This window comes from Triticum aestivum, chromosome 3B, assembly GCF_018294505.1.
Source record: "Triticum aestivum cultivar Chinese Spring chromosome 3B, IWGSC CS RefSeq v2.1, whole genome shotgun sequence".
In the NCBI taxonomy this organism is placed as follows: Eukaryota; Viridiplantae; Streptophyta; class Magnoliopsida; order Poales; family Poaceae; genus Triticum; species Triticum aestivum.
This window is the reverse complement of record NC_057801.1, coordinates 14,968,631-15,040,133: the sequence shown is the minus strand read 5'-3', so window position 1 is coordinate 15,040,133 and position 71,503 is coordinate 14,968,631. Positions and strand designations below refer to the sequence as shown.

General features: G+C 47.6%; 2 protein-coding genes and 1 long non-coding RNA gene across 7 annotated transcripts; 1 reads left to right on the top strand and 2 right to left on the bottom strand.

Moving 5' to 3' along the window:
• Positions 1-1,784: 1,784 nt before the first annotated feature.
• Positions 1,785-5,567, bottom strand: LOC123068277 (glutamate decarboxylase). 2 transcript variants are annotated; one of them, XM_044490806.1, is made up of 7 exons: positions 5,366-5,567; positions 4,776-4,980; positions 3,435-3,635; positions 3,115-3,329; positions 2,692-2,945; positions 2,543-2,595; positions 1,785-2,439 (listed from the first exon to the last, which is right to left on the bottom strand). In XM_044490806.1, exons 1-7 carry the CDS (start codon positions 5,458-5,460, stop codon positions 1,990-1,992), a joined length of 1,473 nt encoding a protein of 490 aa, XP_044346741.1. In that variant the 5' UTR covers positions 5,461-5,567; the 3' UTR covers positions 1,785-1,989. The 2 variants fall into 2 exon arrangements, with proteins under 2 accessions (XP_044346741.1, XP_044346742.1); XM_044490807.1 differs by lacking the exon at positions 5,366-5,567 and adding an exon at positions 5,051-5,285.
• A 24,999-nt stretch (positions 5,568-30,566) lies between these two features.
• On the top strand, positions 30,567-34,867 carry LOC123068276 (uncharacterized). 4 transcript variants are annotated; one of them, XR_006431681.1, is made up of 5 exons: positions 30,567-31,050; positions 31,322-31,621; positions 32,330-32,424; positions 32,927-33,770; positions 34,405-34,867. It is a non-coding gene; the product is annotated as an uncharacterized lncRNA (long non-coding RNA). The 4 variants fall into 4 exon arrangements; XR_006431679.1 differs by lacking the exon at positions 30,567-31,050 and having other exon boundaries at positions 31,254-31,621; positions 32,927-33,108; positions 33,234-33,770; XR_006431680.1 differs by lacking the exon at positions 31,322-31,621.
• A 3,004-nt stretch (positions 34,868-37,871) lies between these two features.
• On the bottom strand, positions 37,872-39,491 carry LOC123064351 (uncharacterized). Its single transcript, XM_044487846.1, has 4 exons — positions 38,893-39,491; positions 38,728-38,800; positions 38,537-38,653; positions 37,872-38,419 (listed from the first exon to the last, which is right to left on the bottom strand). The coding sequence occupies exons 1-4, from the start codon at positions 39,313-39,315 to the stop codon at positions 38,154-38,156; spliced, it is 879 nt and encodes a 292-aa protein (XP_044343781.1). The 5' UTR covers positions 39,316-39,491; the 3' UTR covers positions 37,872-38,153.
• Positions 39,492-71,503: the final 32,012 nt, after the last annotated feature.

The following is a 71,503-nucleotide window of genomic DNA, read 5'->3' as shown; positions in this document are numbered from 1 at the left end:
GAAAATTAGTAAAAGTTATTCTTCCAGCCCAAGAATTAGTAGCTCCATGGGTGCTTGATAGTTTTACTCACTGACCTTCTAGACCCTCTCACGTCATTTTTAGAGCATCTCCAACAGACGTGTGGTAGTGCGGCACGCTAGAAAAGTTTTGCAGTGCTAAAATAGTGTTTTTACTCGCGGGAGGTTTACCAAACGCACAAAAACATGGCGCCCAACCCGACGGCCCCACATGCAGCAGCCCGCGAGCACAAGCCGGCGTCCCAAATTTGTAGCCCCACAGCCCGTGTGTGTTAAAGTTACAACTTCATTTTTGTGCGCGCTCTATTTTATAGTTTCTGCTGGAGCGCTGTGTTTTGTCTCTCGCGCATCAAATAGGCGGTTTGTTTTCAGCGCGATGCTTATTAAGCGTGTTTGTTGGATGCTCTTAGGACACGTCGCTTAGCGGCAAAGTCATTTCCAACGGCTCGGCTACGTGGAGGAATTGGATTTACCAATCAGGTGGCTCGAGCTCAGCATATGTGGCTATGTGGTGGAGTATTACGGATTCCTTTTATCTCATTATCCATGCATTTAGGAATCTATCTAATGTGTCCCATCAACGTTTTTATCTTCTAAATGAAATGTTTTCAAAGTAATTTTACAACAATTCCATAGAGTCAGATATGCTATTTTTATTATTTTTTAATCAAATTCGTTCAGTTATTGTAGTGGTGTTCGAAAATTATTTTCTATTTACCTTATAAATTATTTAAGTAGTTTGAATTGGCCCAAAGATGTGTTGTTGGCGTATTTCCAAAATAGACCTTGGATTTTATGACATGGCAACCGACAATCCATCTTGATAGTCCGTCACGTTTGCAGTAAGATCTCATATATTTCATCCAAATCAAAGTTCATGCACAAAATATGCTCATATCTCAGTCTTTGTCTTAATCTTGTCCATCATATCCACATCCAGCGGACCAAAATCATGGGGTGCATGAGTGCACATACTCTTCATTTCACTGGATATATTCTCCCCGACCTCGAGCTAATCTAAGGTCAAGTTTATTTTGAAAATATTTTCCAATTTTTTTTATTCATTATAGGGTGTATATACACCCATAAACCAAATGTTTCTATCCATGACCAGTGTCCTTAAAAACGAGCGATGGTGGTGAGGGATGAACACCATCCTCATGTTCAGTATACAGATTGTCGGTCAGTCACATACAACTCGTTATCTGTTTTACATTGCCAGGGTTGTAAGCTGGAGTTTTTTCTTTTTCTGAAGCTGATTTTCTTTCATGAAAAGTTTTGATCTATTTGTCAACTATCATGATAATACAAAAAACATTAAAAATAAAAAATGCATCTATGTCCATAGACCACCTAGTATGACTAAACGAGCCCAGCACTAAAGCGAGACGAAGTAAAAAATACATCCAAAATAGAGCAATCCGAAGGCACGCCGACGTCATCGTTACTCCCCCATCAGAACCAGGTAAACCTTATTGTAGTCCGTAGACCGCCTAACACGACTAACCGAGCCCATCATTAAAGCGAGCCGAAGACATGCCGTCGTCATCGTTCCTCTCCCATCAGAACCAGGTCCGTCGTCGTTCCTTCCTCATCAGAACCAGGCAAGCAGGCAAAACAGAACGAGGCAAGTAGGCAAACCTGATTATAGTAGCCAGTTGGAAAAGAGTTATTCTCATGGGTCTTTATGACAGCCGTTTGGTTGAACGTCTTACCTGGCTGACTACCTTTGGTTATGCCTGGGAGCTTTGAGCTCTGCTGCCTGGTTTCATCACCGAAAACTGGAGCCGGGGAAAACCCCTTTATTAAAAAGAAACAGATAGAATTATACAAGTGACAGTGCAATCCGCGTGCGTACGTACAAAATACGGAGGAGGCAGCTCTTGACAGTTCACATACGCACCCCTCCACAATAATTATACAAGAATCAAGATACAACATAGACAGACGTGTTAAAACAAAGCACGGCCATCAGCAGACTCCGGCCTTCTTGTTCCCGGCCAGGCCCTTGAAGGCCTCGGTGACGGCGTCCACGGTGCTCTTGGAGGCGCCCTCGGCGGCGGCGGCGTTGGACAGCTTGATGGCGTGGACGGCGTGCGCGTCCAGCTCGCGCACGATCTTGTTGATGTCGGCGAGGAGCCGCTGCGCGAGGCTCCGGTTGAAGTCCTCCCGGATGACGATGCGGAGGACCGCGACGTGCTCCGCGTCCGCGGGCATGGTGTAGGCCGGCACGATCCACCCGAACCTCCTCAGGTTCTCCGAGATGTCAAACACGCTGAAGTTGGTGCTGTCCTTGAGCCTGATGGCCACCAGCGGCACGCCGTCCGCCTTGGAGAGCACGTCGAACCGCCCCGTCGCGTCGATGCCCTCCTTGAGCACCGCCGCGTTCAGCTTGCAGTTCTCCATGATGTGCTTGTACCCCTGTGTGAAGTGTGTGAAGAAAGATGTCAGTCAGACACCAAAATTCTCTGCATTTTGCAAATGAGCGAGGGAATCATGCTGAAGGCTAGCTGACGACGCATACCTCGAAGCCGAGGCGGATCAGTTGATAGTATTGTGCAATGATCTGGCTAGCACCTGCACATAATTCACACGGTACACACCTAAGTTGTTTGTAACATCACAGAGAAATCATGCTGAAGCTGAACTAGAGAACAATATACTACTACTGACCTTTGGAGAAGTTCAGTGTGAATGTGGGCTGATCTGTTCCCAGATAGTTTATGTGGAAAATGAGTTCGTCGGGCAGATCGTCTTTGCTCCGCCAGATGACCCATCCAACACCAGGGTACACAAGGCCATACTTGTGCCCACTAACGTTGATGCTCTTCACCAATGGCAGCCTGAAGTCCCATTCAAGCTCCGGCTGAAGAAAAGGAGCGATAAATCCTCCACTGGCGGCATCGACATGGATCGGCACATTCCACCTGCATTATGTGGATCGTAACAAGACACATGTCAAATGTGTTGCATTGCTACCAGAACAATTTAGTCAATTAGGATACTAGTATTTGTCTACTGTAATGCATACTATTTACGCAATTTCAAGGAAATTTGTCTACATAGGATATAATTGTCAGCATCTAAATCGCATACCCTGTTTTCTTGTTCTTCTCCACAAGAAGGTCATTCAACAGCTTCACATCTTCGTACTCTCCAGTGAGAGTAGAACCCAAGATGGCTGCAACACATATAGTGTTCTCATCCACCATTTCAATGGCCTTCTTAGGATCCATGACATAGTACCCTTCAGTTAACTTGACCTCCTTCAGTTCCACCTCGAAATATCTAGCAAACTTCTCCCAGCAAACCTACGAGCATGAGAGGTTGGTTACAAGAGGCATGTTTCTGGCACATACATACAGTGGTAAAGTTTAAAGATTTTACTTCACAGATGAACAACAAAAAATAAGTACCTGAACATTTGCACCAGTAACAATGTTAGGTTTGTCACATGGCTTCCCCTGCTCCTTCATTTTGTTTGCCCACTTCCTCTTGAACGCCAGGCCCGCAAGCATGATTGCTTCCGAGGACCCCACCGTTGAGACTCCGATAGCAGTCTCATCCTCGCCGATCGGCGCATTGAACAAGTGAGCTATCATGTTTACACAACGGTTCTGCGAAATTTTAAACAAGTGATAAGCAAATGCATGTCGTGCTTAAAATCAACGGCTTGTCCATGTATTCCGAGATATAGGTATATTGGTTGTTAAAATCCAACAGCAGCAGTACATGATAATAAGCGTATTGTGCTGATTTACAGGAGATATGTGGATCAAGAGGCTCCGCTCCAAGGGTTTGCAACAGCTTTTGCATAGTGTGCTTGCAACTAACTGGCATGCTGCCCACCAGAAATCACATTACAATGTTGTTTGCATTGTGTGTTCTTACAAACAGCATGAAAAATACGTAGTCACTGTTACCAAATTCCCTACCAAGTGATGCCTAAAATAGGAAGATTTCTTAAGGTGTACTAGTTCCAGATTCAGCCAGACCGTTGCGGCCGACTAGAAACCAGGTGACACCATTTGCTAAATAAATGTAAGGTGGCCAAAACCAACCATCCGTGTCACAACCAGTTGAAGGTTGAACCATATGGAATAGAAGAGCTATCACTTTCCCGTTACTGAAGCAAACTATGTTTTCAAGACGGTGGATGGGCCAATGGGGTCACGAACAGCTAGTAAATGAACCATAGTACCATACCAAACTACTATGCATTAGCATCAGGTGGTTGTCTGCGGCTCTCAAGAAGCCTGATGGATACGTTCTCCTATTTCAGATCCTGGGTTAGCCAATTCAGATTGTCGGGTCGAAATTCACAGGTGGGCGAGTAACATCAGCAGTGCTGTCTGAAGCCTGATGGACATGTTTTCCTCTTCAGGATATGGATTACCATGTCCATGCACAGCTAGTTTATCTTGTCGGGTCGAAATTCAATATGCAAGCAAGGCATCCCGTTGGCTTTCTCCTCCGCCCGGCTCCGGCTCGCCGGAGAGCCGCCGCCGCCGGGGGAGGTAGAATAGAAGGGAGCAGCAGAGCAGAGCAGAAACAAGAGCAGAGCAGAGCGGTACCAACCGAAGGGCACCGCACGAGTGGTGGGATCTCGGACCCTTAAATTTTTAGGAGATTTGCTACCAGTACTACTTGTGAACATATTAGTGTAAGTGTTGTGGATTGTCCCTTGCCCCGAAATGGCAAGGCAAATACAGTAAATAAAAGGAGTGTCGGATCTGGGATTTCCATGCCGGCCGGACCTGGAGCTCGGTGGTGACGGGGTACTCGTCCATGTCGACGTAGTTCTTGTTGACGGAGTCCATGATGAGCTTGCCGCACTCTGGCTCCATCCAGGTGGTGACGAAGGACGCCAGGTTCAGCCGCGGGTTCCCGTCCAGCATCAGCTCGTCGCTGATGATCTGGTACGCCGCCTCCTTGGGGATCGACCCCTCCGGCATCCGGTACCTGCACCAACACCCATCCGTCAGATCTCCGCCCAGCATCCCGTACCTCTCTCTCGCGCGCGCGTCCTCACCGCGGGAGCTCCTCGCGCACGTAGCGCGAGGAGAAGGTTGAGTAGACCGCCTCCCCGGCGCTGGAGCTCGCGTGCGAGATCACCATGGCCGCTCAGCTGCTACCGCTCTCCGCTCCGCTGGAGTGGTCTAGTGTGTCTTGATGGAATAAAGGATGAGGTCGGGCAGTGGTGGTGTCACACCGACGGTGTGTGCGCTGGTGCCTTGTAGTGGCGTGGGGGTGGTGGTGGTGGTGGGGTACCGTGGTGGGTGGCCGGTTACCGCGAGGCGTGCTGGCGTGGTGTGTGGAGGAGAGGAGGGGAGGGGAGGGGACTGACCGGGGGAGCTGGTCGCGGACGTAGCGGGAGGCGAAGGTGGTGGAGTGCAGCGGCTCGGCCGTGTCCGACCCCGTCGCTGCCACGGTTACGACCATCGTCCTCCTCCTCGCTGTCGCGGGCACCACCGGGAAAGTGACGGCGAGTCGGCCGGGAATCAGTACGGTTCTCCACGAATGGATGGAGGCGGAGGTGGAGGTGGGTGTGCTCTGTCGGCGGCGATGGGATGGGAGGGACGGCCCTTTTGTTTAGTGCAGCGACGCACACGTACGCGCGCGCCGTGGCACGCGTCGCGCCGCGGGGTGGTTGCGCACGGTGAGCTGGCCACAAGGTAGTCGATCACGCGCCCACTTTATTATTTTTACATTGCGACAAGCGGGAGAATGCTACGCGCCCGGTGGGAGAGGTTGACGCGTGCCGGTGCCAACAACATGTCCCCGCTGGAGAGAAACGGTAGTATTGAATTTGCTTTTGTTAACTGTAAAAAATATTGGATCAACTAGACGATAACCCGTGCGTTGGTGTGGTACTTTCGGTAACAAATGTATAACTAGGTGCTACATAAACAACTAAAACTAACGAGAACAAAATGCAAGAGCAATATACTTGCAAATCAATAAAAAATATGAAGCATATAACAAAATAACGACGTATAAAAGAGAAAAAAATAGATTCAACATACATTTTTAAAGAAAATAAAATAAAGGATAAACTATATAGATTTGCTCCGGGCACCCAATACATACACCGTGCCCATGACAGTACAGAACTTAGTGCAACAAATTAACTGTTGACTAACATACATGAAATGATGATGTGGCGTGGCGGCGCTGCATAAATATGCCAATGCAAAAGTTATGACTTATAGCTTAGATGCATGACTTGCTGATGTGGCATGGATGCATGGCAAAAAAAATAGGTAATGGGTTGTAGTGCATATATCACAATTAAATAAAACGTGATTCAAAACTCACAGTTAATGCAATAATGCATGTTGCATGGTACAAAATTCTCATGTGTGGATCAGACGAATCCTAGTGGATCAAGCTAGTAAGGCTACATTTGTTCAACAACAACCACAGTTACAATTATCTCAGTCTTGTGTCTGAATGACTAAAAAGCGGTACTACTACATATATGGGGATTGCTAAATCTCAGTCTTAAGTATGTGTTGTGTGTCTACAGGCTGTATCCTTTCGACTTGAGCTTCTCTCCATTGGTGGCGGTTGATGTTCTGGTACGCTAGTCCTACGGGGCCTTAGCAAGATGACTTCAAGGCTATCTACGACAACACGGTTTGTTCGGCTCCTGTGGGGGAGCGGCAATGATGCTTGTAATTGTCGCTAGGTGGTCTACATACCTGTATGTATTTTTTATTTCTGGTGTTTTTTGTACTAGCTACCTTAATCAGTTGATGAAAAGATCAAAAGTTTTTTTTCGCGAAAAAAGTCACAGTCCATGCTGTACTCATGGGATCGTACATGAACATCCATACAAAATTTTCTTGCAGCACCTCTGCTACAGTGCATACAATCCAACAGCAACGTCACCACACTGCCAACAATCGACCAAACACATCACAAACATAATCTAGTGGCCAAATGCCAGAGGAGTGATCCAGTTTATAAGGAAAACCGAATCAAAAAACTTAACAAATTGACCCATTTATAAGGAAAACCGGGCCGAAAATCATACAAGGCAGGACCAAGCTAGTAGACATAAGGCTATTTATGACGACGATCAGCAGAGAATGGAGATGGAAGATGAGGCGGTGCCCTGTTGGGAGGAGGAGGGTGCCGTGGCGGCCGACGAAGGGCCGGAGAAGCGGCGGCGGAATGGGAAGCATCAAAACAAGCATAAGGAATTGCAGTATGCAAGGGGCTTTGGGGGTGGTCATTAGAGACAGCAATCTCTCGTTTACTGTTGCTAAAGATAGCAACCTGGTTGATGCTCCACCGGAGATGATTGTACCTGTGTTTAGCAAAGAGCTATGTGGAGTTGATGATTACTGAATACAATACAATCTTTTTCTAACAAAAAATATAAAAGAACTCCCTCTCACCGCTTTTTTTTCCGGGGTAACTCCCTCTCACCGCTAAAGCCTTAGTTCGCTGGAATATCCAAAGAACTGCGCAATTGGCATCAAGGGTGTTAAAGTGGTCTCATACATACATACATAAATTATCCTTTTGTTTTTCTCCAGTTCTTTAGCCGCGGTTCTCGTGCACACCTGTAATTCAGTTGTTTTCCTCTTAATGAATGAAAAGCAAAGCTTGCTGCGTTTCACCAAAAAAATAAAAGCATTACATGGTTGGCTGGAGACTGATTGCTTCTGCCAATCATGTTCGAATAGGAGACAATATGGGCTGCCCATGTAACTACTGAAAGCTGCTCTGCTGTTCAACCAGACTGTAAATCAGAGCAGTTCTCAGCAGTTATGAGAACTGTAAACGGTAACAATGCTTATTTTCAAGCCTTGGCTAACCATAGACACAGAAAAAATCACCTTACTGAGCTGGATGGCCCCAATGGGGTAGTGACTTCTACTGCTGACATGCTGAAAGTGGCCACTGATTTCTATAAGAATCTTTTTGCTTTTGAATCTAAACCTGACATACACCTTGATCCTGATTTCTGGGGAGATGATGAGAAGGTTCTGAGCTTGATAGAGATAATTTAGAAAAACCTTTTTCTGAAGAGAAAATTAGACAAGCTATCAAGAGCTCATATGCCTGTGGGGTCCCTGGCCCTGATGGTCTTTCCTTTCTGTTCTACCAAACTTTTTGGGATATCATTAAAAATGACTTCATGTGGATGGTCAGAGATTCTGAAGCTGGCACTCTGGATGTTTACAGACTCAACTTTGCCCTTATTACCCTCATCCCCAAAACTCCTTTGGCCAGGGAGATGAAAAACTTTAGGCCCATTAGCCTTAGTAATTGTGCCGTTAAGATCTTTTCTAAAGCTATGACTACTAGAGCCTCTCCTTTATGTGACAAGCTAATCTCCTCCAACCAGACTGCCTTCATCAAAGGGAGGTTCATTTTGGAAAGTGTTGTGATGGCTCATGAAGTGATACATGAGGTTCACAAGTCTGGGGGGAGTGGGCTAATCCTTAAGTTGGACTGTGAGAAAGCTTATGATAGGGTCAATTGGGATTTCATTAAGGAGATGCTCCTTTCTAGGGGCTTTGGAAACAAATGGGTTAATTGGGTATTTAGTACCCTGTACCAACGAACCTTTCAAGTCAGAATCAATGAAACTAATGGGCCACATTTTGTGGCTGGAAAGGGTCTAAAAGGGTGATCCTCACTCTCCTTTACTTTTTAACTTGGTTGCTGATGTGTTTACCAAAATGCTATCCAAAGCTGTTAGAGCTGGCCTAATTGCTGGTCTCTTACCTCAGGTGATCCCTGGGGGTGTCATCAGCTTGCAGTATGCTGATGACACTATTTATTTTTGCAAAACTCAATGGCTTGTGCCAGGAACCTGAAATGGATTCTGGCATGTTTTGGATATGAAAATTAACTTTAGTATTCCTTTGGATTTAATAAAAGTGATCTACATACTATCAATGTTCCTTTGGATTTATCCAATGAATTTGCACAAGTTTTCTATTGCCAGTTTGGGGATTTCCCCTTCAAATACCTTGGAGTGCATCTTCATTATAAAAAGCTTAGGAGGGAAGACATTCAGCATATTACTGATAGGATCATTAAAAATATTGCTGGCTGGTTGGGTAGACATCTGTCCTACAGGGGTAAATTAATTCTTTTAACTACTTGCATTGCCAGCATCCCTGCTTACCTGATGTCTGTTATGAAATTTCATAAATGGGCCATTGATGCCATTACTTCACAAATGTCTTATTTCTTTTGGGGCAATGTGGGGGATACCCACAAATATCATCTTGCTAGCTGGGGGTTGATTGCTCAGAAAAAAGAATTTGGGGGACTAGGGGTTCCTAACCTTAGAGAGTACAACATGGCCCTTCTGGCCTTTTAGGAGGAGATTTTATGATGGTAGAGATAGTGATTGGAAGAAAATCATAAGTTTCAAATATGCTACTGACAAACCCAATATCTATTGGGGGAAACCTGGGCTAGGCTCTCCTTTTTGGAAGAGCCTAACATGGGCCCTTGATGGAGCTAAAATTTTTATTAGCTGGGTCCCTGGGAATGGTGAGAACATTGCCTTCTGGCATGATAATTGGACTGGGGAATGTTTCCTAAAAACTAGATTCTAGGAGCTGTTTGACATTTGTCAACAACAAGATGCCACCCTTGCCCATGTTTGGGATGACAATACTCTACAGCTGACTTTCAGGAGGTGTGTAGATGATATCATTATGGAAAAATGGTATGATTTGTGTGAGATAGTTAGTAACTTTACCCCTGGTGCTGCTCCAGACTTTCCTAGATGGAAACTTGAACCTTCTGGGGTCTGCACAGTAAAATCTTTTTACAAAATGATTAATTTTGGAGGGATATCTTCTAATGTTAAAGATGCTATTTGGAAAATCAAAATCCCACCTAGTATTTATGTCTTTCTCTGGCTAGCATATAATAATAAGTGCTTGACAAGAGATAATCTAGCCAAGAGAAGATATGTGGTGGATCCTACATGTGTTTTCTGTGGGGAGAATGAATCGGTTAATCACTTATTTTTTGACTGTGTGGTAGCTAGCCAAATCTGGAACATAATTGTTGAAGGGATGGATATTTTAGCCCCATCTTCTTTTCTGTCATTGTCTCCTTTGTGGAAAAAGGAAAAGAAGTATGAAGCTGTTAATATTACCACATCCGCTACCTTGTGGGGCTTATGGCTTTTGCGCAATGAATTTGTATTTCAGGGGCGAAAATGGCAAAGCATTCGCTGCATCATGGGCCTGGTGGGAGGGCTGATGAGATAATGGAAGATCTTATGCTCCGACGCCCAGGGTGTGTTTCTTCCCCGGTGTTTAAGGCTTTTGGACCGGCAAAGAGGGGAATTGCTTAGAATAGCTTGGGAGGTGTGAAGTGACCTGAACTATCTGTACTTTCTCCTCTTTATTTTGGCGCCAGGCGTTGGCTGGTCTCATCTAAGTGCCTTGTAATAGGGTAGTTTGCTAAAAACCTTTCTGTGACAGCTACTTTGGCTGTTGCCGAGCGTTGTACTCTGTCCTGGTCGCGTTGGTTTTGCCTTTGCTTTTTAATAAAAGTTTGGGCGGGGGGGGGGGGGGGGGACCCCTATCTTTTCAAAAAAAAATGTAAACGGTAACTCCCCTGAATATGGTCTTTGCATGTCCGTGTATTCAGCAAACTGTAACCATTTTGTTAGGTAATACGTCCAATGCTCTGGTGGTTTTGAAAAGGAAGCATACCGTCGCTCTCATCTGTTTCGAGCATGATCAATTGTTAAGGGTTAACGGTTACCACGCTTGCAGAGGGTAGCGTAACACATAAAACGGGATCCGCCGTGTTTTCAATAGTGTTGTTTCCTTTTGAACAAGGACAACAATGAATAAAACAATCCTAAAACACAAACAACGAATAAAAACTCTGCATTGTAGTTAGTGTCCTGATCAGACTAGCAATCAATCCTCACTGAGGCACTTCTAAACTCAATTGAGCCGCCGTGATGACCCTCTAGTGCAATCAACGGAATATGGATCAATGGAAAAGTGCCGGGCAGCTGCTCCTGCTTGGGCTTGCAGGCATCGGTATGACTCTCGAGGGAGCGGGTGCCATAACTGGTACCGCCATTCAACTTCAACATCTTGTTGCAGTGGTTGCACGTCGCGTACATAAGTTCAGGATTTTTGGTGTATATCTTGGTGAAGTTGTGCCAATGTTTTGATTCTAGTCTCGGGGGCTTTGAGGGATCTGGAACATCTAATGTTGAAAGAAGTAATGTCAATGATTATGTGCTTGTTAGGAAGAAATTGAGCGATCTAAGAGCATGTCTCTTCTCTCTAGGAAGCAGTGCAACTTACCCACGCCGTAGTCATCCACACCGACTGGGCAATACTTTGTGACATCGACTTTGGAAATCTCTTGTTCCCATTCGCCCAACGGTGGAATGGACAACGTCGTTACAGTGATCAGGTGCGCGTGATCCTGTAAATTGGCAGGAGGTGTTTATTACGCCAATCTAGTACTCACTCCCTAAATAAATATAAGAGCGTTTTTTAAACGCTCTTATATATTTTTAGTGATCTAAACGCTCTAGTGATCTAATTACCCTTATATTTTTTTAAAATAATGATCTAAACACTCTTATATTTTTTTATGGAGGGAGTATATGATTTGCACAAGAAAGAGGACGATAAGAAGGTCATCTACTTTTCCCACTCCGGTTTCGGATGCCTTTGCCTTTTCCTTCCGGTGGGTAGACGTGGCATAAACTCAGCTCCTCCTAAGAAGTCAAGAGAGAGTAGGTTAGCAAACAGGTACATCTATTATTGCAAAGCAAACATTAAATTTGAACGTAAACATGCTTCTTACATCTAGATCCAATCCACCGCCATCTTCCATAGTCGTAAGTAGGTTGTACTTCGTCATGCCAAAAGCCGGCTTGGTGCCATCCGTGGGTTTGAACTCCATGCATGGTTCTTTTCGTCTCCATAAATTTAAGAGAGTTAGAGCAACTCTAACAGACCCCGTATCCGGCGCAAACCCGCATAATTCCGGCGATTATACGGGCTTGGTTCATTTTTCTGGCTAGACCAGAGTCCGCATCGGTGTCCGGTCCGTAATTTTTTTTGCCGCAGCCCGCAAACGCAAACCCCGAGCCACTATAACTGCGGGTTTGCGGGGCAGATGCGGGTCGAAACCCTATCCTCCCGTTGCCGTGTTTCCCTCCAATTCCCCACTGCGCCGCTCGATTTCTCGCTGCCGGCGAGCCTTGAACCACCATGGCCGACTCGGGGGATGAGGCGGAGCGCCGCCGCCGCGCCAGATCTGATGCCACGCGCAAGCGAGGGGCGCGTCGGTGGCTCAACCAGGGTGCCCGGCCACCGCCGGCATTCGACCGGCGCGAGCTCGACGAGTTCGAGCTCGAGCGCGCCCGTCGTCGCTGCGCCTCCTCCGGCAACTGGTCCGCGGGGAGCTCATCTGGCCACTGGTCCGCGCGGAGCTCATCCGTGGGCGCATCGAGCTCACGGCTCGTTCCGGTGAAGAGGGAGCCGGAGGAGGTCGTGCCCGATGCGCCGCCGCGCCGAGGCGTCATCGGACCCGAGGACTACCTCCCACCGGGGCAGGAAGAGCTCCTCGAGCGCGTCGTCCTCGAGCAGTCGGCGAGGGAGCTGCAGGAGATGGAAGAGCGCATCCGGCGCGAGCTCGAGTACGAGCGGCTCTTCCTCGATTCAGGCCTCGCGGCATCGCAGGCGCAGGCATCGAAGGAGGCCGACCTGCGCGTGATGAAGGAGGAGCAGGCGAAGCTCTTCGTCGACCTCGGCTCCGACTCCTCCGACTCCGACTGATCGCCGCCAGTGGGCAGCTACCGCAGGAGCTCCGGTGAGCTCAATTTTGTTGCAGTGATGCGGTAGCGTAGGCCCTGTCTAGCATATCTAACCTCTATGTATGTATGTGGCGTGTATGAGCTTATTATGCGAAGAAGAACCATGTATGCGAGCGAGCTCCGGCGAGCTGTTGCTTAAAATTTCTCGCGCGAAACAACTTTTTTTAAAATTTAGGGGGTTGTTTGCGGTTTCTAGTCTGCCGCCGCAAATTTCGGCCTGCATAAACCGCCCCCGTGCGACCTGCAAACACATTCTACGGGTCGGCAAAATGCGGGGTCTGCTAGAGTTGCTCTTAAGGGAATTGCCTTGGGAGGTGTTAGGAATCCCCGTAATCCGTCTTGATGACTTCATTGAGCGCTGACATCCCACGCGAGCCGCGAAAGTGGAAGCGCTTAGGGAGCTTCTCGGGTGAGCTCATCGCAACAATAGTGAGCTTCAACGTCAACGACTCCGGCTTCGACGCCGAACGAAGGAGAGATCTGCACTCCTGTTGGTCAAAACTCAAAAGCTCATGAGTCTGACTCTGTGGGATCTCAGGATGCTTGCCATCGAACCGTTTGGGGATTGGGTTCGGGACCAAAGCTTTCTCTCGAAGCTCTTGGGCTATGTGGAGGAAGAGGAAGCCGTGGTTACTATATGGGATGATGCAGCTCTATTCGGCTGCTGGGTGTGGGGAGTAGGAGGCTGCGAGTGGATCGATTGATCCATGAATCGGCTCTGCTGCATGAAGCGGGAGCTGATACTATATAGCAATCGGGGACTGCGAGGAGACGGCCGGAAGGGTGTGCGGGCACCCGGCAGTTGCCAAGTACTTATTGGATATCCAAGTGACTGGTGAGTCGTGAGTCGGGAAAGAGGAGGCCCGGAAAGTTTGACCAGGCGGGAGTGGCCTAGCCTGATTGGGGAGTTGCTGTCGATGAGTCGATGACCCCGGGCACCCGCTGGCACCACGCACGCGGCAGAAGCGATCATACGCGTCCTCGTTATTCTTTTTTCGCTGGGGAAACTTATTATGCGCAGCAAGATGCGGGGTACCCGGCAAAGGGAGTAGCATATACACGACCACTTTTTGTGTGTGTGCATGGAGTATATACGTGAGCATTTCCGACGTGTACTAAGGACATCTGTCCTAAAAAAACGACTTTCCTTTTGATTTTACACGGAAATTCATGCATTTCTCTCTTTTTTCTCTATTTTCTTTCACTGTTTATTGATTTGTGCGAATTATTTTTTATTTTGGATTTTATGTTTGTATTTTTCATGCATGCACATCTGCTTTTCATGTTTGTCTTCTGAGCAATGTTTAAAGTTGAACCGTGATATATGTCAAATGTTGGATCTGAAGGTCCCCTGAGTCAACGATAGGAACGAACGAATGAACGTTTTCATCCGCTCAAAATAACCACTCCCGGCGAATGTTCCAGAATTTCCACATGAAAAGAAATAAAAAATTATGATGTCCCCGCAAAGTAAAGAATTTGCCATGTTCTAAATTAAAATTTATCAAGCTATATAAAATGATTATCAGAAAATTGCAATGTTGTAGGAGTGTACTTGTCATGCGTTTTCAAGTTTTGCCATGATTGTAGAATGGAAAATCACCGGACTACAAAATTTGACAAGGATTGCCATGCTGTCTGAAGGGAATAGCCATGCTACATCAATGTAAAAGGTGATAATTACCATGCTTCACAAACATAAATTGCCATCCCAAATATGAGTTTGCTCATATTGCCATCCTGAATGAACCATCTATGTCATCAGGACCTAGTTCGCAGAGAGGGTCGTGTGGGAGCAGACACTTTAGGATTCACACTCGGGATCAGGCTTATGAAAGGGCGTTCACGCGGAAAAACCTATAAATCTGTAGATCTGTAATGTTTCTGTTGAAAATTCAGATAACCACAAAAATGTATGAAAAATTATATGTTCGTTAATTATTTCGGTCAAGCACGCACAAAAGTATTAAGACTTCAGCCAACTTTTTCATTATTAGTATCTTAGTTAGGTGAACCAGTGGGTAAAACTCCACTGCAAAACTATTGCTCAAAGAAAACATGTAGAAAAGATGTAAAAAGACCAAAAGAAAAGGTGATTATAAGGATATTAAAGCTCGAAACAACGACCATTTCAATTATATTCTTTGGTCCTAATAAATATTTTGATCAAATTTATGCAAAATCTATTCCTTTTGGTTTTAAGCATTATTGAATTGGTGTCGTCAGGTTTGGGACAATCGTTTACACTGAGATCTTTGCATAGAGTGCCACACTGGATAGCTCAATTATGTTCTTAGGGCATCCACAGCGTTGATGATGCCAAATCTGATACTCAAGTAGTAATTGGCAGCACTGCCAAACCTCCTAGCCTTCTCCAATGTAGGCAATTTTAAATTTATGTACAGTGAGGCCCAATATTGAGTAAATCATGGTAGAAAAATGGAGTTCTCTCTCCATCTATGTCACCCTTCCCGTGAGCCATGCATGATTATTTTTGGAAGCTTGGAGAAAGAATGTTTTTTTATTCTATGGGAAGATTTGGCTCCGGAGCAGGAGGAAGCGCCGGTTCCTTATTTCCCCTAATTTAGCACTGCTCCACGATGTGAAAAGCGATGCCAAAAGCTATTTTATCATTTGGCACTAGCAATTTGGCATACATTATGGAATTCCAGGCCAGTTTCTTTGCTGGATTTTTTTTGCAAGAATATCATATCTCTACTCCTAATCTCTACTCCTAATGGAGCAGTTGGTGAATAGTCCGCCGGTTATTTTTCGCTGGTTTTATTTCGTCCCACCACTTTCGTTGGTTTTTTTTCGTCCTGTCCCCCCACCCCATCGGTTTAGTTTCACGTCACCCTCTCACACAACGAAAAAAAATCTAAACCGGTCAGAACTTTCCATGCTAGCACAAATTATTTAGTAATGCATTTATGTGAAAAAATCAATCACGATCAATATCTAAAGATCAAATCTAAATTAATTAACCTTACCTTAAATCACCAATTCTTCTTGTTAGTCCCACCGAGCAAAGACATCCCTACGCCTCTCCTCGCACTTGAAAGGAAGGAAATTAACTTAAAAACAGAAACCCATGCATGGATGCCAATCCCGTTCCTCTCTCACGTTCTCTTTCCTTTCCTAGCTCCCATTCTCCTCATAGAGATGCACATTGATCAGGAAGGAGGATGACTGAATGAGAGGCCTCAGATTGGATCCTCTTCGATCCAGGCCTTTGCAACGTCAACGACGCATACACCTGGATGCTCGACAAGACCAAGCACCAGGACGACGTCGATGACGACATCCCCGCCGTGCTAGATGGCGGCCGCGGTGTAGATCCCTTGGTCAGATTTGAGAGGATGTAACCGCCCGGCGGCAAGATGCGGAGCCGCGAACATGCGCGGATGCGCTGGAGACAAGCTGTGCGGAGCCGCAGCCGTTTCCGTTGGTTGCCGCGCTGTAAGCGGTTGTTCGCCGTCGCTTCCATAGCCCGCCAGGAGCCGTCGTCGCGCACAGAGGGCCAATGCAAGCACAGACGTTGGCGATGGTGGGATTGTGGCGCGGGTGCACATGTTGCCGGAGCCGAGGCGAACACGGCTGCGGGTGTTGCTCGGCGAGCTAGGGCGCGCCGATGTGGATGCATCTGTGCTGCTGCGTGCGCCTCAATGACGAGAGCCAAAGGTATTAAAATAGGAAAGAAGCACCTGATTATTATACCAATTAGATCAAGACTTTGGTATATGCATGGTTGTATGCGCCGCTTGATCCTCCTGTGCATCACTCCTAGGTAAATATTCATCCCTAATTCCCTTCTGTATGTTCCTCCCAGCTGAAGACGGTGCCATCTTGCTTCTGAAGTGGAAATGGAATAGATGAATTCTTCTCACGCTCGGATGGAAGTGACTCACGTGAGTGCATAGCATACAAGTGAAAACAATCAAATTAATTATTAAATCATTGAGGTTAATCACAGAAGACAATGATTTTGCTTTCTCCTAATTGATGTTTTTGCAGTGAGCGGCGTGGAAGTCGACTTCTCCAGCAATCAGGCCATGATCGGCAATCTTCGGGAGGAATTCCATGCGTCTTCCCTTCCACATGATGGTTACCTTCCTCATATTCAATCGCTCCAGCACATGGGTGTGCGTGGTGGCCGGAATTAGGGTTCGCCGGAATGTCTTCGTCTCTCGTTCGCTCTCGGTAGAGCGTGTAGGTAACGTGTATGAAGTTGATAACGAGGGAGACTGAATCACCTCATAGTTGCCAACGTTTATGATCACCCCCTTGCGCCCAGTGCCTTCTCGTTTGCTTCGTCGTTAATTTTGGAGAGACGTGCGTTGTTTATCACGCCGCTCCCGCCGACGAGGCTGATGCAAGGGCGTCCTCCCCTGCTCCGACGAGGAGGATGCCCTTCCATGTGAGATCCATCAAAGAAGCACTCCACCGATATCCGTTCCTACGAGATCCGACGAGGAAGTGCTGGCCTCCTGCCTCCGGCGGGGAAGCTACTGCCTTCCACGGCAAAAAAGTGGTTGACCACAACGTTCTTGAAGCCTCGTGCGATGGAGTCTGCACAAGATAATATTCATCCTTGTCTTTCAACACCTGGCCTACTGTTAAAAAGGCTCTGCATCTAATTGCTTACTATACAGAGTTTGTTTATGTCTAGAGTTCATCTAGGGATTAGTAAGAAAATAAGCTGTTTTTTGTCAAATGGTTATGCAGGTTCGAGCAACCTCAAAGTAGGCCGGGGAGGATAACCGGTGATTATACTGATGCTAGAGAGTCATGTTGAAGTTGAGTTTGTATGGTTATAGATTTTAATCCCTGTGCGGGTGGTGTTCTTGAAGTTTCATTTGGTGTTGCTGTCAGCAGGCTTATACTTTCATCATCTTCTACATCAAGTATAGTGGTTAATTGTTTTGGTCAACTCTGCATTTTATTTCCTCAGAATTACCTCGCTGCATTTTGTGGACAACAAAAGTAACAGTATGGTAATTGGTAAAAGTTTTTGGTCCCATAATATTAGAGAGTGTGTGTGTGTGTGTGTGTGTGTGTGTGTGAGAGAGAGAGAGAGAGAGAGAATTTAGATATCATTTGGTGGTAGCAAGTTCAAGTAATAGTTTGAACACATTCAAGAAATAGTATAAAGATAATGCATATTACATAAAAATAACACTGAGAATTTAGATGTATTGTTTGTCATGGAGCTGTGGCTGGCCGATTTACATAAAATTAATTCCCTCAGTTGTGGTGACAAATATAATACACATAATTCATATTGTTATGCACTAGCGTGTGTGTGAAATAGATGAATTATAATCCCGTACCCAATAAGATGGATATGTGTGTGTGTGTGTTAGAGAGAGAGAGAGTGAGAGGGGGAGAGAGAGAGTGAGGAAGAGGGAGGGAGAGAGTGTGTGTGTGAGAGAGAGGATTTGATGGTAAAAAAAGGTCGCCAATGTCACTTGATATGTATGAGAATATTAAATGTAATATTAACATGATTAATATTGAACTCTTAAAATTAATGTGGCCCCGTTGCAACGCACGGGCGTTCTTCTAGTCTATTATAAAGATTCACCTGAGGTACAAAACACCCAAACATAATAGAAATTGCATCGAAGTCCATGGACAACCGAACAACCATTGCTACCATCAAAACGAGCCATCAACGCGTCCCTGTCGCCGCTCCCATACCGGAGCCGGCCTGATGACAGTCGGGAAGTCTTCATGCATATGTGCCCCTAAGGACCAATGTTCAAGAGCCGCAGTCGTCGCCATTGAATCCTTGAATCGATCTGAAGAATCTGACACCAAATATCGTGTTGCGTATGCACGGCAAGAAATCATAACCTCACCGCTCCGGGGATCTGACAGGAATCTACGCCGGAGCTCCGCCTAATCCATCCCAACGAATGAATTTGAGGAGGATCGGAGCCCGGAAGACCGACTCGAAGAAGAAGCGACGCCATCCGTCCGAGCGCCGTCCTTGCGAGAACTAAAACTCTACCATTCTAAGCCTAGGCACCAGGAATATTCTTCCCACCACCAGCCGCCGGAGCGGCAGGCGAAGAGGATGCGAATCCACGGGCTTGCCGGCGAAGATTGAAGGGAAGAAAGCTTTTTCTAGTCGCATTGCAAGAGGGAAAAGAAAAAACTGTCTACAAGCGCTGGCTTCTAGAATAAGTTGTACCTACCCACTTTATTCTAAAAGCGCATCCAAATTTTTTAAAATCCGACTTGTCATGACTTGATTAATAGGCTTCTAATTTTTTTGTTGGCTTTTAGAACAAGCTACGTAGGAGGGAGCTTATTCTAGAAGTCCAAGAAAGCCACCAAAAGAACCGGCCCTTACATCCTCTTATCAAAGCCGAGAAACTTATAACCGAGATGGGATATTGTTTTACCCCTACCAAAATGTGTTGATTTTGTTCTGTTCAACTAAAAAAAATGTTTTGTTTCTCGTCGGAGTTGTGAATCTTCTTTTTGAGTAATTAAGGTTCTTGCATATAATTTCTGTGGAAAAAACTCTGTTTTATACATACTCTACCGTGTGGCAAAAGGAAAAACAGGAAACGTGGAGCAGCACGGTTCATTATTACTAGTAGCTGTAGCTGCACTGTTGGATCAACAATGCTACACCTACGACAACTCAGTCCGTAACATCAATCCTCTAAGGGTGTGTTTGATTCGGGAACGAAGCGTAATGGAATGTCATGGTTCCCTTCCAGTGTAATGGGTCCGTTCCATTCTCGTGTTTGGTGCGGATAATTCGAAGGAATGAAATGGTTACATATTGATGTTTGGTTTGATGGATGGAATGGAATGGGTTTGTAAGTGGGCATCTATCCATGGAGATAAACATTTTTACTTTTTAAACCAGTGCCAAAGTTTCACGTAAAACGAAGTCATTGTACATTTAACTTTTTCTTTTCTGGATAAGCAGTTCCTGCAACTGAAGTTTGCCTCGCAGAACTGAACCGGGACAACAAAACTGCAGTCTGCCTGGCTGAACAGGGGTGTGAGAATCACCGAATCGGACTCAAGCAATTTTTGTTTGAGCATCAACGAATAGAATCCATCCATCCACGCAACGAACAGGGATAAGCGGCTTGGCCTTGGCGTCCCCACGCGCGACCATGGCCGGCTTCTCCGTCGAGCACGGCGGCGCGGCGCTTTCCGACGTGTGGCGCCGCTGTTGCCCTGCTGCAAGATCGACACGAACCCGCTCACCCGCCGCGCGTGGTTCAGAGGAGAGGGAGACTGTGCTTCGGAGGAGGATGAGACGAGGGAGCCGGCGTTGTAGATCGAAGGAAGATGGCCAGCCGCACAGACCGGAGAAGGAGGGCCGGCGGCGCAAATCGCGGGAGAGGAGAAACGGGGAGAGGAGCCTTACGAGAGGGATAGGGTTGCGCGAGCGCGAGGAGAAGAGCGGTTCCGCGTGGTCCGCTTGATTTGGAGGTCTCACCCCGTTCCGGATCTGGCCCGAATATTCGGTTCGTGGGAACGAGGGGATGATTGTTCCACCTGATAACCGAACGCGAGAACGAGGCTTTAGAATGGGTTGGACCCGTGACATTTCGGCCCATGACTGCAACCAAACACACCCTAAGGATCTGCCTTTAGGAAAGGGGGAGGCACGGTAGGTTTAGCCTCGGCGCCGCCACCAAGGAGGGAATGGCGTCCGGGACGCCATCGACGTCGTGACCGCCACCGGCGGCCAAGGCTTTCCCCCGGCCAAGTACCCTGTCGCCACCTCTGAACCAGACACAACACAGCAGGCGCGTGCACGCCGAAGATCCAGGCCGGCCGGAGGTCATGCAACACGAAAGGACCAGATCGCCTCCGATCTGACGAGGGGAGCCCAGGGCCTCCCCGCGACATAACCAGCACCCATCGGGACCTCGCTACCCGCGCAGCCGAAGGGATCCGGCCTACATCACCGACGAGCACTCCCCGCCGCCGGAGGAGCGCCGTCCGCCCCAGCGAGGCCGCCGCCTCAGATCAGCCAGCGCGGATCTGACCACCAGCGCGCGCCATCGACGCGCCGGCCGCCGAGCTCTGCCGCCGCCGCGCCCGAAGAAGCAGCCCCCCGCGGCCCCTGTTCCAGGCGAGGTCAAACGAGATCCCGCCGCCGCCGGCACCGCGCGGTCTTTGCCCGGCGGCAGCGGGAGGAGAGGAAGGAGGTGGGGGCTGGGTTCGGCGGCGGCTAGGGTTGGGCGCCCGGGTCGCCCGCGGGGGGCGACACGGGGCTGAGTTATCAATTGTTGCTGACCAATCTGCCTGTAGGTGTAGCATTGTTGTTGTTGGATCTCCATCGGACGGCCTACAGCTCGTCTCCGGTAGCGTTCATACGACCGGTGAACTCACTGGCGAAAGGCGGCCTGCGAGTGCGGGTACCCGGCATATTGTGACGGTCAAGTCTTTGTCTCCAGAGTCCAGGGAGCTGACCTTTGTCTGGCCTCCCATTACGCTGCAAACAACAACTTGTGTATATTCTAATATGTAGGAACAAACAAATTCAGGATTTAGTCAGGAATATAGTTACCAGCAGTGACGGGGTCAGGATCTCGACAGTTTAATAAAATCCCAGATAACGTGTAAACTATGACCAACTATGGAGATAACCGATGCAAACACGACTGTCCGGTAGCAAACGAGTCATGCACAACCTTGTTTCAACGCAGAGGAGCACTAATTATGCCAAGAGAAAGCACACACTGTAAACGACCAATACAGTACACGACTAATTATTGCTAGTGCAGCACACATATATTCAACAACCACCACTGTTACAAATACAATATCTCCAAAGTATATAAGCTCAATGACTAGAAAAGGGGTACTACAAATATAGCTGAATGAATAAAAGGGCAGTGTACCACACCACTGCTACAGTACATACTCCCTCCGATAATTAAAGAAATATAATAGCATTTAGACGGAGGGAGTATAATCCAGCAACAAGGTAAACTGCACTGATAACAATCGACCGAGCTCATCACGCACATATTGGAAGTTTAAAGAAGCAGCCGAGGCACCACTCAGCAACGTTCAGCACGGGATCTTCATCGTCTCGCGGAACGGTGCGAACGGAGGTGGTGGCTGTGGCTCGGCGTGTGCAGAGAAGGTTGCAGGCTCGAGAAATGGTGTGGTGGAGGCCGGCGGCAAAGCACGTCCGGCGACGGCGATGGCCATGGTGAGAGATGCGGCGATCAAGATTGGAACAAGGTGACTTGCCATGGCTCTGTTTTTCCTTCTGGCGCAACTGCGATCAAAGGGTTGCGGAGCTGTGCGCCAATCGGTGGACGTTTTATAAGGCGGGGGCATGCAGCTAGCCGGGGCAGCCGGGCACCCGGGGTGCAACGTTGTCACTCGTGGAAGAACGCATGTCCGCAGACAAGTTTATGGGGCCCGCGGTGTACCATTTTTGATGTCCGTGGTGTACCATTTTTGATGTCCGTGGTGTACCATTTTTGATGAACAAAGGCACGGGTGCACGCTCTGTTTATGGGGCCCGCGTCCATTGCGAAGAAAATTGTACAGGGGCACGGGTACCCGGTCTCACAGACTCTGTTTTCACCTTGTATACATTAGCGTATCTTCAAAAGGGACTCTCAAATCGTGTGCAAACAAATGGGGTTCAGTTTACCATCCAATACCGTCTTGCATTAGTCCGCAGACAAGTTTGCTTATTCGTTTTCATGCAAACCGGAAGCAAATAGGGGGCTTTGCGGGAGACTGTCGCCACGTAGTACTCAGACACTCCCGACCGACCTAAAACCCCTCCGAAACCCAGGTCTTCATCCCTTTACTCCTTCTCTGCATCTGTTTTTCCTCGCCGCCGCCGCCGCCGCTTTACCACCCAATTGCCCGTCAAGCACTTGCCGGACCTTAGCTACCTCCACCACTACTCCCGATCTCGCCACAACGCTTGTCCTACGCCGTCAGTCCACATCTCTCGTACATCCACCGAGTAGGTATCATCTGCCCCACGGGGGTCACCACGCCCATCAAATGTTTGTGCAATTTTTTGTTCCTTTTTTGAAGCAATGGATTCGGACATGAAGTACATGTACGAGCACTACTTTGAGTCATCCGACGCGAAAGATTGTGCGGATGAGAAAGCGATGATGCAGGCAATCCCTACAGAAGAGGAGCATGCGCAAGAGCATGTCCTCAATTTCAAGGGACCGACCAAGGGTCATTGAGTGTTGAATCGGAACAAGGCACGAGCAAAGTTCAAGAAAGCGCTGGGCGTTACTTATGCGTTTTGTGACCTACTTGCGCACAACCCGCTTATGCGTCGCCTAGGCGCGCCTAGGCGTTTCCACTGCAGCATGAAGAAACAAGGTAGATGGGCTGATCTGGCCCATTAAACCACTGGCCCATCTATTCAATTCTCCTACTAAAGCCTCCCATACGTGCACAGTCGACAGAAAATTAGGGATCCTCCTCACGCCGCCTCTCTCCTTCCTCTCTCCCTTGCTGCACATGGGAACCAGTCAGCCAGTGAAGCTCGATTTCTCGCCGGAGATGCTTGATCCCTCGCCGGAATCAGTCAATTTCTCACCGGAAATGCTTGATCTCTCGCCGGAATCAGTTGATTTGTTGCTGGATTGGTTGAATCCTCGTCGGGGAGGATGGATCTTTGCTGGGGAGGTCAAATCCTGGCTGGGGAGATTGATTTCCTGCCTGAGAAACACGATTTCTTGCCGGAGGACCTTTCTGGGTGCTTTTCTGAGCGCCTAGGTCCAAAGCGAGGCGCTATGCCAGCGCCCAGAGCTTAAGCGTGCCTAGGCGAGCGCCTAGTAGCGCCTTCTTGAACAGTGGGCACGAGGCACTTGCCGCTGATGGACTATTACTTTGCCCCTATGTCCTATTCGTAGACAATGTTTGTCGGCGTTTTTGAAAGCCAAAAAATGTCTTCCATCACCTCTACAATGGTGTCCGGTCCTACGATGAATACTTCATCTTGAAATAGGATGTCTATGAAGGATCAAATTCTCTAGTTATTAGAAGTACACGGCTATATTGCGGATGCTTGCATATGACACGACTGCATTGAAGATAAAGTCTAGATCCATGCGTCCATTGCCGCCGGTAAACCTCGCTCCTTCCTTGTAGGTGGAGTAGGCACGAGTAGCGGATGATGACGATGCAAATCTATATCCATGCTAATGATCGGGGAATCTCTATTGCACAGCACGCTCCATCTCTTGTTGCGCCTCCGGTGAAGACACGTCGATGGTGTCTGTCGGCAAAACCATCACTGGGGCAGGCGCCGCCAGAAAGGGCGCAGGTCCCGCCACCATCGCCATTGGATGCAGCCTCCTGGCCCGAGCTCCATGGCTCGTCGGTGAGGGACTTGGTGGTGGAGGAAGCTGTTGGAGGAGCGGAAAGGGGCGCATCAATGGAAGAGGAGGAGTGGGGGTGGGAAGGAGCGGAGGGGGATTTAGCGTGCTGTGTTGGAGGGGTTAGCCGTGCAGCTCCAGGTTCCGAGGCGGTCAACTCAGGTTGGGGAGAATTTATGTTGAGATAGCTCACTTTTTGTCGTTAAATTGAATCAAAGCCAAAATATATAACTGAATCAAAGCCGAAATATATGAATGGGAATATATTTTACCACCACCAAAATATGTACACAGAATTTCGTTTGGTTTCTATACAAAATTTTGAACCTTGGTTGTGAGTAATTAAGATTCTTGCGTATAGTATTCGTGCTGTGTTTTATACGTACTCAACCTTGTGGCGAAATAACAATGGAAATGTGGAGCAGTTTGATTCTTTCTTACTAGCTGGTGCAGATGATATCCTACACCTATCAACACCCATGCGGCGAAATAAGAAAGGAAGCGTGGCTGCATGATTTGATCTCAATCGGACGGCCTGCCGCTCATTTTCAGTAGCACGAAACAGAGGAAGGTGTGCGGGTGTGGGTACCGGGGGTATTGTGACGACCGAATTCCGATTGGGCATGAAAGCTACCACCACAGAGCTTACCTCTGTTTGGCCTTCCATCCAAGAAAAAGTATACGCTAAACACGGCTAATACAAGATCGGTATTGCTAGTGCAGTACAAATGTACACCTTTCACTACCTGCTAGTGAGCGGTCGCGTCTGTTCTGCCAGGACATGAATGCGGCACTGATGCTTTGGAGCGCGATGGCCGTTTCGAGTGGAAAGAAAGCGCGAGCGAGGGAGGGAGGTTTTGTGGGCCAGGACAGTCAGACGCGGGTGTGGCAGCGGTCCGGACGCCCGCAAAGCCTCTCCACCCTAGTTTCTCTCCGGTTCGCCCAAAAATCACATCTAGATAGCTTGGCAAATTGATACAAAACCGTATTGAATGACAAAACACGTCCGAACCACACAGTTCAGACGTACGAACCACACGATTCAGACGTATACGAACGGTTTAAGAATCGACGTTGAAGATGCCGTAAGAAAGAAAACATGGTCCATCGGACGGCCTGCCGCTCGTCTTGGTAGCTAAAAAGTAAAAACAGTGGAAGGTGTGCGGGTGCGGGTACCCGGCGTCAGGGACGGATCTAAGGGGGGACGAGGGCCCCTAACGATCGTCTCGTCCCTCGATATCGATCAGTTAATCGCTATTTTTTTGGCTTGCCCCCGTGTCCAGCGCAGGCTTCGCCCCCCCTATCCTTCCCCACCCCCATTTTCATTAACGTGTAAGCTTCAGCCCATGTACAGCCCATTACATGCTAAAATTAAAAAAATCAGCACAAAAAGAAAATTGCCTAACAGGCCATCATGGAAGGAAAAGAGGCATGTTAATTACAACACGCAGCCACGACCTGATTACGCTCTCCCCTATCGCTAATCTCTCCAAGCCGCCGCTGCTATCGAAACTGACGCCTGATATGGCTGCTGCGATCAGATCTCTTCTTCGGGTCGCCATGGAGAGAAGCGGAGAGGGGAAGGGATCGCCGGGATACGCAGGTGTCGATTCACGCACATGTTGCCGGTTCCCAGCAGAGAGGACGCATGGATGAACAGCAACCACAAAAGGGGAAAAGGTAATTTTTTCTCGCTTCAGATTGGTTCTTTGCTTTAAAAATTATAGAAATATAATCAGACAGATTTAGAATCAGTTATAACATTCCTACTTGTGCTTGTGTAAACATGAAGAAGAATACGATAGCAGGATCGATTCATAAATTTTCGATTCAGTTTTTGGGATTGGGTTCAGTCAGTGAAGTCCATCTTGCCAATTCCAATAAATAATATAAGATTAGGTAAAATATTATTTACCCACATTGCATTACTACAAATTATTCTTTGATAAGTTTATCCAGTGTTTCTAGTGTTGTGATTTTTTTTCATTTGTCAATTTTCTATCAAGTTTGATCATGTGAATGCAATGAACAGACACAAAAAGAGTATGTTGACACCATGGCATCTCCATTAGACCAGACCCTAATTTTTTTTACAACATAGCCGTTGCGTATGAGACTTGGTGTGAAACCTCGCCCCCCTATGTCGAAATTTTGGCTCCGTCCCTGCCCGGCGTATTGTGACGACCAAATTCCTTTGAGCATGCTGACCTCTGTTTGGCCTTCCATTCCATCCAAAAGAGCCTAATTTGACCAGGGACAGAGACAGAGAGCAGTACCGGGAGGCCGGTACAAATGATTAGCAGCTCTCGAGAACAAGTTTTGTCTATTTTATTGATTAAGAACAGAATTCATCGCTAAAAATGGATAAATTAAGGATTTGGTTAGCGTTCGTGAACATAGTAATGAGCAGTAATAAAAGAGTCATGCAGTCAAATTCCATATAATTTCCATCATCATAAACTAATTACACCAAGAAAAGGTACACAGGGTAAAAGTACAAGATCGGTATTGCTAGTGCAGCACAAATGTACCCAACAAGAACCACAGTTGCAAATATCTCCGAGGCATAATCACAATGATTAAAATGCGATACTGCAAATACAGGCTGAATACACCGTATATAACAGGGCTGGTAGTGTACCACTGCTACAGTAGAGTACATATACAATCCGTACTGCACGAAGCAGCCTAGGCACCACCAAGCAACGTTCAACACGGGATCTTGTGGCTGTGGATCAGTCGCGACGGCGCCGGGGCCCTCGCGTTCAGTGGGCTCAGGCTTGGTATTTTGAGGTTGAGCTTTGCAAAACCTGACCTGGAGAATGCCCAGGTTTAATCTCGAGCAATGAAGTTTCTTGCATGTTTTCGTGAAAACTCTGTTTTTATTCTCTGCCGTGAAACCAAGCGTGGAGCAGGTTTCGGACACTGGTCGACGTGGAGACGCACTAAGCTCGTGGTCGTCGTTGCACGGTTTGATCTCCATCGGGAGGCTGCAGCTCGTCTTCGGTAGCGAACAAAAGATAAGGTGTGTAGGAGCGGGCACCCGCGTACTTTGAGCGTGACGGCTAAATTTCTCCGAGTCCAGAGTCTAGGGAGCTCTCAGTGAAGAAATAATAATCCAGAGAGCTGACCTTTGTTTGGCCACCCATCTATCTAAATAAATAATAATAAAGCTTTGCTTTGCAATGGGGAGTCCGGGCACCCGCTCGCACCGGGCCGAGACAGAAAGCTCTCAAGAACAGCTTTTGTATATTCTAATGAGTAGCTAGGAGCAGACAAATTCAGGATTTGGTCAGGGTTTGTGAATATGTTTATGAGCAGTGATGGAGCCAGGATCTCGACACAACCAAGCTAAAGCACGCACCGTAAACACACGACTAAGAGCATCTCCAGCCGTTGGCCCTCCAGGAGCGTCTAAAATCGCCGCCTGGGGTGACCTGGCGCAAAAAATGGGCCTGACGCGAATTGGCCCCCAGCCGCCGCCCCCAGGGCCGGCCTTAGGCGTGGGGAAATTTTTTTTTAGATAAATTTGGGCTGAAACACGCCAATTTTCGGCAAACTTGGGCTTTTATATTCGCAAACTTGGGCTAAAACATGCCATTACATATAAAAACTAGTAAAAAAAAACTTGCTGAAGGCCGAGAAGTCGCCGTCGTTGCCGCCATCGTCGGCCTTCTCCTCCTTGACTCGGGCGCCTCGGCGGCGGCGGCGACGGCGCGTCGTCGTCGTCGTCGTCGCTGTCGTCGATGATGACGACGCCGCCTTCGTCGCGGCCTCGGCGGCGCTGCGCGAAGCGCTGCAGGGCGGCGCACTGGCGCTCCCTCGCCATCTTCAGGGAGTCTTGGCGTGCCCATTCAAGGGCCGCGTCGTCGTCGAGCTCGACCTCGCCTTGCTCCGTCTTCACCGGCGCCAGCAGCCCCGGCTCCGGCTTCACCGGCGCGAGACCCGGCTCCGGCTTCGGCTTGACGAAGCGCGGGGGAGGAGCCGACGAGGAGGCGCGCCGGCCGCCCTCGCTGATGACGATGCCGGCGCTGCGTGTACGCCGCCGAGCGGCGTCTCCGCCACGGGCTCGGCTTGACGCCGAGCAGCGATGGAGTGCCGGAGGATTGGGAGGAAGAACGCGACGAGGAAGAAGAGGAGGAGGAGCCGAACCTCCTTGGCGCCCATTGCCCGTCGCGTCGGCGGTGCGCCGGGGCGCCCGTCCTCGCTGGGGGGTACGCCAACGGTGGGTTGTTGCCGCCCTCGATGTGCGTCAGCACGCCGTCGAGGGTGCGGCCGGGGACGCCCCACCAGAGGTGGCGCCCCTCGTTGTTCTTCAGGCTGCCGACCACCGGCGCCCCGTTGGTGGACGCTAGCCGCCGCTGCTGGCGGCGTTGGAAGTACGCCGCCCAAGCCGCGGTGTTGTCGGCAGCGTACTGGGGGAGGGAGAGCTCGGCGTCGGTGAGGGAGACGCGCATGATCTCGACCTCGTCGGCGAAGTACGATGGCTTGTTGACGGCGTCGGGCAAAGGGGGAATGGGCACTCCCCCATTGCTGAGCCTCCAGCCCGTCGGCCCGGCGCGCATGTCTGGCGGCGCCGGGATGTTCGCCTGGAACAGGAGCCAGGACTCCTGTTCGCGGAGCGAACGGCGGCCGAAGCCGTTGGTTGCCGCCTCGTCTCCGGGGAAATGCTCGGCCATCGGGGAGGGGAGGGAGAGGGAGGGGCTGGGCGGCGGCGCTTGGGAGAGGGAGAGGAAAGGCTCGGCGGCGGCGAGGGCTGGGCTGGTGTGGCCACAGGCGGGCGAGGCCATCGGCTTATATAGCCGCGTCGCGCCCGTGTGTATGCGCGCGAGGGAGGGGAGGCGTCGGCGCGCCGTCCCGTGACGCGCCGCCTGTGAGGAATCAATGGCAAGGCTGCCCGGCGGCGGCAGGCTTGCCATTGATTCCCCGCGGGAACCGATGCTTCTGGTGAAGACGAGGCGCGCGGCTTTTTCGCGCCAAAACCACTCGCCCCGGCGCCCCCAGGCGCCCCCCAGCGCGCCGGGTTCGGTCTGGGTCCGCCGGCGCTGATTTTGGCCCAGGCCGGCGAAAATCGGGCTCCTGGAGGCGCGACTAGGCCGTTTTTTCAGCGCCGGCGCGAAAAAAACGCCTGGGGAGGCCTTCCTGGGGCACGGCTGGAGATGCTCTAATACAAGATGAATATACATAGTATTGCTAGTGCAGCACACATTTATTCAACAGCAACCACCGTTACAAATATCTCCGAGGTATATAAGCTCAATGACTAAAAAGCGCTACTACAAATATAAGCTGAATATATAAAAGGACAGGTTGTAGTGTACCACTGGTATGCTACGGAACATACTACGCAACAACAACTTGCAGGGCCAACAATGGACCGAAAACATCACGCGCACAATGGAAGTGTAAAGAAGCAGCCTAGGCACCACCTAGCAACGTTCAACACAGGATCTTCGTCTTGCGGCTGCGTATCAGTTGCCGTAGGCGCCCTCGCGTTCAGTGAGCGCTTTATGATGACAATCAACAGAGAATAGAGAAAACATGCCGTGAGGAAGCCGATGACGCCACAAACGAGCCCGTTCTTTGTGACGTAGGCTGCTGCTGAGGCCTGTAGCGGAGGCGGGAGGATCGCCGTGGCTGCACTTGGGGGCTCGTGGACGTAGGCTGGGGGTGCCAACATGGGTGGTGGCTCGACGTGTGCTGAGAAGGGCGGAGGCTCGAGAAATTGTGCAGTGGAGGCCGGCGGCAAAGCACGTCCGGCGAAGGCCATGGTCGTAGTGACAAGTATGGCGATCAAGACTGGAAGAAGGTGGTTTGCCATGGCTCTGTTTTTCTTTTCTGCGCAGCTGCTATCTAAAGTGTCGTGGAGCTCTGTGCCTATTTATTGGTCGTCCGTTATATGCAGTAGGGAGGCAGGCTCGTACAAGGTGACTCTTGGACTGGAAGAAGTGAAACTTCACTGTGAAGAAAAATGTACAGGGGCACGGGTACCCGGCCGCAGAGACTCTCTTGTGAAATAGACTGATGAAGGCACGGGTGCCGGCCTGCTGGGTGCCCACGCCTATTGCGAAGAAAAATGTACAAGGGCGCGGGTACCCGTCTGCACATACTCTGCTTTCGCCTTGTATATTTTATTGAACTGAGACTTCCTTTCCGGTAGATTATCTCAGAAATCTTTATCTTTACCTACTAATAAACCAGCGAGTGCTTCTGGTCGTACGTCATTGGAAATTTTGCAGAAAAGTCCCTCTTTTTCTTCAAATTCAACCCGCAATCCTTTTTTGAGTGACTCCCTCAGATAACGTTTTGTTTTTGCAGAAACGACCATGTAGTTTAGTATATTCAAGCCGCAGTCCCCACGATCCCCTTCCTGTTCCCCACGCACGAGCGCGCGTCACCGCCACCGCCGGTCGCCCCGTCCTCGACTGGATCTGGACCCTCCCTGCCGGGATCCACGTGCCCAGCCACCTGCGCCGTCCCATGCGCCATCGCACGCCGGAGGACCTGCGCCTTGCCTTCCTCGCCATCGAGCACAAAGGCGCTCGATCCAGACGACGCCACCGTTGACCGCTCCTCTGCCTCGCCGCCTTCGCCGTCCCCATGTGTCTCCTGGACATGGAGAGAGAGCACGGGAGGGAAGAAGGAAGGAAGAGGGAGGCGTGGCCGTGGTTGGTTCTCCGGCGGCGCTGGATCGGTGCATGGGCGCAGAGCTCCTGCTCGGGGCGCGAAGATCTAGGGAGGGACTCGGGTGCGAGGCTGCGGGTCTATGCAGAGATGGCACTGCTCCTTCAACTTTTGAAGAATGCGCTGAGACATCAGCTAGATCCGCAGGTCTTGCTCCCCAAAATCCACCCCTTCTCTTCTTTGGTCCAATCTGGACTGTTAATTCCGTCAAGAGGTGTGAGTCATCGTTTTACTGGATGCTCTCTCGATCATTTCTTCATATGCATTTTGTGGGTAGCAAAATGTTCTCTCTGTATGGATTTGAAAAAGGACCAACTCTTATGAAACACTTCTTAGACAGGACGTGCGATTTTGATAGTATTTTCTATGAATTTTGGGAAAATTTATGTTATATAGCATGCTTTATTAATTCTTTTAGCTCAAGATAGCTCCCTTGGTGATTCTTTTCAACGAAGGACTTGCTCTCCAGCATGTGGTTTGGTATTTCTTGACTGCAAGTATTCAGCAGCCACAACTGAACTGAAGATCAGCAAGTATTTAAGCAACACATATGTTTGGTTTGCATGTGTTATAACCAGATCAACGAAGTTTCTGCACATCATGAGTAAGAGGTGAAGAAATCATGTTTGCAAATGGCCATCGATTAAACTGCAGTATTTTCCATGAACTGTGGTAACTCTTGCCTAGAAAAACTGCATGAGAAAAAGTCTTGCTTCAGGTGAATTTTTGCGTTATCATCTTTTGTACAGGTTGAAACTATCAAGTGTTAACTTTTGTGGTTTGTTAACAAGATTGTTCATCATATCCACTTGTGCAGGTACCATAGCCAGAGTCACTTATTCGGCATGGTTTTATACTGGAATTAACCACATAACTAATTTTGTTTTACCACCTTGACGCCTTCAGTTACATAGAACTTCTGTCAATGCCTAACCGATAATGAACAAGTACAATTTTATAGATGATTCAAGTGAAGTTGTGCAAAGTGAATCAATTCTGCAAGATATCATGCCATACATTTTTCCTTGGTAGCATTAACATGTATAGATCATTTTATTGTGTACAACAAAGTCAACAATACATGTTTGTATAACCATGGCTTTGGTCAATTTCTGGCATCGAGCTTCTGCGAAAATGTGACCAGGAACTAATTATGTCGTAATTCAGTATAGAACCTGACACTAAATAATACTCCCTTCGTTCACTAATGTAAGACCTTTTAGCTTTTTCTTGATCGGTTTCTCTTCTTCAGTTGTTGGCTGCCCGTGCAACAATTTTTCTTGAACCAAGTACTTTGCACTATATTTTGAACTTTCTAATTTTGTTCCGTGACATGTTTTTGCAGCCTTCCATTCAAAATTAGATCTGGAGGCCTTCGGATAGCAATAAATTTTACCTTTGTTTGTTCATGCTTCATGAATTTCAGATTTTGACAGGTTTGGGTCCATCTATAACATGCTTGACCGGGCGATCACGTGGCTATCGAGCACTCTTATTTTCTGGTCATAAGCTCTTACTAAGGTCTGGTCTCCCACAGCTCCCCTGCACAAAAACATTTAACCAATTTTTTTGTGTGTGCAATCGTTTGAGTTTTTTTTTCTTTAGTGGTAAAAAAGAAGTGCAAGTGTTAGGTCAACATAGTATAGAAGGGAAAGTGTCCGCTCGCTCCCTACGGTTCCAAGCACAATTCCAGATTGTTGGCAAAAAAGTAGAGTTCCAGTTGCATGCTCAAGTGTGTGATTGTTGTTATTCATGTAGACAAAGGAACTGATAGTGAAGATTCAATTGCTCGGAGAGCAAATCATGAACCGTGTGCAGAATATTCTCTAACTGAAATATATTTTGTGGTTTGTGTGTGTATCCTGGCCACTTGATTATTGAGTAATGCCGTTTGTCTTCCCATTTGATTTCTCATATTAAGCTACTAATTAATTTTGATAATTCCTTTTATTTTACAATGCTATTGCATATGTTTTCCTATGGAAAATAAACTAGAGTGAATTAACGATTTGTGTTTATTTAGATGTTGTCGGTCGGGTGTCCTCTACTACTGAAGTTTTACCACGATCTGGTGGTGCTTGAGAGCAGAGACGACATACTTTCATCAGCAGTGGCCAAACCCCCACCGCCGCCGGTGCTGTACACCCCTGTACCCCTTGACATCCAGTGCCTCGCGTCTGCCCAACATGAAAACCTCCTCAATAGGTACATCTCTGAATTTTGCCCTTGCTAGAGAAAGTCGAGCATTGTTTTGCCGTAGCTATAATTTGAGTTTAGAAAGTATACTACTCTCTTTTTGACGTCAATTTTTTCAATTGATTTTGCTCCAGGATAGTGCCCTTTATGTGCATGAACTAATGGGTGTGTTCACAACATAGAGCAGCTTCTCCATCCAGTCTCATGTCTTTCTCTTTAGCAGGGATCAGTGAGTACTACCGAGCAAAAAAGTCCTTCTCTTCGTCATATTTCTTCCTTTTCCTTACTACTTTTGTGGCTCCAAATCTCATGATGGCTCTATGTCTGTTCTTTTTGTTGACATGGATTTTACCCTGAAAGTTTTTCTTCTGATCTACAATGTTCTGCCATCTAAATTTTTCTGTATATTATGAATGAGTAGACAGTGGTGCAGAAGCCGAATTGGATGAAATTACGGACTACAAAGAGGTGTAATTATTAATTAATTCATTTCTTTAAAAGATATGCAACTAGCAGAGTTTCTTACTTTTATGATTTGGATTATGACCGAATTGAAGAACTTATGTGGACAGCCCGGCAGGTTTCAGTGGCAAGACTTTTGTACAATTACAGTGGCAGATTTCAGAAATTTGTAGAGCACATGATTTACAAGAACAAGATATTCTGTCAAGGTCTGTACTTTTTATCCATTGCACTAATCTTTTGCTTTGAGCGATTGGCTAAAAAAAGTACTTCCTTTGGAATAATCTATCGTGCACTCACAAGTATAATCTCTCCATTTCCTTATTTTTTGTTCTTCCATCAGTAGCTACTATTTGCCGGTGGGTAAATCACTCATGGTATTTTAATGAGGTTCATTCTAGCCGTTTGCTCACGAGAACAGAAACATTTTATCTGTTGGCTAAATGAAAGTACATTCTTTGAATTTGCCACTTTTCCTGCACTCGCATGTATAATCTCTCCATTTCCTGGATTTTTTATTCTTCCATCAGTAGTATTTCTTTTAGCTACTTTCTGCCATAGCATAAATTGCTCATGCTATTTTAGTAAGATTCACTCCTGCTCTATGCTCACTAGAACGGAAAAAATATATATTATCTGCTTATTTTAGCGTCGCATGTCGCTCACAGTATTCATGGTCACAGATAAAACAGTAATAAACTGCCCTTCTCTGTCAAAACTTACGGAGTACAAAGTTGTCATGTCTGATCAGCAAATGATTTGCGCTTCTTTGGCACATATATATCACGGTACAGTATATGATTTTCAAAGTTCTTAATTTTAAATTTTCCTTTTCTGGCATAGCCATGGATATCAACAATCAGTCAAGCAAAGAAATATTCATGGGAGATATACAGGGATCCACAAGAATGTGCACCGTGTAGCACTACCCTTTTGTCATTGAGCCACTATCACATTTTGGCCAGCAATCAGTTCAAGCAGTTCTCGGCGCCTTTAGTCAGAAGCTGGAATTTACAACTAAACGAACATCAAGCAACAGAAGAAAGGGTGGTCATCTCTTTTTCTTGGCACCAAGATGCCATACAAGCATTGAGACATCGGAAACACATAAGAAGTTTGTATATAAATGATTAGCCTTTTAGAAGTATATGGCGTTGCTTAAACTATGTTTCTTTTGGCAACACCATATGAAATGGAGAAAGTTTTAGGTTTAGGATAAAATTGTTCTAGATTTTGAGAAAATTGTTACAGATCCATGAGAAAAATGTCCCAACTTTAGGAAATTAACTATCCATATTTTCGGTTATTGGTTAATAAGTTGGCCACAATAGTTTTTTTATTTCTAAGCAAGCTGGTCACAATAGTTAACCCAATATATTCCTGGTCTTTATGTTTCTCAGACTACATATGCCTCACATTAATACCGGACAATAAGTACACCATCGTGTGTGGAGAGCACCTGCAACCGCGGCGGTGGGAATAAAATAGAAAAGCCGCAAACCAAACAATGCACATATCCAGGTTTCTTCCCTCCCTGGCGTCCCTCGCGTCACCCCCGCCCTGGGCGACTTGGGGGCCTCCAACCCTAGGCACCGCCGCCACCCTCTCCTTCTCCCCTCCCCGCGCCGCCGCCGGGTGAAACCCGCATGGCAGACGGCGGCGGCGGGGGGACTCCCTCTCCCGCCTCCCCTTCTTCGGCGGGCGGCGGATCTAGGCGGTAGGCGGCGGTGTCCTGTGGCGGCAGGCCTCGGCGAGCCGTGGCGGGGCACGGAGCACGCGGCGGCGAGCCTCGGCAGGCGGTGGCGGCTGTGCGCGGGGCTGACTCCGGGGCGGCGGCGTGGGCTTGGATCCATCGCGGATCTGACCTGTGGGCGCGGCCTTGGCCTCCCCTGCTCGGCCGGCGGGTCTCGGTGGGGGGGCTTCCCCGTGCTAAGATCTGCCAAGCGGGATCATCCAGATCTCGGCAAGGACGGCGGCATCTCGTGCATGAGAGATTGATGTCTTCGATCAGATCTGGGGGAAAACCTGCTATTGGCTATTGCCAAGGCAGGCGATGGCGACGATGTCTGCGCCGTTCCCTTCCTGAAGGCATCGTCGTGGAGATGTTCAAGGCCACTCTCTGCTATCTCCGGGGAAACCCTAGATCAGTAGATCGGATGACGGCGGCTCTCTGGTGTCGTTTTCCACCATGGGGGTGTCATTCTTGGAGGTGCACACGGGCTCGAGGGACTAGAGGACAACGACTCTGGTGGAGCGGTGCTTCATCTTTCCCATTGAAGGTGGCGGATCTCGGCGGTGTGGTGCTGTTGAGACTCGTCGTCTGATGCACGAAGATGGACTCGCGCAGGAGGAGGTTGCTGTCTGGCGTCATGGTGACGTCGATGGCTGAGTGGCCAGACAAGGTAGAAGCCTCAATATGACCTGAAGACGGACTTGTGGAAGATGGCGGCGACGACACACGAGTGTGTCTGACCAGATTGTGTCCCAGACCCGGTATGTGGCTCGGCTGGGGCTTCCGAATATGTTTCGACTGCCGGCTTTTGATGTTAGGCCTAGGTGAGTGGTTTGGATAGTGGCCCAGCTAGCACCCCTTCATCATTTTGGATAGGAGTAGCGGCATGTGTTGCCAAGATGGTGGATTCAGGCACATTGTTGTAATACATTGTAAGGTCCTCGAGAATAATCAATAAAGTGGCCGTATGCATCTCCCAGATGCAGAGGCCGGGGTTCATCCTCCTTTTCTAAAAAAAAACAATGCACATATTTCTTAGCCATTTTGCAAAGATGGTCTGGCCCAAAGCATAATTCTTGATGTTGAGAATAGTTGATGTGGGTCATAAATCAAACAATTAGTCGTGTAATAGGCTATATGCTTATAGGGTGTGATGAATTTTTTTCTTCCGATGCAACGCACGGGCATTTTTGCTAGTAATGGTAACATGGACAACTTCCCCACCATATACAACGTCGTCTTGGATAAACCATGGCTCCAAGTATTCCTTTCCGTCTGTATCCAACAAAATGAAATATAAAAGAAAATGAAATAAATGGAAGCAATCTACAAGGGGGAGGTATACTCTATTTTAATGAAAGATTTACCTGGTTTATTAGAAAAACAAATAGAACTGCCTAGTTTATGTGAAAACCCAGGCTGAAAATCCCATAAGCAACGGAACCCCATCGACAATGGGTGACAGCCGCACTAAACACACACCCTTTAAATCCGGAGCCACCGCTCCGACGTCTTCTGCTCGCACATGAGCAGCTACATCACAAAACTTGGACGACTTATATCCTCTCCTACATGAGATGATCTCTCGTAGACCACGAGTGTTACACCAACATTGTAGGTCACTGCCTCGGTGTACTCGGAAGACCGGCAAAATTTCAAAAACATGATACCATTTCAAAAACATTAATTTTGAATGTCTCATAAAAATCTGAAAACAAATGTGAATGTTCACAAGGAATGTTCCTACAACCGCTAAAAATTTCAAATCCAAATTCGAAATACACATTGAGAAACAAAAAAGACAAATCTTGATGTAAATAGTGGCATTTTGACTTTCGTCTTTTCTGGCACTGTTCATGCTTGATTTGTTTTTTTTCCTCAATTTGTATTACGAATTTTGATTTGAAATTTTTAGGGATTGTACGCTCATGTGATGCGAACATCCAGAAAAAGAATTCCAGAATTTTTTCAAACATTTAAATTGATTTAAAAAAGGTATCATGGTAGCACCTAAAGGATGGGAGGACGTGATATTCTCTCTAGGAGATCCAACTTTGCATCAAGATCCATGTAATCTTTATATAGAAAATTCTCTTTTTTGTTTCTTTCAAACAAGATAACATTTGACCTTGAATTTTACAGGTCAACGTCATGCAGGCACACTCTTTGAATAAAACCTTTCCGGTTTTCTTTGATGCGACAGAAATTTGTCAAATTATAATTTTCAAATGAGTTTTATCATGTTATATATTTCTGTTGCGCTAAAAAATCCGAAAGAGCTGGTATGACTCTCTGCCAAACCCTCTGTTAGCTGAAGCCTTGGCTTGCCGGGATGGTTTCTGCTATGAACCTCATCGAGGCTATGGCACGTTCACATGTGCATCTGGAGACTGATTTGTACGAACCTGATCAAGCTCTGGAAGACAAGAGAGAAGAACAGAGCTCAATTCTGCCTTTCCTGCATCAAATGCAAGAGCTCGGTGCAGGGCTTAGTTTCTTTCATTTTACTCTAAAAGCTGTTCTGCTGATCAACCATGACAAGTGATACGAAGTGCAATGCTTTAAAAAAGAGAACAACTGTTGCTCTGAATTTTGTTTCCGAAATGCATAAACCGGATCGGTTGTGTATCCCCAGAAGTGTTGTTACTTTTGAACAAGGAAAACAACGAATAAAGCGATCCTAAATCCTAAACAACCACACATATCCGCTTTGTATTCACTGTCCTCACTGGAACACAAAAGAATACAAGGATTTACACCACGAGACGAGCAATCAATCCTCTTTGAGGCAGCTCAGTCTCAACTACACTACATCTAACCTCAGCTAAACTACCTCTGATCTGAACTACACTATCTCTAATTATTCCGTGATGGCCTGCAATGCAATCGACTGAATAGGCATCGGTGAAGAGTTGCCGGGCAGCTGCTCCTGCTTGGGTTTGCATCGGCAGGAGTCACTATGATGCCTGAGGGAGCCTGTGCCACATTTGGTACCACCTGTTAACTTCAACACCGTGTCGCAGTGGTTGCACGCTGCGTACATAAGTTTGGGATTTTTGGTGTGTATCTTGGTGAAGCTTTGCCAATGTTTTGACGGTTGATCAGCGAAGAGCAGATCCTGAACATCTGATGATGAAAGAAGGAAGCAATGTCAGCAATTATGTGCTTGTAACAGCTCTGCAAGGAAGAAAATGATGAATCTAAGTAAGAGCCTGTCGTTTCTCTGCACCAAGCACAACTTACCCATCCCCACGTCTAGAACTGGATACTTTTTGGAATTGGACATCATTTGGTCCAATTCTTCCACGCCGGCATGGGTAATGGGTTCGTGTGGATCCACTTCATATCCTGATCGTGATCCTGTAAATTGGCATGATGTCTTTGTTACAGTGATCTATGGTTTACACAAGAAAGATGGTAACATGGTCACCTACTTTTGCCATTCCGGTTCCGGGCGCCCTTGGCTTTCCCTTCCAGCGGGAAGACGTGACATAAAGCCAGATCCTCCTACGCGGTAAAAAAGAAGAAGAGAATGAGAAGTTAAACATGTCTAATTGCAAAACAAAAACATGAAATTCCTAGGTAAAAATGCTACTTACATCCAAATACAATCCAGGGCGATCTTTCATAGTCCTAAGTAGGTGGTACTGCGTCATGCCAACAACCCCCCTTTTAGCACCCGTAGGTTTGAACTCGAGCGTCGTCTTGGTCCCCACGAATTTAGCGGAGTTGGGGGAATTGCCTTGGGAGGTGTTAGGGATGGAGACCAATTTTTTCTGCGACCAAGTCCCTTCATCAGTCGTCCAGCCTTCCATGGCCTCCAACTTAAGGCGAATAAATTTCCACGGCAAGTTTTTGAGTCGGGCTGCTGCATGGTTGATTTTGCGGTGGGGCTCGAAGTAAGGTGTGGGCTCCAATATACGGTATTCTCTGAGAGAAGATATCAACTCCTGGTCGGAACAGCTTCCCCCAAGGTTGGAGAAGGTGTCAGGGAGGGAGTAGATCTCAGGGATGCTTGTCATCGAACCGTTGGGATTCGGTTCGGGATCTCTTGAAGCTATTGGGATTTTGGGAGGCTGGGAGCTGGGTAGGGGAAGAAGAACCGGCTATGGAGAAGGTGTTGACTATGGGGGTGATGGAGATCTGTGGCGAGCAGGAGGCCGGGGAGGTGTGCTGCCAGTGGATCGGTAGATTGATGAATCGGCTCTGCTGTACGAAGCGGCCGGCCGGGCGCTACATATATAGTACTCCTACTTGGACTAATCTAATCGAGCAGAAGACGGGCGGAAGGAACGAAGGTGCAGGTACCCGGCAATAGCCACGGAAGGTAGCATCCTGGGTGAAAGTTGCCAGATGGGAGAGTGGGAGTGGCCAGAGGTCGGGGGTGCCGGGCACCCGCTAGCACCACGCGGGCCGCACGTTCACACAAGCTATCGTACGCGGCCACCCAAGTCTTTGACGTCTACTACATTGATATACAAATATTTACCGCGTAAGAGCATCTACAGCCGCGATAGCCGTTTTGTCCGGATTCTGTCCGTTTGGGTAGGGCAATGGGGTCGTGTCCGGGCAGTTTTCGGGATGCGGTGGCCATGCGCCCAGCGCGCGGCCGCATCCCGGCCGCATCTTGTCCGCGTGCACTTTTCTTTGCAAGTCCTTAAATTTTTTTCATCATTCATTTTTGGTACATGACAATACATCATCATATTTTGACTAGTAAAGCAAGGCCAAAGAAAACAATAACCATAAGAATACATTTGAGAAGATACCCAACTTCCATAACTGCTCCCTTGAGTTGGGTTAGGCCCTTCTCGATGCACTCATTGTTGATCTGTGGAGGAGGCTCGACGTTGCACCCTCCTTTCTTCTTCAAGCCAAAAGTCGATGTCGCTTCCTCACACGTAGTATCGTGCCTAGCCTCTAATCTAGCAACAAGTGCACTTGTCTCATCTACAACCTCTAGGCTAGCTAAAAGTGCACGAACATGTATTAAATTTCGCTCTATCAATATATCGATGTACTCTTCTTCTCAATACCAAAACCTGCATCCATTCTACACAATAAAACTTAAAGTTAGCACAACTAGTCTAATCCGAGAGCACAAACCGAAGCTAAAAAGAGCACATACCCCATCGTTTAAGCACTTGATGAACACCCACCCGGGATGCTCCGGCGTTGTAGACACGCGGCGCACGACCATCCTTGGGCAGTGGTCGCACTTGATGAGGGGCAACGGTGTGCCGACGAGCTTTTGGGCAAGCACCGAGCCCGGCCGGCCGCCATTCGTGTATCTACCTGCGGACCACCGATGGTGCAAATCCGAGCGGCTAGAGGACGAGCCGCTGCCTGCATGTGGCCTTGCGGCCCTGCCAGGGCCTTCCGGCGAGGTGCCCGGTGAGGGAGTCCTGGATTAGGGGGTATCCGGACAGCCGAACTATATACTTTGGCCGGACTGTTGGACCGTGAAGATACAAGATTCGAGACTTCGTCCCATGTCCGGATGGGACTCTCCTTTGCGTGGAAGACAAGCTTGGCGATCCGGATATTAGATTTCCTTCTTTGTAACCGACTCTGTGTAAACCCTAGCCCCCTCCGGTGTCTATATAAACCGAAGGGTTTTGTCCTTAGAGGGACAATCATAATCATCATAGGCTAGCTTCTAGGGTTTGGCCTCTACGATCTCGTGGTAGATCAACTCTTGTAATACTCATATCATCAAGATCAATCAAGCAGGAAGTAGGGTTTTACCTCCATCGAGAGGGTCTGAACCTGGGTAAAACATCATGTCCATTGCCTCCTGTTACCATTAGCCTTAGACGCACAGATCGGGACCCCCTACCCGAGATCCGCCGGTTTTGACACTGACATTGGTGCTTTCATTGAGAGTTTCTCTGTGTCGTTGCTGCAAGGCTCGATGGCTCGTCTCGTTGTCAAGGACAACATCACCTCTGGGGGAGCACTGGCGGTAGGCAAAACTCTCCGACTAGGCGGCTTCGTCCTGGCCGCCCGATCAGCTTCCGCGCCGACGATGATGACCTCTCAGGTCATCAAAAACAGCCTCCACATCAATTCGGAACTCGCCGAACAGATGAATCCAATAGAGCTCTCCTCCCTCAATGAGCTCTTGGATCGCATCGCCACTTTGGGAGTCGCTACAGACTATGATCGGATCGGGCTTAAACCCGACCAGGAGGATATTAAAACCCCACAGGTCACCCACGAGATAGCAGTAGTGGAAGAGCCACACATGGATTATCCCTCTACTTTGAGGATGAATTATGTCCGGATTACCGAGCTCTATGAGCCGGATACCCGCTCGCGGGAGGACATGACCCAGACCCCAGACTTAGAATCGGGCATCGGGCCGGAAAAATCGGGCAGCACCCTGGATCCCGAGCTGTCAAGCCCGGAAGCCCCTCTGCCCCTAGGCGTTAGATCGGATCAGAATCCAGATTCAGCTACACCCACCCACCCAAACTTAAACCGTCTCTCCCATATCAGACAAAGGCCCCAAGAGACAGTACATCGCTACTGGGCCAGATTCCTCCTTGTGCTAAACAGGGTTAAGGACTATCGTGAGGAAGACGCAATCTCACTTTCCTGCAAAAATTGCACGAACAAAGGGATCCTTAATGCTATAAGTCGCCGTGACATAGTACACTTTGCCGACTTAGCAGCCATAGTACAGAAGTACTGTGCGATGGAGAGCACCTGGACAACCCAAACAGACTTCTGGGATAATCCGGCTCTCACTAAATCCTTTGTCCGAACTAAAAGGGCAAACTCTCGTAAGTTATTTGATCCAATTCTCAAAAAACCAAAGCCCACTCCAAGGCATGGAACTGTATTGGAAGAATGGCTCAATGGGCCATGCAAAATTCATAGCACGCCGGATACTACGCCAATGCATAGCCTTAGAGCATGTTGGATACTCCGGCAGGTGGCAAAAAACGGCGAGGATCTTCTGGTAAGCCACAAAGCAGAGCAAAACCCCGCCGAAGGCAACAATGCAGTACTGACAGTCTTCGAGACTTTCGCCTCAAATAATAGGCGCAAGTGAGCTCATCGAAATTTCGCTGAAATCTGCCACGTGGCAAAAATAAATCCGTGGAACGACACTGCTATAACCTTCAGTGCCAGTGATGAACCTCAATTCCAGACAGTCCGGGCACCAGCTGCTTTGGTCCTTAGCCCAATCGTGGACGGCTTTCGGCTCACTAAAGTACTCATGGATGGCGGAAGCAGATTAAACTTGATCTATGAAGAAACAATCAACAAGATGGAAATTGATAAAAGCTGCATTGAGCAAAGTGGCACAACCTTTAGGGGAATCATACCTAGTCGGGAGGCATGATGTGCGGGAAAAATCACACTCGATGTGGTATTCGGCACTCCGGAGAATTACAGGTCCGAAGAAATCACATTCCAAGTGGCTCCTTTCAACAGCGGATACCACACCCTTTTAGGGAGGGACGCATTCACAAGCTTTCAAGCTATACCCCATTACGGGTACATGATGCTCAAAATGCCCGGGCCCAATGGAATCATCACTCTAGCTAGTGATCCGAACGTCGCACTCCACGCCGAAAATAAAACTGCAGCACTAGCCCTGGAAGCATTATCTGAATCCCTAGCGGCCGAAGAATTAACAACGCTGCACACCATAGTGGACAGGGACAATGTGATACTCGACAAACGACCCAAGTCCACCTCATTCAAACTCGCAGATGAGATAGTCAAATTCCAGGTCCATCCAACGGACCCCACGAAGACAACTTCCATTGGGACACAGTTGAGCCCCACAATGGACGCCGCACTACGAGACTTCCTACGCGAGAATTGAGACATTTTTTCCTGGCATCCTTCGGACATGTCGGGCATCCCACGCAGACTTGCCGAACACAGCCTCAATATACTGAAAGGTTACAAGCCAGTCAAACAGACTCTTAGGCGCTTTTCGGAGCCTAAATGGCAAGCCATGGGAGAAGAGCTAGCCAAGCTACTTGAGGCCGGATTCATCAGAGATATCAAGCATACGGATTGGCTGGCAAATCTGGTAATGGTACCGAAGAAGGACAAATCCTGGCGCCTATGCGTCGATTTCAAAGACCTCAACAAGGCTTGCCCCAAGGATCCCTTCCCCCTCCCTCGCATCGACCAAATCATCGACGCCACCGCAGGACACGACTCACTGTGTTTCCTCGACGCATACTCCGGATACCATCAAATAAAGATGGCAGAGTCCGACCAAGCTGCAACAGCCTTCATAACGCCATATGGTCCTTTCTGCTTCAACACTATGGCTTTCAGGCTTAAAAATGCCGGCGCAACCTATCAATGCATGATTCAAACATGCCTGAAAAAGCAAATCGGCAAAACAGTGGAGGCATATGTGGACGACGTGGTCATAAAAATAAGACACGTCGAAACCCTAATAGATGACTTGAGGCTTACGTTCGATAACCTCCAAACATACAACATCAAGCTAAACCCGGAAAAATGTGTTTTCGGTGTACCCTCTGGGAAGTTGCTCGGCTTCATTGTTTCCAATAGAGGAATTGAAGCAAACCCGACAAAAATCCGAGCTCTGTCGCAGTTGGCTATCCCAATAGACCTCAAGCATATCCAGAAACTAGCTGGATGCGTGCCTGCCTTAAGCCGCTTTATCTCCCAATTAGGAGAAAAGGCACTACCTCTTTACCGCCTTCTTCGACACACCGAACACTTCGTGCGGACGGATGCAGCCGCGGCCGGACTGGATGAAATAAAGACCTTATTGGCCAGTAATCCAGTCCTGACAGCGCCAAATATCGACGAACCTATGAGGTCTTTATTTCACGTACATAGCTGCAACACATCAAGTTGTAAGCGCAGTGCTCGTCGTCGAACGAGAAGCAGATGTATACAAATTCCCGCTCCAAAAGCCGGTATATTACGTGTCCACGGTCCTCACCCCATGCAAATCCCGATACCCACACTATCAAAAGATAGCATACAGGGTCTTCATGGCATCCCGGAAGCTACGACACTACTTCCAGGAGTGTTTGATTACGGTGGCCTCCGAAGTACCACTCGACATAATAAACAACCGCGACGCTACAGGACGAATTGCTAAATGGGCCATCGAGCTCCTTCCATTCGACATAACGTACAAACCACGGCGGGCCATTAAGTCGCAAGTATTGGCTGACTTCGTCGCCAAATGGACAGAAGCCGAACTCCCTAAAGAGTACGGCGCGTACTCCAATTGGATCATGCACTTCGATGGCTCTAAAATGCTGGCCGGATTGGGGGCAGGTGCAGTCCTGACTTCCCCCACCGGAGACACGGTCCAATACGTACTCCAAATATTATACACAGACTCCAATAACGCAGCCGAATACGAGGCTCTGTTGCATGGTCTTCGGATGGCAGTCTCTATGGGCATTCAATGCCTGGAAGTGCGCGGGGATTCAAACCTCGCAATATCACAAATAAACGGAGACTTTGATGCCAAGGATCCGAAAATGGTGGCCTACCGTAATACGGTCCTTAAAATGTCAGCTCGGTTCGAGGGGCTCGAATTCCACCATGTGGCTCGAGAAAACAATCAAGCGGCGGATATCCTCGCCCGCATCGGCGCTAAGCGCGACCCTGTCCCACCTAACATAATCCTGGAAAGGCTGTTCAAACCATATGTGGTATGGGAAGGGGAGTCCGGCAACACTAGACCGGATCCGAACACAGCCCCAGATTCCGAACCATCTGACGTAATCGGAGGCTCCGCCACCGAAATAACACCTTCGGCCCACGAAATCATGGCTGTAATCGCCTCGTGGAGCAAGCTTTTCCTGGCCTACCTAAAAGGCAGGAGCTCCCCGAGGACCAAAATGAAGCACGTTATATTGTGCGGCGTTCCAAGGCCTACAAAGTCCATGAGGGAGAACTCTATAAGAAAAGTGCGACCAGAGTGCCCCAAAGATGCATCTCCGAAGAGGAAGGGCGGCAACTCTTGGCGGAAATCCATGCCGGACTCGGCGGGCACCACGCTGCGGCTCGGGCACTTGTCAGCAAGGCCTTCCGTACAAGCTTTTATTGGCCGCCAGCCCGAGCAGATGCACAAGACCTTGTCCAACACTGCGTCGGTTGCCCGCTCTTTGCCAATCAGAGTCATATGCCCCCTACCGCTCTCCAAACAATCCCCATTACTTGGCCCTTCGCGGTCTGGGGGCTAGATATGGTCGGGCCTCTTAAAGGGGGAAGGCATAAGAAAAAAAATACTTATTGGTCATGGTGGACAAGTTCACCAAATGGATAGAAGCCAAACCAGTTAAAACGGCTGAATCCGGACTAGTGATAGACTTCATATCCGGGGTTGTACACCGTTACAGCGTCCCCCACAGGATCATCACTGACAATGCCTCAAACTTCACAGCCGATGAAGTGCAGACTTGGTGCGGCAACATGGGCATTAAGCTCGATTACGCCTTCGTCTACCATCCCCAAACAAACAGCCTGGTCAAACATGCAAACGGTCTCATCATGAGCGGCATCAAACCCATACTAGTGCGGTCCTTGACAGAATCATACACGCACTGGGTCGAGGAGCTCGACTCCGTACTCTGGGGGCTATGGACCACACCGAATCGCACCACCGGATACACACCATTTTTTATGTTGTATGGCGCAGAAGCAGTACTACCCTGCGACATAATCCATGACTCACCTCGCATGCGCATGTACAAAGAGAAGGAAGTCGAGTTAGATCAGCAGGACAACTTAGATGCCCTGGAGGAGGAGCGTGACGTCGCAAAAGCCCATTCCGCATTCTATCAGCAGCAGGCTCGACGGTACCAAAGGAGAGAAGTGCGGGCCAAAACTTATAATATTGGCGAACTTGTTCTACGCCTATCAGAGAAGAAGAAGGACAAGCTCAAACCTAAGTGGGAGGGTCCCTTTATTATTGATAAAGTTCTCATCGGAGGAGCGTACCGCCTGCGTAATGCATCCAATAACAGACTCGAGCCGAACCCATGGAACGCGGCTAGACTCCGGAGATTCTACGCCTAGCGCCGAACTCAGTGTTCGTCTCCTTAGCCCCGCTCTTTTAATTATGTTCCTCCCTTTTTTTTCCTTTCTCGCCTTTTTTCCTTCTTCACACAAAGTACTCAATACAGTGCGGATGTTTGGATCACTCCGGCCGCACTATGTGTGTAAACCATACCTGGGGGCTTCGTTTACGGAAGCTAAATATAATTACTTTCATGGCTTCTTGCCTATCACATATGCGTTCTTTTTCCATATGTGCCTTTTTTTCACCATTATATGCATCGATATGACTTAAGATGTGACCATACTGGGTTGCCTAGCTCTTGCGTTTATGGCCTACGTTCCCGTTAATTCGGCTAGGGCATAAGGGGAGCACCTCTGCGATTGTTACTGCCGGTTCAGCCGGATGTGTACCTCAGACTGGGTGAAGCCGAAAGCTAGCGTTCTTAAGGGAATATTCGGTCGGTGAACAAAAGATGTTTCTTTCGTTTATTACAACATGAATCCCCAGAAGTTTTGTATCGTGCGTCTCTGTTCGCAGTCCGGACATGTACATCAATGCATGCGTACCCAGGGAAAGGAACCCCTAACGAAATTATTCTCCCTGGAAGATGTTTCTTACTATCCATGTAATATAACATAACTAGTTGGGTACTTTTCTGTTCAAGCACTTATGACCCCTACGCCTGGTTTCCACGCATACCCCAGTTCTGCATAACTGAGCGGGTATTCGGATACACCCCGGACCGTCGGATCCGGGGGCTGAAGCGAAAAGGTCCACCATGACAAATGATTTTTAATCCGGCTAGGGACTACATGTGTCCATTGAATTACATAGTCACTTGCACTGACTATATTCTTCCTCTATATCGTCCAACAGGCTATCTAGCTTACAATCCTGTTGGGAATACTTTGCGGCTAACGCTACCTGGTCATACACCAGACTCACGGGAATTTCTTGCCCATCTGGCCCCGCCGGTCTGACTTCGGCCATATGGTTCAGGTCAAGCTTGGTGTAGCGCATCTTCACCATGGCCCAGGCTTCCCTTGCACCTTGTCGGCAGGCCGACATCTTCCACAACCGGAAACGCCACCGTGCTCCTTGGAGCATCTCCACGAGCTCCCCCATGCCTTTTGGCAGGGAAGTGGATGGCCACAAGGCCTGGGCAATACCCTGCATCACCTGCCGAACTCGTTCGTGCAGTTGTGAGAGGGCTTGCAGCAAATCGCCTGCGGACGCGGGCATCTCCTCTTCAGGATGGCCCGTCAACATACCTACATATATAAACTGTTTTAATATGCTTCTTCCCCGAACTGTACTGCAGTTCGTTTAGGCACTTACCATACATGCCGCGACGAAGCCTTCTATTCTCCTTCATGGAGTCCGCCAGCTGAGCTCGAGCATCTGATAATTCGACGCCCAGCCGGACATTGGCATCTTGGAGATTGTTCTTCTCCCGCCTAACCTGCGTAAGCACACGCTCACCAGCCTTCAGCTGTCTTTGGAGATGCGACTCACTATCTTTTACGATATCTGGATTCATCCCGGGATGGTCTGCAGAATTTTCTGTTAGACTAATGAAGCAAACCAACTGCTAACTGGTATATTTCTTTAAAATTTCTCTATTGAGAGAAATGTTACCAGATGAGGCCTTCCGGGATTCATCTAGTTTGGCAACCGCGTCCCTCAGCTGGGTCTTGCAGTCCTCCAGCTCTTGAGACAATTGGGTATTCTTATCTACAAGGACCTGTGCATAAAATGATCCGTAAAATAGTTGTTCCAACCATTTCAAGTCTCAGGGGCTACTGCTATATATGCTTACCAAATTTTCTTACCCGTATATCGTTGGCATACTGGTCCGTCGCTTGGGCGAGCCCGCCTTGAGCAGCTTGGATGTATGCGTCTCCCGAATTGAAAGCATTAAATGCCTCTTCGGAAAAGATGTTATTGCGAAGTACGACCCGTCGACGCCGATGATTCATGGCACTCTCTACTTCGGAATTCGTGGCGGAGAGCATATCCGCATCCTTTCTCGGAGGACAATTCGGCATCGGCCCCGCATTGGCCTCCACTCTCGAAGCCGGTTCTGGAATCCGGCTGGTGGAGGCGTGATCGGCAGGATCTCCGGATATAGTCCGGTAACTCCTCTTTCTGCCAGAACACAAAGGACGTTGTTACATTTCAAACACAATAATCATAGAGCAGGTTTTTACCACACAATAAACACAAAGGACTCTGTTACATTGATGTGAATCCGGACACCGTTCACTACAACAGATACTTTGGAGTATTCAGAGATGGAACCCGCCTTGCAATGCTGAAGACAAACTGCGCGCCGGACTCATCATTATTGAAGCCTGGTTCAGGGGCTACTGAGGGAGTCCTGGATTAGGGGGTATCTGGACAGCCAGACTATATACTTTGGCCGGACTGTTGGACCGTGAAGATACAAGACTCGAGACTTTGTCCCGTGTCTGGATGGGACTCTCCTTTGTGTGGAAGACAAGCTTGGCGATCCGGATATTAGATTTCCTTCTTTGTAACCGACTCTGTGTAAACCCTAGCCGCCTCCGGTGTCTATATAAACCGGAGGGTTCAGTCCTTAGAGGGACAATCATAATCATCATAGGCTAGCTTCTAGGGTTTAGCCTCTACGATCTCGTGGTAGATCAACTCTTGTAATACTCATATCATGAAGATCAATCAAGCAGGAAGTAGGGTTTTACCTCCATCGAGAGGGCCCGAACCTGGGTAAAACATCATGTCCCTTGCCTCCTGTTACCATTATCCTTAGACGCACAGATCGGGACCCCTACCCGAGATCCGCCGGTTTTGACACCGACACCCGGCCAGTCCATGGCGCGGCCCGGACTCCCACAGTCGGGCGAGCTCAAGACCGACCGGATCCACCCCAAATCTGGCCGGCGGGTGCGCAAACCAGGTGGCCGTGCTTGGGTAGCTCGGCGGCGACGAGGGGAAGGGGCTGGGCGAGCACGCGTCCGAGTTGCACGGCTACAACGGCAGCGGCGGCGGCGAGGGGAAGAGTAGGGAAGAGTGGAGAAGAGTGGAGAAGAGTGGAGTGGGGTGCAGATAGAAAAAGGCTCGTCCTGTGCCACTGACGGGCAGGCCAGGGGAGGACACGCGCAGACGGCCGGTGCGTCTGCGTGGTGTCCGTTTCACCCCAAAAGCGGCTCAAACTTGGGCCGCGGATGGGTCGAAAGCGGGCACAAAACGGACAAAAGTCCATTTGCTCCCGCGCGTTGGGCCGCCCGGTTTATCCGTTTTACCCCAAACGGATGGGCCCGGACAGGATGGGGTCATGCGGTGGAGTTGGCCTAATTCTGCCCCTCAAACGCCCGCGGGCGCCTCATATTTCACTCATCACATCCGTATATCTCATATCCGGCACCCTATATCCATACAATACATGCAACGTGAGCTACCCTCTCGTGACCCCCTCGCACTACCACCGAGGGCGACGCCAGGGGGACCTAATTCCTCGCGCCACTAGCCTTCCCGCGTGGCAGATTGCCGCCGCCGCTGCCGCCAGCACTGGCCGCGGTGGTGGCGGCGCCCAACGCCTAAAGGGCTAGGGCTGGGGCACCTCATGCGGGGTCTTCACGCGGCAGCCACGGCGGCGTCCTGGCTGTGCGGCGACAGCCAGCGAACCCAAGGCTGGCAAGATCCTCCGGTGGGATTCTCCGCTATGCGATGGACAGCGGCGGTGGCCGTGGATCTGGCGTCCCGGCCAGATCCGTCGTGGTTCGGCAATGGCCGGCCGGCGGTGCGTGATCGGGCCGGGGTGGGGCGGCCGGAGGTCCTCAACTGGCTTTTCGACGGCACCGTACGTCTTCATGGCGAGGTTCCGCTCGGTTCTAGCCAGCCGTGAGATTGGGACGACGTGGCTTCCGGTGAAAATCGTGCCTGACTGCGGTCTTGGCGGACGATGGTGGCGTCGCGGACGTCGTTCCCTTCTTGAGGCATCGTCGCTGCAGGTCACGTCAACTGATACGTCTCCGTCGTATCTATAATTTTTGATTGTTTCATGCCAATATTGTTCAACTTTCATATAGTTTTGGCAACTTTTTATACTATTTTTGGGACTAACATATTGATCCAGTGCCCAGTGCCAGTTCCTGTCTGTTGCATATTTTTTTTCCGCAGAAACCCAATATCAAACGGAGTCCAAACGGGATAAAAACGGACGGAGATTTTTTTGGAATATTTATGATTTTTGGGAAGTAAAATCAACGCAAAACGGTGTCCGCGGTGGCCACGAGACAGGGGGGTGCGCCCTCCCCCTGGGCGCGCCCTGGACTCTCGTGGGCCACCCGTAAGGCGGTTCACGCTCTTATTTTGGCGCAAGAAAGCTAATTTTATGAGAAAGATCTGGGCGAAAGATTCACCCCAATCGGAGTTACGAATCCCCGGATATTTAAGAAACGGTGAAGGGTTAGAATCTGGGAACGCAGAAACAGAGAGATAGATTCAATCTCAGAGGGGCTCTCGCCCCTCCCACGCCATGGGAGCCAAGGACCAGAGGGGAAACCCTTCTCCCATCTAGGGAGAAGGTCAAGGAAGAAGAAGAAGAAGCGGGGCTCTCTCCCCCTTGCTTCCGGTGGCGCCGGAACGCCGCCGGGGGCCATCATCATCACCCCGATCTTCACCAACACCGCCGTCATCTTCACCAACATCTCCATCACTTTCCCCCATCTATATCCAGCGGTCCACTCTCCCGCAACCCGCTGTACCCTCTACTTGAACATGGTGCTTTATGCTTCATATTATTATCCAATGATGTGTTGCCATCCTATGATGTCTGAGTAGATTTCCGTTGTCCTATCGGCGATTGATAAATTGCTATGATTGGTTTGAGTTGCATGTTTTATTATTGTTGCTGTCCTATGGTGCCCTCCGTGTCGCGCAAGCGTGAGGGATCCCCGCTGTATGGTGTTGCAATGCATTCATGATTCACTTATAGTGGGTTGCCTGAGTGACTGAAACACAAACCCGAGTAAGGGGATTGTTGCGTATGGGATAAAGGGGACTTGATACTTTAATGCTATGGTTGGGTTTTACCTTAATGAATCTTTAGTAGTTGCGGATGCTTGCTAGAGTTCCAATCATAAGTGCATATGATCCAAGTAGAGAAAGTATGTTAGCTTATGCCTCTCCCTCAAATAGAATTGCAATAGTGATTACCGGTCTAGTAACGTAGTCAATTGCTTAGGGACAATTTCACAACTCCTATCACCACTTTTCCACACTCTCTATATTTACTTTATTGCATCTTTATCTAAACAGCCCCTAGTTTATGTTTACGTGCTCTTTATTATCTTGCAAACCTATCCTATCACACCTACAAAGTACTTCTAGTTTCATACTTGTTCTAGGTAAAGCGAACGTCAAGCGTGCGTAGAGTCATATCAGTGGCCGATAGGACTTGAGAGAGTATTTGTTCTACCTTTAGCTCCTCGTTGGGTTCGACACTCTTACTTATCGAAAGAGGCTACAACTATCCCGTATACTTTCGGGTCATCAAGACCTTTTCCTGGCGCAGTTGCCGGGGAGTCATAGCGTGGGGTGAATATTTTTGTGTGTGCTTGTTTGCTTTATCACTAAGTAATTTTTATTTGCTGTTCTAAGTTGTTCTCTATCTTTAGTTTTGGATATGGAACACAAAATACCAAAAAAATTAGGTGTACTTGCTACTCATGGAGATGGGGTTACTCCTAAAACCCTCGATTCTCATTATGCAAGAGATATTATATACTACTTTGATAATCCTGAGAAAACCCCATTCAACTTTATAATGGGAGACACGTTGGATCAACGTGAATACTTTAGGTATTATCGCTCGACACAAAAAGGGAAACTATTATGGGATCAATTTATTATGTTGCGTTGGTATGCCTGGGCTCTATGCTTCAGATATGATCTTACTTGTTGCTCTAGGATGAAGGCTCCACACCTTCCCTTTTCATGCAAATTTAATGATAATGAAACCTTAGCTTCTTACGCTAATGGTATATAGGATTACTATGATGTGGATTAGATACCCGTGCCCACCTTCTAATGAGATTAACCCTCCAACTCATACATTATTTAATTCCCCTTCGTGCTTACCGAAGGATGATTGCTATGATCCCTTGAATTTGTTTGAAATATCCCTTTTTGATGATGCTTGCTATGCTTGTGGCCAAGATGCCAATATGAATTATGCTTATGGAGATGAATTTGCTATAGTTCCTTATGTTAAACATGAAATTGTTGCTATTGCACCCATGCATGATAGTCCTATTATCTTTTTGAATTCTCCAAACTACACTATATCAGAGAAGTTTGTGCTTAGTAAGGATTATATTGATGGGTTGCCTTTTACCATTGCACATGATGATTTTGATAGATATAATATGCATGTGCTTGCTGCTCCTACTTGCAATTATTATGAGAGAGGAACTATGTCTCCACCTCTCTATGTTTCCAACACGATAGAATTGCAAGAAACTGCTTATACTATGCATTGGCCTTTACTATGTGTGCATGAATTGTTCTTTTATGACATGCCGATGCATAGGAAGAGAGTTAGACTTCATTGTTGCTTGATATATGTTACTTTGTGCTCACTACTAAATTAAAAATCATTGTTAATTAAAATTGGCTTTGATATACCTTGGGATCCGGGTGGATTCATTACTTGAGCACTATATGCCTAGCTTAATGGCTTTAAAGAAAGCGCTGTCAGGGAGACAACCCGAAAGTTTTAGAGAGTCATTTATTTCTGTTGAGTGCTTTCGTATAGTTTAAAAACAAAAAAAATAAAGAGGGGAACCTAAAAACTTTTCAAAAAGGAAAGTGAAAGTGAGAGAGACAAGCATTGTTGAAGTGGGAGCTAGCCTTGAACTTTGTTCATGCTCACAGAAACTTTGTGAATCTTGATTAGAGAAACTTTTCATCAAAAATAATTATCCCCTTGTATAATTCCATTGTATTATAAAAATAATGTTCTAAGGTTTGCCTTTAGGATGTTTACAATGCTTGTTGGTTTGTACGGTGCAGGACAGAAACTTTGGCTATAGTGCGCGATTTTACATTTTTATCTGGAACGTCAAGTGGTTCTGACTCCTTTTGCACTGTCTTTCTGTACAACTTGTTTATTGTTCCTAATTTTGGTAGAATTTCTGGGGTACCATAAGTATGGTGGATGTTCAGATTGCTACAGACTGTTCTGTTTTTGACAGATTCTGTTTTTGATGCATAGTTTGCTTGTTTTGATGAATCTATCAATTTATATTAGTGGATTAAGCCATGGAAAAGTTATATTACAGTAGATACAATGCAAAAACAAAATATGAATTGGTTTGCAACAGTACTTAGAGTGGTGATTTGCTTTATTATACTAACGGATCTTACCGAGTTTTCTGTTGAAGTTTTGTGTGGATGAAGTGTCTAATCGAGGATGTCTCAATATGAGGAAAAGGAAGAGAGGCAAGAGCTCAAGATTGGGGATTCCCGAGGCACCCCAAGTAAATATTCAAGGAGACTCAAGCGTCTAAGCTTGGGATGCCCCGGAAGGCATCCCCTCTTTCTTCAACAAGTATCGGTATGTTTTCGAATTCGTTTCGTTCATGCATTATGTGCAAGTCTTGGAGCGTCTTTTGCATTTAGTTTTCACTTTTCTTTTATGCACCATGCTGGTATGAGATAGTCCTTGGTTGATTTATAGAATGCTCATTGCACTTCACTTAAATCTTTTGAGTGTGGCTTTATAGAATGCTTCATGTGCTTCACTTATATCATTTGAAGTTGGATTGCCTGTTTCTCTTTACATAGAAAACCGCTATTTGTAGAATGTTCTTTTGCTTCACTTATATTTGTTAGAGCTTGGGCATATCTTTTGTACAAAGAATTAAACTCTCTTGATTCACTTATATCTATTTAGAGAGATGACTGGAATTGGTCATTCACATGGTTAGTCATAAAATCCTACATAAACTTGTAGATCGCTGAATATGATATGTTTGATTCCTTGCAATAGTTTTGCGATATAAAGGTGGTGATATTGGAGTCATGCTAGTGTGTGGTTGTGGATTGTAGAGACACTTGTGTTGAGGTTTGCAAGTCCCGTAGCGTGCACGTATGGTAACCGTTGCGTGACAAATTTGAAGCATGGGGTGTTTCTTTGATTGTCTTCCTTATGAGTGGCGACTGGGAACGAGCGATGGTATTTTCCTACCAATCTATCCCCTAGGGGCATGCGTAGTAGTACTTTGCTTCGAGGGCTAATTAACTTTTGCAAAAAGTATATGAGTTCTTTATTATGACTAATGTGAGTCCATGGATTATACACACTTTTACCTTTCCATCATTGCTAGCCTCTTCGGTACCGTGCATTGCCCTTTCTCACCTCGAGAGTTGGTGCAAACTTCACCGGTGCATCCAAACCCCGTGATACGATACACTCTATCACACATAAGCCTCATTATATCTTCCTCAAAACAGCCACCATACCTACCTATCATGGCATTTCCATAGCCATTCTGAGATATATTGCCATGCAACTTCCATCATCATCATATTCATGACTTGAGCATTCATTGTCATATTGCTTTGCGTGATCGTAAGATAGCTAGCATGATGTTTTCATGGCTTGTCCATTTTTTGATGTCATTGCTACGCTAGATCATTGCACATCCCGGTACACTGCCGGAAGCATTCATATAGATTCATATCTTTGTTCCAGTATCGAGTTGTAATATCGAGTTGTAAGTAAATAAAAGTGTGATGATCATCATTATTAGAGCATTGTCCCCAAAAAAAAGGCCAAAAAAAGGCCAAAGAAAAAAATAAAAAAAATAAAAATAAATAAATAAAAATGGGCAATGTTACTATCTCTTTTTCCACACTTGTGCTTCAAAGTAGCACCATGTTCTTCATGTAGTGAATCTCATATCTTGTGCTTCAATGTAGCACCATGTTTTTCATATAGTGAGTCTCATAGGTTGTCATTTTCATATACTAGTGGGAATTTTTCATTATAGAAATTGGCTTGTATATTCCTACGATGGGCTTACTCAAATGCCCTAGGTCTTCGTGAGCAAGCAAGTTGGATGCACACCCACTAGTTTTCTTTTGTTGAGCATTCATTTATAGCTTTAGTGCATCCGTTGCATGGCAATCCCTACTCATCATGTTGACATCAATTGATGGGCATCTCCATAGCCCGTTGATTAGCCGCGTCGATGTGAGACTTTCTCATTTTTTGCCTTCTCCACATAAACCCCACCATCATATTCTATTCCACCTATAGTGCTATATCCATGGCTTGCGCTCATGTATTGCGTGAGGGTTGAAAAAGCTGAAGTGCGTTAAAAAGTATGAACCAATTGCTCGGCTTGTCATCGGGGTTGTGCATGATGGGGGCATTTTGTGTGACGAAAATGAAGCATGGCCAAACTATATGATTTTGTAGGGATAAGCTTGCTTTGGCCTTGTTGTTTTGAAAAGACATGATTGCTTTATTGGTACGCTCGAAGTATTATTGTTTTTATGTCAAATGATAGACTATTGCTTTGAATCACTCGTGTCTTAATATTCATGCCATGATTAGACATATGATCAAGATTATGCTAGGTAGCATTCCACATCAAAAATTATCTTTTTTATCATTTACCTACTAGAGGATGAGCAGGAATTAAGCTTGGGGATGCTGATACGTCTCCGTCGTATCTATAATTTTTTATTGTTCCATGCCAATATTATTCTTTCATATACTTTTGGCAACTTTTTATACTATTTTTGGAACTAAGATATTGATCCAGTGCCCAGTGACAGTTTCTGTCTGTTGCATGTTTTTTGTTTCGCAGAAACCCAATATCAAACGGAGTCCAAACGGGATAAAAACGGACGGAGATTTTTTTTTGGAATATTTATGATTTTTGGGAAGTAAAATCAACGCGAAACGGTGTCCGGGGTGGCCACGAGACAGGGGGGCGCGCCCTCCCCCCTGGGCGTGCCTTGGACTCTCGTGGGCCACTCGTAAGGCGGTTGACGCTCTTCTTTTGGCGCAAGAAAGCTAATTTTATGAGAAAGATCTGGGCAAAAGATTCACCCCAATCGGAGTTACGGATCCCCGGATATTTAAGAAACGGTGAAGGGGTAGAATCTGGGAACGCAAGAACAGAGAGATAGATTCAATCTCGGAGGGGCTCTCGCCCCTCCCACGCCATGGGAGCCAAGGACCAGAGGAGAAACCCTTCTCCCATCTAGGGAGAAGGTCAAGGAAGAAGAAGAAGAAGCGGGGCTCTCTCCCCCTTGCTTCCGGTGGCGCCGGAACACCGCCGGGGGCCATCATCATCACCGTGATCTTCACCAACACCGCCGTCATCTTCACCAACATCTCCATCACCTTCCCCCATCTATATCCAGCGGTCCACTCTCCCGCAACCTGCTGTACCCTCTACTTGAACATGGTGCTTTATGCTTCATATTATTGTCCCATCGGTGATTGATAAATTGCTATGATTGGTTTGAGTTGCATGTTTTATTATTGGTGCTGTCCTATGGTGCCCTCCGTGTCACGCAAGCGTGAAGGATCCCTGTTGTAGGGTGTTGCAATGCGTTCATGATTCGCTTATAGTGGGTTGCGTGAGTGACTGAAACACAAACCCGAGTAAGGGGATTGTTGCGTATGGGATAAAGGGGACTTGATACTTTAATGCTATGGTTGGGTTTTACCTTAATGAATCTTTAGTAGTTGCGGATGCTTGCTAGAGTTCCAATCATAAGTGCATATGATCCAAGTAGAGAAAGTATGTTAGCTTATGCCTCTCCCTCAAATAGAATTGCAATAGTGATTACCGGTCTAATAGCGTAGTCAATTGCTTAGGGACAATTTCAGAACTCCTATCACCACTTTTCCACACTCGCTATATTTACTTTATTGCATCTTTATCTAAACATCCCCTAGTTTATGTTTACGTGCTCTTTATTATCTTGCAAACCTATCCTATCACACCTACAAAGTACTTCTAGTTTCATACTTGTTCTAGGTAAAGCGAACATCAAGCGTGCATAGGGTCGTATCAGTGGCCGATAGGACTTGAGAGAGTATTTGTTCTACCTTTAGCTCCTCGTTGGGTTCGACACTCTTACTTATCGAAAGAGGCTACAACTATCCCGTATACTTGCGGGTCATCATCAACATGATCAGGAAGTTCCGAGGGAAACCCTAGATCTGGGTCTACCGGATCGGATGATGACAGTGCCTTCGGTGTCGTTCTCCCTCCTGGGGGCATCATTTTGGAGCAAGTGCTGGTTGGAGGGGACAAGAGGAGGAGCGGTGATTTATCTTGCCCATTGATGACGGCGGATCTCGGCGGCGTGGCGCAGTGGAGACTCAACGCCCGATGTGCGGAGATGGACTCGCGCAGGAGGGTGACGCTGTCTGACGTCGTGGTGGCGTCAGCGGCAGCTAGACCAGGCAAGGTAGATGCACCAGTACAACTCTAAAGATGGATTGGTGGCAGGTGGCTGCGGCGGCCTCATACCCAGCAGGCGTCCTGGTTGAGGAGCACGTCGGACTGGTGGGTGCCCATACCGGCAAGCGTCTTGGTTGGGACCTCAGGTCTTAGATGTTAGGTTTGGCTGCAAGGTCTGTTTGGTATTAGGCCCATACTATCAGCGCCCCTTTATTAACTGGATAGGAGTAGCGACAGATGTTGCTTAGAAGGTGGCTTTAGTCTTACTGTTGTATGACTTTGTAAGGTCTTGTGTTAATAATTAATAAAATGGTTGTATGCATCATCCAGATGCAGAGGCTGGGGTCTTCCTCCTTTTTCTAAAAAAAATCTACATGATCAAAGAACGAGAAGCAAAATCGGCTGCAAAACAGATATTAAACGAGCCTGACATCATCCAAAAGATCATCTGAGTTCGTCGTCGGACAAGTTCTTAAACATCAACAACTAAAAATGATATAAACATGGTGATGCGGGATCACCCATTCCGTAGCGGGCCTTTGCCCTTCCGGCCGCATGCGCGGCTGTAGGCGTCCACAGCTGGTGGAGGATCTTGGTCATCGTCGGAGGATGTGGAGTTGTCGTCATCGCCGTCACCCGATTCGGAGGAGGACAAGATGATCAGCCGCTTCATCCAGTGGATGGCCTTGTCTGGCTTCCGCTTTAGCTTGGCGAACCGTCTTTGCCGCTGCCTCCTTCGCCTCCTGCTCCGACTACTCTATGGCTAGCCGGAGGGCCGTTGCGTTCTTCCGCCGAAGGCGGCGAGCGTCCGTCTCCGCCGTCGTGAGCGAACGACTGCAGACCCATGCGAGGAGCCGCTCGTCCTCATTGGGCTTCGCCGGCATCCCCGCGACGATGGTGCAAGGACCGCTCCACCGTTTCCCCCTTCCTTTCCCGTTGCCTCTCGCGGCGGGTGGCGCGCGCCTCCGATTGCGGAGTGCACATGCGGGATGGCGGTGTAGGGACTAGCACCCACCGCTGCTCGCATGGAGGAGCGGCCGGTGGGGGAAGGGGACAGCGCTTGGGTGGTGCAGATTGCGCGGTCCTGCCGGAGCTGAGTGGGGGCTGGGAGGGTCCAGCTCGGGCATCCGTGTTGTGCCGGTGCGGGAGCTGGGGCGACGTTGAAGATCCGGAGCTGCCCCGGTGTACACCTCGGACCACTCCAAGGCAACGCGGAGGGCCAGCTCCTCATCGTAGTCGAGGTCCGAGCCGGAGTCACCGCCGAAGCTCAACATTGCTCTGGATTGAATCGGAATGCGGGAGGAAAGTGGACAGGATGGAGCGATAGAGGGGAGTAGAGTGAGCTAGGGTTCGGAGCAGGAAGCTGGATGAGTTTTTTTGTGGGACAGCTGTGGGGTTGGTGCTGGACCAGGCTTCTCAGGCAACATGCTCGGGCGTGCTCGGGCCATCCCATATCCGCCCTAGATATGAGCTGGATATGAGGGGTGTCGGTCAGTCTGAGCATTTGAGCCCGTTTGAGGCACCCGGCTGGGTCGATTTTTTGCGACCGGTCAACCCGCCCGGGCATTTGAGACGGCCGGCTGTAGATGCTCTAAGGGAATCTCCGACAGCAATACCTCAAACCAGACCTACCAAATGTCCATGAATTCATTCGCGGACACTATAGAAAGGCCGACCATCCAACTGCATGCACCAACTGCCTGCCCATTTCAAACCAGAATTGAACAAAAATGGACGGAATCCATGCAAACTGGATGATATTTGTCTTTCAAAACTTCTACAACCAAAAGAATGAAATTTAACAAAGTTCAACTAAACCGGACAAAAATAAAACTTAACTAAGCGAGGTACTAGATGATGACCTCGTATGCATGGCCTATTTGTCCAGTGGCACCTCCGTTGCCATCGAGTCGTTGGCATAGTCATCGTGGTCCTTTCAGCGACGGAAGGGCGCAAAGGGGTCGCGAGAATCCTTATCGGTCACCTCTGGTACTTGCGGCGCAGCAAATCGGCTGCCTCCACCATCTGGTGCAGGTGCTCGGTCGTGTCGTCCTGGCAACGATGATCAGGCACGAGCATCACGCTTGGACTTGGCAAACCCTATTTTGAAGAGTTAATTGATGGATGGAGAATTTGTGACTTTTTATAATGAGTTTTGACTTGGTTTTCATCATGTTTTAAAATATTCTTGGATATTTCTAACGGTAGTCCTTTGAGGGAGAAGAAAACCCGTTTTCCCCTTTGTATGGCAAGAAAAATCATTTATGAAAGGAAACCAAGGAGAATTAGGGCAAATCAAGAAAAAAGGAGCAAATTTCATGTTAGGAGATTCTCCACGAGGCGCAATAGAGTGCAAGACGGCCAACGTACCAGGCGCCGATGGGCCCCCCTTATCTATGGGAAAAATTTATGTTTATGTAGAGAGACCTAGCCACAACCAGTCCATCCAGAACAGAGGGAGAAGAGATCTAGTGTGTAACTCATTTTATTTCATCATCGACGATGTAAGAGGAATTCCAAGTTGTAAGATTATGGTGTGTAACTCTATTCATACTCATCTGGAGACTGGGACTATTTGAATCATTTATCTTATTGTGGATCATCGCGGGATTATCGATATGCTTTTCATGGAGCTATTCTCTTTCGATGCGTGAGTAATTTCCCCAAGGCATGGGGGTGTAGGTGAATGGTAAGTTTCATTTGTGCCTATTATTTATGTCATCATTCGTGTTTGTAGTCTTATGATTTGTCTAGTAATTTGTTAGTGGTGAATGCTATGTGTGTCGTCTAATTTAAGGGCCCATGCAACATGATCACAAGACCTACACAGGTAACATATATTGTACAAGAAATATGTGACCGCTGACATGATAGGTGGAGACATTTATGAAGATCAAAGACAATATGAGATAACGGTGATCCACCAAACTTAATGCATGGTTTCGGTTTACCGACATTAATTGTGAAGACGACCACGTTGTGGCAACATCAAAGCAGGACCATAGTGTGGAATATAATCCCGCGAGGAGAAGTTCCATAACCGTAGACTGATCCGCCTACTGAATAAGCAAATCAAATACTAAACTCATGATACAAGGTAACTAAAATTACCACCGCATTGGCTCAACTGATGTATATCATGACCTGAAGATTCTCTGTGCCTAATATCTCTATTGCAGGAAAACACTTTTACTTTCTGCCTTTGATTTATGTTCTTTACTTTCAAGCTGTTATTATCCTCGTTGCAACTATTCCGACATATTTACTACTCTGATTGATTTTACTCAAATGGCACTAATAGCTTCTGCAAAATTACAAAAAGTTACTTCACATAAGCCTTCTACAAACTTGTGTGTGACAGAAACACATCTCATAAATACTCTTTCCCGCTCTTCTTTGGGACGATTACTATTTGAGATACTTACACGAAGGTGCTACACTGCCATGTGTGTCTTGCGGGCCATCAAGCATTTTCTGGCGCCATTGCCAAGGAGTGAAGAGTGGAGTATTGTTTCATAATTGTTCTACACATGTTGTTCACTAGTGCAGAACCGGGCAATAGCACCGGTTCGTAAGGCCCTTTAGTGCCGGTTCCATAAACGGCACTAAAGTGTGGGCACTAAAGGCCCCCCCCTTTAGTACTGGTTCGGCACAAACCGATGCTAAAGGGCAACCACGTGGCACGAGCCAGCTCTGGGGGGCTGGAGCCCTTTAGTACTGGTTGGTAAGACCAACCGGTACTATAAGGTTTGTTTTTTTAGTTTTATGATTTCTTTTTCATTTAATTTTGTGTTTCCATTTTAATTCTTTTTCGTTTGCTGGTATTTTACGATACTACACATTGTACACGTTATGCATATATATATATATATATATAATTTCTAGTAGAACCAATCATGCATATATATATATCATCAATGTCTCACAAACCACCATATTAATTAATTCACACATACACACATGTATAGCTATATACAATTTCTCCTACATATGCATGTTGCCTTCGGAGCTAGTGGCATTAGCCTAATTGGTGCCTTCGGAGCACGATGACAATTGGAAGTGGTTTTCATGGGGCGGTAGTGGGTAATAGTATTCTCCCTTCGGATTTATGACCTGGTCGAGCAAAAATCCCGCTATTTCCTCTTGAAGTGCTTCTACGCGCTCCGTTTCTAGGAGCTTCTCCCGCACCTCTTTGAACTGTTAAGAAGGAGATCAATATACATGTGTATTAGTTGTGTGACTAGATATCGATAATGGTGTAAAAATTGTGAATAGTGTTCTGACAAGCGTACCCATTCCTGTCTTTGAGATCTACTCCTTTCGGACGCCATCATGCGAATGTTCTCGCAAATGCAGAATGCACACAGATCAGTCCCCTGCGCCTGCTTCAGGGCCTTTATGAGAATAGAATTTGATCAGATAATAATTAATCAAGCATGATAATTAAAGAGATGGCAGCTAGCTAGCTAGCTAGTACTATTTAATTACTTACCTTGGGTCAAAACCATTTAAGCTTTTTTTCCATTTGCCTTCCGTGACGTTGATGAACCTTGCCCAAGCCCTGCCCGCCGATAAAGAAAATGAATAAAGGGGTTATTAAATAGTTCATATCATGAAATGACGAACTAAATAGGCCGAGATATATAGTTAATAATGATTGAAATTACCTGTTGACTATCCCAAACAAGATGTTATAGTCAGTTTTTGCTTTGAGTAGTGAGTCCAGTATTTCAACTGTTCCGTCGTCAACTTTAATGATACACAAGACCCTGTGAAATCTGCATGCACACACGTTTGCATGTCTTAATTAAGCGGGCATATGTAAGCAAAAACATGTAGCTAGCTAGTAGGCAAAAACAGAGAATTTGTAGTACAAGACAGTGTGACTCACTGGAAGTTGTAAGGAAGTAGTATATCTTCATTGTATTTGAGGCGCTTCAAGAACTCTAGCATGTTGTCCTCTACGTCCTTTTGATGATGTGGATTTATCTGCCATGTGTATTCATTAACGGTGTTTGGGTCAATGAACCCAATGCCAAAGCGTCCACCTTTTCTCATTTCATACATCTTCATCCTGCATAATACCATAGAAAAGAATATAGTGAGGATAATTACAGGTAATGATTGATCAAAAGGATCACTACAGCTAGCTTGAGACTTAAATTACAGAAAGAAATCACTTACAGACAATAGCAACTGACGATAGATTTGTCGAGTGCGTCTTGATTGTATAACTGAAACAGTTCAGAATACTCAACGGACAGAGCTTTCTCATGGAAGTAATGCTCCTCCTTGACATTCACCATGAGGGACAATCGATCTGAAATCTTGGTAATGTTCATGTACCATTGATGCAATTCATACATTCTCGTTGGGAGGTTCTTGACCTTGTCTGGCTCGACCAAAGGTTGGCCCCGGACATATTTCCGTTTTATTTCATCCTCTCTAAGCACAGGCATGGGCTCGATCTCGAGGAGTTGTCCAACAGTGATGTTGAGAACTTCAGCCTGCATTATATGGTCCTTGGTTATTACCACATTGCCCACCTCGGGAACGTAAATTGTTTGCCAACAATAATATTGGGCGTGCGTACTGTCACGTGTTGTTGGCACAACAAGCGAGGGGATCGATTGCGCCGCCTGTTCTCCCAGCTGGGGAATGGTTTTCCCGCATTTTTTGACAGCTGCTTGTTGTTTGCTCGATCCCGAGCTCGCCTCCTTACGTAGACGTGCTCGATTTAACTTCCTGATGTGGCGCTCATAGTCTATGTCAACAGGCTTGGGAGCTGGTGGTTGAGCCATACGAATGAAGTGGTCAATCGTTTCCTCAGGCACTTTCTCCGTTGGCGGCGGTGGCGGTTTCGGTGCAAAATGGGCTTCCACCTCGACCTTCGATATGGCTACATTTTCCTCCTCGGACTTGTCATAAGGCCTCTGCGGAAGAGGCGTGAGGCTTGGACCATATTTATATCGCTTGCCTCCGCCTGTACTTCCTGTACTACCCCGACTCATACCGCTACGCACCATAGCTGCGGGGTGTCTCTTCTGCAATTGCTAAGGCAGCGGAGATGGCTGACGGGGCTGAGTTGGACGAGGAGGAGTGGCCTGAAGCTGTGCCGGACTTGGAGGAGTGGCCTGAGGTTGTGCCAGACTTGGAGGAGGAGTGGACGTCTGACGCTGTGGCGGACTTGGAGGAGGAGTGGCCTGACACTTTGCCGGACTTGGAGGAGGAGTGGCCTGACACTTTGCCGGACTTGGTGGACTTGCAGGAGCAGGAGTCTGCTGACTCGGTGGCGGACTTCGACGAGGAGTCGGCTGACGCGGTGTCGGTGGCCTTCGAAAGATGATGCAATCCTTTTTCCATAGGATGATACGATGTTTGGCCTCTCCGAGAAAGCGCTCGTCGTCACCTCCAGGAATGTCAAGCTGTAGCTCCGAATATGGTGGGTCCACCACCTCATCAAGCAAGACACGAGCATAGCCCGCTGGAATCGGGTTGCAATGGAAGGTTGCCTCGGGGGGATTTGTAAAAGCAACGGCGTCTGCCACCTTCATGGATATGTTCGTTATTTTAACGTGTAGCTCGCAGTTAGTGTTCTCCGTGATGTCATCCACGGGGTATCTACCCAGCATTGCGTCGTCCGGGGCGGAACCCACGCTGCTTCTCGGCATGGATGGGGCGGTGCTATCCAATGCTGGATCATCCGCTAGCTGCTGCAGCTGCTGAGACCCCCTTTGCTGGGTAAGTGAGTCGATCTGCTCCTGCTGCCACTGGAATTTGACTGCCAATTCCGCTTGACTTGCTTCTAGGCCTTGAAGGCGTTCATAGTCCCGCTTCCTCTGCTCCTCCTCCATCTTCCTCTTCTTCTCCTCCGCAATCTTCTTTCTCGCACGGGTTCTGTAGTCGGTGTTCCAGTCTGAAAACCCCTCATACCACGGAATAGCGCCCTTGCCTCGTGTTCTTCCCGGGTGTTCAGGATTTCCCAGGGCACGCGTAAGCTCGTCGTTCTCTCTGTTGGGCTGGAACACCCCCGATCGTGCCTCTTCTATTGCAACAAGTATCGCATCGTCGGCTCCCTTCAGACTTGCCTTCGTCGAAACATTGCCTGTCTTCGGGTCCAACTCCCCCCCATGCGCATAGAACCAAGTCATGCACCTGGGGGCCAGCTCTTAGTAACCGGAGTGACACCTGCATCCTCCATCTCTTTCTCAGACTTATCCCACTTAGGCATTGCCACCGCATAGCCACCTGGCCCCAGCTTATGGAACTTATCCTTTTTTCGGCATTCTTCTTGTTTATTCTCGACCGTTCCTTAGCTAATTCCGAATCCTTGAATTTCACGAAATCGTCCCAATGAGCACGTTGGTTCTCTAGTGTTCCCTCGAATACTGGAGTCTTCCTTCCTCCCTTGACGTACTTGTCCCATTCACGATTCTTGTGGTTCTTGAATGCAACCGCCATCTTCCTAAGAGCAGCGTCCTTGACTTTCTGCACATCTGCTTTTGTGAAATGATCTGGTAGGGTGAAATGTTCCATGAGAGTATCCCAAAGCAGATCTTTTTGATTCTTGTCGACAAAAGTAACATCTGGACGTGGCTTTGCTGGCTCTCTCCATTCTTGAAGTTTGATCGGGAGTTGGTCCTTCACAAGAACTCCGCACTGACGAACGAACTTGTCCGCAATCTTCTTAGGCGCTAATGGTTCGCCATTAGGTCTGACTGCCTCGATATTGTACTTTACGCCCTCCTTCAACTTTTTGTTCGGGCCTCGTTTCGTCCTTTTGCCTGAAGATTTGCTCGATCCGGATGGCTGAAAGAACAAAGATCGATTCGTTAATATATCTTCAAGTCATTTAAAACATGTGATGATCACCAGATGCCTGCTTATATAAATATACCTCGCCGGTCTTTGTTGTTTCAGGATCAACATGTTCTTCGTCATCGTCATAATCGTAGTTCATGACTTCATCAATTCGGTCGTCGCGATCGAATATCATATCACCCTCTCCGGTGTTGTTTAGAAATTCGGAGCCGTCATAATCTTCTTCATTCTGATCATCATCTGGCCCGCGTATCATATCGAACATGGTCTGTTCTCCCTCTCTGTCGGTATTGTCTGCCATAGCTTTTATTTAACTAATCCAAAAGAAATATAAAACAATTTAGTATTCAAATTACATCGTCTCGAATAATAGATATAATCTCGAATACATCGTCTAGAATAATAGATATAATCTCGAATACATCGTCTCGAATAATATATAATATTGAATAGTACATCACTGGCTAGGTAGCTAATTAAAGATCGAATACTACAGAAGAATCTAGGACACTCGCGGTTCCTGCGGCGCGGGCGGTGGACACCCAAAGAGAAGGAACCCTCACAGGATCATAGCTGAAGTGAGATCCCTGAAGAAACTGCCAGGTATTGGAGAACCTGCCGCCTTCTAACGCAACCATGTAGCGATGGACGTGCTCGTCCTCCTCCCTGACACGGCGACGTACCACCTCCGGCGGGGCCGGGTCCCTCCGCACCGAAACTGGCCCACGCGAACGCCACCAAACGAGATCAGGGTCGACGACGGGACCCGGGGCCGGGTTCCTCATCAAGCGGCGCGCCCCTCCAGGCAGCACCTCCCAGTGCCAGCCCGGCGGAGCCCAGTCCCGGACATGGGTCAGCCGGACGTCGTCGCGGACGGGTCGACGGCGAGGATGCGGGCCGGGCATCGTCGAGAACAAATACTAGCTATATGCCCGCAAAAAGTAACATTTTTTTAATGATTGGATTTTGATAACTAAAATTTCTAACATTTCTATATAACACTAATTATGCTATCATTGCATATGTCAAAAATCTATATACTATTTCATACTAATTAAGCATCTAACACTAAAAACAGAAAACACAACTTCTATACATCCATTAAAAAACTGAAAAACAACATTATATAAAAAATTCCATACTAATTAAACACTAATTATATCCATCTAACATGCATTCATACATATATAATAGTGAAAAAATAATAATCTAAATAATCTAAACTAATTAAACATACAAAATACGTATATACTAATATATACATGCATTAATTCATACATATGTACGTGTGTGTGTGTGTGTGTTCATCATGCTTGTGTGTGTTGTGTATGGGCTCGGGGAGGGGCGGCGCCCATGGTGGCCGCCGGGGGCGAGGGAGAGGGGTTAGAGGGGGAGAGCTCACAGCGGGGCGACGACGACGGCGAGGCGACGGCCGGGGGCGGTGACGGGCCGGGGCGTGACGCGGGGGCGGCGACGCGGGGACGGCGCGACGGGGACGGGCCCGGGGCGGCGACGGAGACGAGGGCGGCGACGGAGACGAGGGCGGCGACGGGACGAGGGCGGCGATGGGACGGGGCGGCGACGGGGACGGGGCGGCGACGGCGATGGCGTCGATCGATCGGGGCGCGCGGGCGGTGCTTCAATGGGGAAGCAGAGGAAGAAACAGAGGGAGAATGAAATTTTCGCAAGTGTTGTATATATAGGAGAGGCCTTTAGTACCGGTTGGAGCCACCAACCGGTACAAAGGCCAACTTTGGCCAGGCGAAGAGGCGGGAAGACGAGGCCTTTAGTACCGGTTGGAGCCACCAACCCGTACTAAAGGGTGGTGCCACCAACCGGTACTAAAGGCCTCACGCTGCCACCCCAAAGTTTAGTCCCACCTCGCCGGGCGAAGGGCAGCCGCACTGGTTTATAAACCCAGCCGCGGCTACCACTTCGAACTCCTCTATATAGCAGGCTTGTGGGCCTAAACTCTGCGCGCTGCCCTGTGAGTCTGCTGGGCCTTTAAGGCCTGTAATTACACACCTGTGGCCTATCAGGCCCACAGGGCAGCGCCCCAATTTTTTTATAGTTTTTTTCTTTTCTGCTTTATTTTCTTCTATTTATTTTTGCGTAGTTTTTTGTATAGTTTTTTCTTTTCTGTTATATTTATTTTCTTCTATTTATTTGTGAGTAGTTTTTCATCTAGTTTGCCAAAATTCAACATTTTCAGAGTTCATTTTGTAGTGATTTTCAATTTCACGGTCATTTTGTAAACGATTGAAAAATAGCAAATATAATTTTTTTTCTTTTCTGCTTTATTTTTTCTTCTTTTTATTTCTGAGTAGTTTTTTCTTTTCTGCTATATTTATTTTCTTCTATTTATTTCTGAGTAGTTTTTTTATATAGTTTTTTTCTTTTCAGCTATAGTTTTTCTTCTTTTCTGCTATTTTTTCTTTTCTGCAAAACTTGATGGTCAAAGTCTGGAGTTATAACTTAAAAAAAAGAAATGTCGACGTGCAATTAGTTTTTGCCATAACAGAAGAAGTCCGGAGTTGTAATAAGTTATTAAAAATAAAAAAGAGGTGCAATGCTCGTTAATTTGCTTCAAGCCTTTCGGAATAGTGTAAACTGCACTGCGCATAGCTCCGTGCAGTCTACCGTATTCCTGAAGGCTTGAAGCTAAGCAACGTGAGCATTGAGCCTCTTCTTCATCGTCTCTGCACTCAGGGCTTATAAACCGCTCCTAGTCCCTCTCACTTCGCGAGGTGGGACTAAAAAACAGCTTACGTCTGGTTCATCCATGAACCGGTACTAAAGGTGCTCGTGGGGCCCCAGCCTTACCTGACACAACCTCATTAGTACCGGTTCGTGGTACGAACCGGCACTAAATGGTGATGGTGGGGCCATAGCCTGACCGGAGGCTGACACAGCCTCTTTAGTACCGGTTCGTGGCATGAACCGGTACTAAAGGTTCGCCACGAACCGGTGCTATTGATCGCCGCCACGAACCGGCACTAGTGTACACATTAGTGCCGGCTGAAATTCCAACCGGCACTATTGTGCTTCACATTTGACCCTTCGCCACGACCCGGTACTAAAGGGGGTGCGCTGGCGCAGGTGCGGTGCGGCAAGTTTAGTCCCACCTCGCTAGCCGAGGGGCGACCGCACTGGTTTATAAACCCCCTTGCGGTCGCTCTCTCGAGCTCCTCTCCAAAGCAGGCCTACTGGGCCTACGTGTTCTTTGCTGCCCTGTGGGCCCACTTGGCCTTTGCGGGCCTGCATCCTGGCCCAACAACAGGTTGGGTTTCTAGTCGTATGCAGGCCGCTCTGGCCTAGTAGGCGGGCTTTATTTTTTATTTTTTTTGCTTTATTTATTTTTGTGTTTTTTTTGTGTATTTAGAGTTTCTTTGTGAATATTTTTGCTTTAGGTACAAAAAATTACAAACTTTCTGTTAGTGCCCGTAGTTTTCAAATTTGAATAGTTTAAATTTTGAATTATTTGAAATTAGTGTGAATCACTAGTTTGTGAATAACTTAACTTTAAAAATCAGTAAAGGCATGAAAGAATTTGTTTGCACATAAAATTTCTTCGCGTTTCAAATGCCAAAACACATAACTACCCTAACTATTACAGAGATTCCCCTCTGGGTGTGAAACACAGAAGAAAGTGATGATAGTGAAGCCGATCACATCCCAGATCTTTGGGTGTGAAACTTTTTCTTCGCGTGTGTCCCTTTGCGCCGTAACCATGGAAAATCTTCATCATTTAACGGGATGCTCGGGTCAATATTCACTGTGAATGGAGCAATTTCATCAAACTTTTCATAATCTTCTGACTTGTCTGTCTTGTCATCCACTCCCACGATGTTTCTCTTCCCAGAAAGAACTATGTGCCGCTTTGGCTCATCGTACGATGCATTCGCTTCCTTATCTTTTCTTTTTCTTGGCTTGGTAGACATGTCCTTCACATAGAAAACCTGTGCCACATCATTGGCTAGGACGAATGGTTCGTCTGCATACGCAAGATTGTTGAGATCCACTGTTGTCATTCCGTACTGCGGGTCTTCCGTTACCCCGCCTCGTGTCATATTGACCCATTTGCACCGAAACAAAGGGACCTTTAAACCACGTCGATAGTCAAGTTCCCATATGTCCTGTATATAACCATAATATGTTTCCTTTCCCGTCTTGGTTTCTGCATCAAAGCGGACACCACTGTTTTGGTTGGTGCTCTTCTTATCTTGGGCGATCGTGTAAAATGTATTACCATTTATCTCGTACCCTTTGAAAGTCATTATATTCGAAGATGGTAACTGGGACAGCAAGTACAGGTCATCTTCAATAGAGGTGTCATGCATGGTACGTGTCTGCAACCAGCTGGCGAAACTCCTGGTTTGTTCACGTGTAATCCAGTCATCAGACCGCTCCGGGTGTTTGGAGCGTAGCAAATTCTTGTGTTCATCCATATACGGAGCCACCAAGGCGGAATTCTGTAGAACTGTGTAGTGTGCTTCAGTGAGAGAATGTCCGTCCATACATATTATTTGTTCCCCTCCTAGCGTGCCTTTTCCATCCAGTCTGCCCTTATGCCGCGATTCAGGAACACCAATCGGCTTAAGGTCAGGAATAAAGTCAATACAAAACTCAATGACCTCCTCATTTTGATGGCCCTTGGAGATGCTTCCTTCTGGCCTAGCACGGTTATGAACATATTTCTTTAAGACTCCCATGAACCTCTCAAAGGGGAACATATTGTGTAGAAATACAGGACCCAAAACGTTAATCTCTTCGCATAGGTGAACTAGGACGTGCGTCATGATGTTGAAGAAGGATGGTGGGAACACCAACTCGAAACTGACAAGACATTGCACCAAATCATTCTGTAACCTTGGTATGATTTCTGGATCGATTACCTTCTGAGAGATTGCATTGAGAAATGCACATAGCTTCACAATGGCTAATCGAACGTTTTCCGGTAGAAGCCCCCTCAATGCAACCGGAAGCAGTTGCGTCATAATCACGTGGCAGTCATGAGACTTTAGGTTCTGGAACTTTTTCTCTGCCATGTTTATTATTCCCTTTATATTCGACGAGAAGCCAGACGGTACCTTAATACTGAGCAGGCATTCAAAGAAGATTTCCTTCTCTTCTTTGGTAAGAGCGTAGCTTGCATGACCCTGATGTATGCCGTCTTCTCCGTGCATACGTTGCTGGTCCTCCCGTGCCTCAGGTGTATCTTTTGTCTTCCCATACACGCCCAAGAAGCCAAGCAGGGTCACGCAAAGATTCTTCGTCACGTGCATCACGTCGATTGCGGAGCGGACCTCTAGGTCTTTCCAATATGGCAGGTCCCAAAATATAGATTTCTTCTTCCACATGGGTGCGCGTCCGTCAGCGTCCTTCGGAACAGGTTGTCCGCCAGGACCCTTTCCAAATATCACCTTCAAATCCTTGACCATATCATGTACATCAGCACCAGTACGGTGGCGAGGCTTCGTCCGGTGATCCGCCTCACCTTTGAAATGCTTGCCTTTCTTTCTTACGGGATGCCTGCTCGGAAGAAATCGACGATGTCCCAGGTACACATTCTTCTTACAACTATTCAAATATATACTGTCGGTATCATCCAAACAGTGCGTGCATCCGCGGTATCCCTTGTTTGTCTGTCCTGAAAGGTTACTGAGAGCAGGCCAATCATTGATGGTCACGAACAGCAACGCCTTTAGGTCAAATTCTTCCCCCATGTGCTCATCCCACGCACGTACACCTGTTCCATTCCACAGTTGTAAGAGTTCTTCAACTAATGGCCTTAGGTACACATCAATGTCGTTGCCGGGTTGCTTAGGGCCTTGGATGAGCACTGGCATCATAATGAACTTCCGCTTCATGCACAACCAA

Excerpts from the sequence above, each read along its gene's own strand:
- LOC123068277 (XM_044490806.1), bottom strand. The coding sequence starts at position 5,460 with ATGGTCGTAACCGTGGCAGCGACGGGGTCGGACACGGCCGAGCCGCTG. Across the intron at positions 4,981-5,365 it reads GTCCGCGACCAGCTCCCCCG|GTACCGGATGCCGGAGGGGT; the intron begins GTCAGTCCCCTC and ends GTGTTGGTGCAG. Across the intron at positions 3,636-4,775 it reads CCGTCACCACCGAGCTCCAG|AACCGTTGTGTAAACATGAT; the intron begins GTCCGGCCGGCA and ends AAAATTTCGCAG.
- LOC123064351 (XM_044487846.1), bottom strand. The coding sequence starts at position 39,315 with ATGACAAGCATCCCTGAGATCTACTCCCTCCCTGACACCTTCTCCAAC. Across the intron at positions 38,654-38,727 it reads CCGGAACCGGAATGGCAAAA|GATCACGATCAGGATATGAA; the intron begins GTAGGTGACCAT and ends GCCAATTTACAG. Across the intron at positions 38,420-38,536 it reads AGTTCTAGACGTGGGGATGG|ATGTTCAGGATCTGCTCTTC; the intron begins GTAAGTTGTGCT and ends TTTCATCATCAG.